This window comes from Triticum aestivum, chromosome 7A, assembly GCF_018294505.1.
Source record: "Triticum aestivum cultivar Chinese Spring chromosome 7A, IWGSC CS RefSeq v2.1, whole genome shotgun sequence".
Lineage (NCBI taxonomy): Eukaryota > Viridiplantae > Streptophyta > Magnoliopsida > Poales > Poaceae > Triticum > Triticum aestivum.
In genome coordinates this window covers 297,221,181-297,292,977 of record NC_057812.1, presented here as the reverse complement: position 1 = coordinate 297,292,977, position 71,797 = coordinate 297,221,181, and the positions used below count along the sequence as shown (strand labels likewise).

Sequence of the window (71,797 nt, the reverse complement as noted above, 5' to 3'; positions counted from 1 at the left end):
CAGGGCATGTTGTGATGTGATATGGTCAAGACATGATGCTAAATTTTACTGTATGAGATTATCATGTTTTGTAACACAGTTATCGGCAACTGGCAGGAGCCATATGGTTGTCGCTTTATTGTATGAAATGCAATCACCATGTAATTGCTTTACTTTATCACTAAGCGGTAGCGATAGTCGTAGAAGCAATAGTTGGCAAGACGACAACGATGCTTCGATGGAGATCAAGGTGTCAAGCCGGTGATGATGGTGATCATGACGGTGCTTTGAAGATGGAGATCAAAGGCACAAGATGATGATGGCCATATCATATCACTTATATTGATTGCATGTGATGTTTATCCTTTATGCATCTTATTTTGCTTAGTTCGGCAGTAGCATTATAAGATGATCTCTCACTAAATTTCAAGGTATAAGTGTTCTCCCTGAGTATGCACCGTTGCTACAGTTCATCGTGCCGAGACACCACGTGATGATTGGGTGTGATAAGCTCTACGTTCACATACAACGGGTGCAAGCCAGTTTTGCACACGCGGAATACTCGGGTTAAACTTGACGAGCCTAGCATATGCAGATATGGCCTCGGAACACTGGAGACCGAAAGGTCGAGCGTGAATCATATAGTAGATATGATCAACATAGTGATGTTCACCATTGAAAACTACTCCATCTCACGTGATGATCGGACATGGTTTAGTTGATATGGATCACGTGATCACTTAGATGATTAGAGAGATGTCTATCTAAGTGGGAGTTCTTAAGTAATTTGATTAATTGAACTTTAATTTATCATGAACTTAGTACCTGATAGTATTTTGCATGTCTATGTTGTTGTAGATAGATGGCCCGTGCTGTTGTTCCGTTGAATTTTAATGCGTTCCTAGAGAAAGCTAAGTTGAAAGATGATGGTAGCAACTACACGGACTGGGTCCGTAACTTGAGGATTATCCTCATTGCTGCACAGAAGAATTACGTCCTGGAAGCACCGCTAGGTGACAAACCCGCTGCAGGAGCAACGCCAGATGTTATGAACACCTGGCAGAGCAAAGCTGATGACTACTCGATAGTTCAGTGTGCCATGCTTTACGGCTTAGAACCAGGACTTCAACGATGTTTTGAACTCATGGAGCATATGAGATGTTCCAGGAGTTGAAGTTAATATTTCAAGCAAATGCCCGGATTGAGAGATATGAAGTCTCCAATAAGTTCTACAGCTGCAAGATGGAGGAGAATAGTTCTGTCAGTGAACATATACTCAGAATGTCTGGGTACCACAACCACTTGACTCAACTGGGAGTTAATCTTCCTGATGATAGTGTCATTGACAGAGTTCTTCAATCACTGCCACCAAGCTACAAGAGCTTCGTGATGAACTATAATATGCAAGGGATGGATAAGACGATTCCTGAGCTCTTCGCAATGCTAAAGGCTGCGGAGGTAGAAATCAAGAAGGAGCATCAAGTGTTGATGGTCAACAAGACCACCAGTTTCAAGAAAAAGGGTAAAGGGAAGAAGGGGAACTTCAAGAAGAACAGCAAGCCAGTTGCTGCTCAAGTGAAGAAACCCAAGTCTGGACCTAAGCCTGAGACTGAGTGCTTCTACTGCAAAGGAACTGGTCACTGGAAGCGGAACTGCCCCAAGTATTTGGCGGAGAAGAAGGATGGCAAAGTGAAAGGTATATTTGATATACATGTTATTGATGTGTACCTTACTAATGCTCGCAGTAGTGCCTGGGTATTTGATACTGGTTCAGTTGCTAACATTTGCAACTCGAAACAGGGGCTACGGATTAAGCGAAGATTGGCTAAGGACGAGGTGACGATGCGCGTGGGAAATGGTTCCAAAGTCGATGTGATCGCCGTCGGCACGCTACCTCTACATCTACCTTCGGGATTAGTTTTAGACCTGAATAATTGTTATTTGGTGCCAGCGTTGAGCATGAACATTATATCTGGATCTTGTTTGATGCGAGACGGTTATTCATTTAAATCAGAGAATAATGGTTGTTCTATTTATATGAGTAATATCTTTTATGGTCATGCACCCTTGATGAGTGGTCTATTTTTACTAAATCTTGATAGTAGTGATACACATGTTCATAGTATTGAAGCCAAAAGATGCAGAGTTGATAATGATAGTGCAACTTATTTGTGGCACTGCCGTTTAGGTCATATTGGTGTAAAGCGCATGAAGAAACTCCATTCTGATGGACTTCTGGAATCACTTGATTATGAATCACTTGGTACTTGCGAACCATGCCTCATGGGCAAGATGACTAAAACTCCGTTCTCCGGAACAATGGAGCGAGCAACAGAGTTATTGGAAATCATACATACTGATGTATGTGGTCCAATGAACATTGAAGCTCGCGGCGGATATCGTTATTTTCTCACCTTCACAGATGATTTGAGCAGATATGGGTATATCTACTTGATGAAACATAAGTCTGAAACATTTGAAAAGTTCAAAGAATTTCAGAGTGAAGTGGAAAATCATCGTAACAAGAAAATCAAGTTTCTATGATCTGATCGTGGAGGTGAGTATTTGAGTTGTGAGTTTGGACTTCATTTGAAACAATGTGGAATACTTTTGCAACTCACGCCACCTAGAACACCACAACGTACTAGTGTGTCCGAACGTCGTAACCGCACTTTATTAGATATGGTGCGATCTATGATGTCTCTCACTGATTTACCGCTATCGTTTTGGGGTTATGCTTTAGAGACGGCTGCATTCACGTTAAATAGGGCACCATCTAAATCCGTCAAGACGACACCTTATGAACTGTGGTTTGGCAAGAAACCCAAGTTGTCATTTCTTAAAGTTTGGGGCTGCGATGCTTATGTGAAAAAAGCTTCAACCTGATAAGCTCGAACCCAAATCGGAGAAATGTGTCTTCATAGGATACCCAAAGGAGACTGTTGGGTACACCTTCTATCACAGATCCGAAGGCAAGATATTCGTTGCTAAGAATGGATCCTTTCTAGAGAAGGAGTTTCTCTCGAAAGAAGTGAGTGGGAGGAAAGTAGAACTTGACGAGGTAATTGTACCTTCTCCCTTATTGGAAAGTAGTTCATCACTGAAATCAGTTCCAGTGATTCCTACACCAGTAAGTGAGGAAGCTAATGATGATGATCATGAAACTTCTGATCAAGTTACTACCATACCTCGTAGGTCAACCAGAGTAAGATCCGCACCAGAGTGGTACGGTAATCCTGTTCTGGAAGTCATGTTACTTGACCATGACGAACCTACGAACTATGAGGAAGCGATGATGAGCCCAGATTCCGCAAAATGGCTTGAGGCCATGAAATCTGAGATGGGATCCATGTATGAGAACAAAGTATGGACTTTGGTTGACTTGCCCGATGATCGGCAGGCCATAGAGAATGAATGGATCTTCAAGAAGAAGACTGATGCTGACGGTAATGTTACTGTCTACAAAGCTCGACTTGTTGCAAAAGGTTTTCGACAAGTTCAAGGAGTTGACTACGATGAGACCTTCTCACCCGTAGCGATGCTTAAGTTCGTCCGAATCATGTTAGCAATTGCCGCATTTTATGATTATGAAATTTGGCAAATGGATGTCAAAACTGCATTCCTTAATGGATACCTTAAAGAAGAGTTGTATATGATGCAACCAGAAGGTTTTGTCGATCCAAAAGGTGCTAACAAAGTGTGCAAGCTCCAGCGATCCATTTATGGACTGGTGCAAGCCTCTCGGAGTTGGAATATACGCTTTGATAGTGTGATCAAAGCATATGGTTTTGTACAGACTTTTGGAGAAGCCTGTATTTACAAGAAAGTGAGTGGAGCTCCGTAGCATTTCTGATATTATATGTAGATGACATATTGTTGATCGGAAATGATACTGAATTTCTGAATAGCATAAAAGGATACTTGAATAAGAATTTTTCAATGAAAGACCTCGGTGAAGCTGCTTATATATTGGGCATCAAGATCTATAGAGATAGATCAAGACGCTTGATTGGACTTTCACAAAGCACATACCTTGATAAAGTTTTGAAGAAGTTCAAAATGGATCAGGCAAAGAAAGGGTTCTTGCCTGTATTACAAGGTGTGAAGTTGAGTCAGACTCAATGCCTGACCACTGCAGAAGATAGAGAGAAAATGAAAGGTGTTCCCTATGCTTCAGCCATAGGCTCTATCATGTATGCAATGTTGTGTACCAGACCTGATGTGTGCCTTGCTATAAGTTAGCAGGGAGGTACCAAAGTAATCCATGAGTAGATCACTGGACAGCGGTCAAGAACATCCTGAAATACCTGAAAAGGACTAAGGATATGTTTCTCGTATATGGAGGTGACAAAGAGCTCGTCGTAAACGGTTACGTCGATGCAAGCTTTGACACTGATCCGGATGACTCTAAGTCACAAACCGGATACGTGTTTTTTAAATGGTGGAGCTGTCAGTTGGTGCAGTTCCAAGTAGAGCGTCGTGGCGGGATCTACGTGTGAAGCGGAATACATAGCTGCTTCGGAAGCAGCAAATGAAGGAGTCTAGATGAAGGAGTTCATATCCGATCTAGGTGTCATACCTAGTGCATCGGGTCCAATGAAAATCTTTTGTGACAATACTGGTGCAATTGCCTTGGCAAAGGAATCCAGATTTCACAAGAGAACCAAGCACATCAAGAGACGCTTCAATTCCATCCGCGATCAAGTCAAGGAGGGAGACATAGAGATTTGCAAGATACATACGGATCTGAATGTTGCAGACCCGTTGACTAAGCCTCTCTCACGAGCAAAACATGATCAACACCAAGACTCCATGGGTGTTAGAATTATTACAATGTAATCTAGATTATTGACTCTAGTGCAAGTGGGAGACTGAAGGAAATATGCCCTAGAGGCAATAATAAAGTTGTTATTTATATTTCCTTATATCATGATAAAATGTTTATTATTCATGCTAGAATTGTATTAACCGGAAACTTAGTACATGTGTGAATACATAGACAAACAGAGTGTCACTAGTTTGCCTCTACTTGACTAGCTCGTTGAATCAATGATGGTTATGTTTCCTAACCATAGACATGAGTTGTCATTTGATTAACGGAATCACATCATTAGAGAATGGTGTGATTGACTTGACCCATCCGTTAGCTTAGCACGATGATTGTTTAGTTTGTTGCTATTGCTTTCTCCATAACTATACATGTTCCTATGACTATGAGATCATGCAACTCCCGAATACCGGAGGAACACTTTGTGTGCCACCAAACGTCACAACGTAACTGGGTGATTATAAAGGTGCTCTATAGGTGTCTCTGATGGTGTTTGTTGAGTTGGCATGGATCACGATTAGGATTTGTCACTCCCATTATCGGAGAGGTATCTCTGGGCCCTCTCGGTAATGTACATCACTATAAAGCCTTGCAAGCAATGTAGCTAATGAGTTAGTTACGGGATATAGCATTACGAAACGATTAAAGAGACTTGCTGGTAACGAGATTGAACTAGGTATTGAGATAACGACGATCGAATCTCGGGCAAGTAACACACCGACGACAAAGGGAACAATGTATATCATTAGGAGGTTTGACCGATGAAGATCTTCGTAGAATATGTAGGAACCAATATGAGCATCCAGGTCCACTATTGGTTATTGACCGGAGACATGTCTCGGTCATGTATACATAGTTCTCGTACCCGTAGAGTCCGCACGCTTAACGTTCGGTGACGATCGGTATTACGAGTTTATGTGTTTTAATGTATCAAAGGTAGTTCGGAGTCCCGGATTTGATCACGGACATGACGAGGAGTCTCGAAATGGTCGAGACGTAAAAATCGATATATTGGAAGCCTATGTTTGGACATCGGAATGGTTCCAAGTGAAATCGGGAGTATACCGGAGTACCGGGAGGTTAACGGAACCCCCCGGGAGGTATGGGCCTTATTGGTCCTTAGTGAAAGAAAGGGGAAAGAAGCAAAGGAGGGGGCGCCCCCCCAAGCCCAATCCGAATTGGGAGGGGGGCGGCCCCCCCTTTCCTTCCTTGTTCCTCCTCCTTCCTTCTCTCCTAGAACCAACAAAGGGAAGGGTGTAGGATCGAAAGTATGTCTAGAGGGGGTGATTAGACTACTTGGCCAAATAAAAATCTAGCCTTTTCTCAATTTTAAGTCTTGGCAGATTTTAGCAACTTAGCACAAATCAAGTAATCAACCTACACATGCAATTCTAAGACTATAGCAGCGGGATGTAAAACAATTGCATATTAAGGTAAAGGGAGGAGTTTGGAGGGAGCAAACGCAATGTAGACATAGAGATTTTTGGCGTGGTTCCGATAGGTGGTGCTATCATACATCCACGTTGATGGAGACTTCAACCTACGAAGGGTAATGGTAGCACGAGTCCATGGAGGGCTCCACCCACGAAGGGTCCACGAAGAAGCAACCTTGTCTATCCCACCATGGCCATCGCCCACGAAGGACTTGCCTCACTAGGGTAGATCTTCACGAATTAGGCGATCTCCTTGCCCTTACAAACTCCTTGGTTCGACTCCACAATCTTGATGGACGCTCCCAAGTGACACCTAACCAATCTAGGTGACACCACTCTCCAAAAGGTAATAGACGGTGTGTTGATGATGAACTCCTTGCTCTTGTGCTTCAAATGATAGTCTCCCCAACACTCAACTCTCTCTCATAGGATTAGATTTGGTGGAAAGATGATTTGAGTGGAAAGCAACTTGAGGAAGGCTAGAGATAAAGATTTATGTGGTTGGAATGGAATATCTTGACCTCAACACAAGTGTAGGTGGTTCTCTCTCAGAAAATGTATGTTGGAAGTGTAGGCATATTCTGATGGCTCTCTCTTCTAATGAAGAGTGGATGGAGTGGCATATATAGCCTCCACACAAAATCTAACCGTTACACACAAATCACCAAACTCGGTGGGACCGAATCATAAGACTCGGTCAAACCGATTTGGTTCATAATGTGAACGTTAGGATTTTCGTTGGGACCGACATGTCAACTTGGTGGGACCGATTCCATTAGGGTTAGGGCATAACGTAATCTCGGTGAGACCGATTACACAAACTCGGTGGGACCCATTTTGGTAATAGACAAACAGAGAGTTGGTCAGGCAAACTCGATGGGACCGATTCGCTCATCTCGGTTAGACTGAAACGTTACGAAGGGGAAACAGAGTGTTTGCATTGCAATCTCGATGGGACCGATCGCTCATCTCGGTTGGACCGAAACATTACGAAGGGAAACAAATAGTTTGCAATCCCATCTCGGTGAGACCGAGATCCCTATCAGTGAGACCGAATTGATTAGGGTTTCTGGCAGTGGCTATGTCAAGTGAACTCGGTGGCGCCAGATAGAAGATCTCATGGGGCCGAGTTTGACTTTTGGTTTGGGACATGTGTGGATATGAGAAAGTAGTTGAGGGATTTTGGAGCATATCACTAAGCATTTTGAGCAAGTAACTCATTAAGCAACACCTCACCCCCTTTTAATGGTATTGGCTTTTTCTATGGACTCAATGTGATCTTGGATCACTAAAAGTAAAATGTAGAGTCTTGTGCTTTGAGCTTGAGCCAATCTTTTGTCCTTAGCATTTTGAGGGGTCCACTTTCTAATCCATGCGATGCCAATCATTGAGCTTTCCTAAAATATTTATCTCAAAATAGGATTAGCTCAATGAGCTATATGTTGTTAGGAATTACCAAAACCACCCAGGGATAGTTGCACTTTCAATCTCCCCCTTTTTGGTAATTGATGACAACATATAGATCAAAGCTTCGACAAATGATCATAAGATTGAAAAACATCGTCGCTTTGAGAAGTATGTGATAAGCAAGAGCTCCCCCTAAATTTGTGCATCATTTAAGATTTGCTTTTGAATGCAAATGCACGATCGATTAGGATCATGGGTTACTCTTCCATGTCACATACATCTTGGTGGAGCGCTCAAAATGATAGAAATTAAAAGCATGCACTCATCACCAAGCAAGTGAATGATCATATATGAGATATAAAAGATAGTATCATCCAAACAAGCATTAAGGTAGCAAATGATCAACCACATGATCAAACGAGTATCTCACAAGGACATGAAGTATCTCACACAATAAAAAGTTTAACCAAAAGCAAGAGAGATAAAAGGAAAGACACTCTCTCTCGAAGCCTATGATCTATACATATTTCTCCCCCTTTGGCAACAAGTTACCAAAAAGTTCAAAAATGCATAGTGCATTGCGTCTCTCAGGCTTGGACTTCGGGAGGTGGTGTAGAGAGAACTCCAAGGACGAAGGCATCAGTCGATGTAGTTGGAGCTGGTGGAGTAGGTGCTGGAGGTGGCACTGGAGCTGTAGTTGCTGGTGCTGACACTGTAGCTCTAGCATCTGAAACTGGCACTGCAGCAGACCTCGAACCTCGTGGCACACGCTGAAAAGCATCAGTAGTTGCCTTTCCTCTCCTATCATCTGCTTCCTCCTGAAGTTGTTCAACTACAGTCTGAATCTCAGTTACCTTGAGGTCAAGATCATAGAATTTTGTCTCAACAATCCTCTCTAGGCTCTCCTAATTCCGAGTCAGGGTGGCCAAGCCCTTCTCAATCCTCAGTGTAGCTTGAATCAGATAGCCTAATTGATCTTGCTTGCTCTTCAGGAAAACTTGAGATGCTTCTTCTGCACTTGGCATCCTTGCAGCTTTCTCTTCCTTTGCTTTGGCTCTCTTCTCTTGGACTTGAGCTGATGATGGTTCCTCCTCATTCATCACTACTGTGTTGTCTCTAAATTCAGGCTGTAAGGGTAGATGCTCCTTCTCTAGTAAATAAGTTCTTGTGCCCGTCTTGGAGTTGATGAGCTCCTGAATGTGTGGAGCATACCCACAACTTCTCTTTTGATCAGCAGCAGTCCTCTTGATCATTTCTACAATCAAACTCATAACTTTGAACTTCTGAGGGACATCAAAGATTTGCAGCATGTTGATGGAGTGTCCTCTAATCATCTTGTGATCTCCTTACTTGGGTAGCAATGTGTGCCTTAAGATCCAGTTGATAGTAGGCAGACCAGACAACAAGAAGTGTACAGATCCAAGCTTGTGTGTCTCCAAAGCTTTATCAGGGATCTCTTTGTACATGTTTGACATGGAGTTGTGGTCTTTCTTCTTGGTGGCATACACATCCAAGTCATCTTCATGTTCTTCGGGGGCATTGATTAGCTTGGCCCACTCCTCAACTATGGATTGGTACCTAGTACCCTCAGACATCCATACTATCCTTCCATCTGGATAGAAGTGGGCAGTGGGGTAAAATTGCATGATCAGCCCATCATTCCATTTGGTGAGCATTTGTCCAACAAATTCATCTACTACACATGCCTTGAAGCTTTCATAAACTCCTGGAAAGTGATCTTCATTCTTCTGGATGTACTCGCAATCCACCCATTTCATGTCACATACAATGGGCTTCTTGTCAAGCAAAATTGTCTCATAGAAGTCTTGTTGTTCCTTTGTATGGAACCTGTAGTCAACAGCAGTCCTCCTCCTAACAGCATAGGGATCAGACTCTCTCCACAATCTTAGTCCTGCATCCTTTCTGATGTGCATGTCCTCGGCGACTGGATGAGCATCATTATGGTCAGGAATTTTGGGCTTCAACTTCCTCAAAACATGGGATTCATCATCCTCTTCTTTAGCTTGAGGCACTGGGGCCTTGTTCTTCTCTATTGTAGGAATATTTCTGGTGTTTCTCTTGGGTTTTGGAAGGCTTCTGAGCAGCAGCCTTGGGAACAGATTTGGGCTTTGATGGAGCAGCCCCTGATTTGATTGCATCTCCCATAAGCTTCTGAGACTTGGGAGCTGGTGCAACATCCTCTTCCTCTTCATCTTCTTCTGGATCTCTCATAATGGAGGATCTACCAAGCACTCTGGCAGTGGTCTTCTTGACCCTTTCCTTCCTCTTCTTTCCTTCTCCAGCAGCCTCTTCAGTTGGCTTGGAGGTTTCATCAGTTGAGGCTCCAACCTTTAAGGTTGGCACCCTCTTGGCAGGGGCCTTCTTGTGCAGGCCAGGCTTAGTTGATGCAATTGTGCCATATTCCTTTTTCAGCACCTTCTTCTTGGAGTTGTCTTCCTCCTCAACAGCCACATAGTCCTCATCTTCAGAATCTGAGGTTTTCTTCTTCCTTGACCTGGTGGCTGCTTTGGGCAAGTTGCTTGGTGTGCTTAGGGCTAGACGAACGAGCTACTCGACTCGTTAAGCTCGTGATCGTTAAGCTCGCGATCGTTAAGCTCGTTAACTTTAACGAGCTCAAACTCTTGATCAGCTCGGTTCATTAAATACTCGTTAAGCTCGTGAGCACTCACGAGCGCTCGTTACAGTTGTAAACATTATAGAAGCATTCCATCATATATTCAATATTTAAACATGTAGCAAAGTAGTAATGCATCACCCTTTGCCAAATTTACTCTTTCCAAATAGCAGCACATAATGCAACAACTAACAGCAACACAGAGTGACACAATCATAAGTCAGACCACCATTATGGTTCATACTTCATACACAATCGCTAGGTGAACAGCAACAATAAGTAGGGCCATTGACAAAGATAAGTCCAGGACTTCAAAAGAGAAAGCCAAACATGGCTTAGGCGCTCAGCATTGGATCAAGTTCGATTAGCAGACTAGCAGTACATATTATATTAACTACTTCGCCACTTCAGCACGACAGTTCAAACATAAGGTCTTACATAAATAACAATGACCGAAATAAAATGATAGCTGCTAGATGAGGAAATGCGAAGTAGCTCCTGCTCCTCACATAAGTTGCTCATCAGTTCATCAATTCATCTTCCTACATAGACATAGAGAAATTCACTAGTTATGATGCAAGCAAAATATACAATAGTACAATGCTACAGCAATACAATCACACTTAATAAAAATATGGGAAGCCTACTAGTTGCTTTCCGTCGTATCTTCAGGAAATGGAATGAACTCGACATCGTCATCATTGCCATCTTCCTACAAAGGTAAGTGCAAATATGCATTTAGTAACATTAGCAAGTTTAAGGTTACAAGAAGATAATACACAGTAGAGAACAAGTAATATTACCACTATAATTGTAGGCTTAAGTTGGTTTTCTTTTGATCCTTTAATGTAGCTAGAAGCACACACAAGTGCCTCAACCATGTTTGGGCTGAGAGAGCTACGATAGTCATCAAGAATTCTGCCGCTCATAGAGAATGTTGACTCAGATGAGACACTAGTTGCTGGTATAGTCAAGAACTTCTTTGCCATCTTTGCCATGATAGGATATCTATGAGCATTCAACCTCCACCAATCAACTACGCTGAACTTTGGATCCAGAATTGGATGGGTTTTGTCTTCAAGGTAACTGTTCAATTCAGATTTAGATGGCTCTGAATTTGTCTACTCTGGGAAGGACTGAAACCCACTTGACAATGAGGACATAGATGTACTTGTTTGCCTACTAGATATTGAACTCTTCTCATTATTGTTGCCGGCCTCATTCTTGCGATTTTCCATCTCATAAGTATCATAGAGATCAAAGAATTCAGATTTGATTTCCTCGGCCTCACTACTGCCAGTCTCTTTACCATACATTTTCTTAAAACAGTAATCAACAAGTTTCATCTTAAACCTAGGATCAAGAATGGTGGCAATGACCATGACATTGTTCTTTTCCTTTTTTGTTTTTCCCACTGTTTTCATTTCCCTCACCTTCACTATTGCTATCCCAATATTTATCAAACTTATCAAGCATTGCTTCTCCCATCTTTTTCAAGTTTGCATTTGAACCCATGGCATGCTCTACGATAGCAATCTTAACATTCATGATATATGGATAAAAAATGTTGGCAGTAGGATAGGTAGATCCTGATAATACAGTTGTTACCTCAACAAATGATTTCAAGATGAGTTGAATCTTCTCATATAATGCCCACTCTTCATCTTCAGGCTGCCATTTGTAGGTAGCATCTACCTCTGCATACTCCTTGAAAGCAGCTCTATACACAGTGCAAGCCTCTACCATTCTGCATGTAGAATTCCATCTAGTAGCAACATCCAGGCATAAACCTCTCCCAATTTCCATATTCAGAGACTTGCAAACCATCAATAATTTGTACATGCGTGTTGGGGATTTTTTCAAATACTTGACAGTATCCCTAAGCTTATTGATCAAAGTTTGCAATAGAACAATGCCATCATTCACTATCAAATTGACAATGTGCGCACAGTAGTGAACATGGAAGTACTTAGGAATAAATTTAGCCGATTTCCTAGCAATGATCTTGTCCATCAATCTCTTGGCAGCATTATCATTTGAGGAAGCATTATCCATAGTGATTGTCATGATCTTATCTTCTATTTTCCATTCTTGGCAACACTCAAAAACTGCTTGAGCTATGACACTACCCGAGTGAGGTGGATCTAGCTCTATGAAGTTTAAAACACGACATTGCATGACCCAATCATCATCTATGTAGTGAGCGACCACAGCTAGGTATGAGAGAGTTTGGTTTGAAGTCCATAGATCACATGTCAAACTAATGCTTTCAACAGACTTAAGTTGCTTTTTAAGGATTTCTTTCTCGAAAAGATACACCTTCATGCATTCAGCTCTAATCTTCTTCCGACCAATGAACTTGTAGGACGCATTCATATACCTCATGAGGATATTGAACCAAGCATGCTCTGCCATCCTAAAGGGATAATCATGCACAATTATCATCTTTGCTATGATCTTAACGACTTCTGCATGATTGTATTCATGGTTTACTATGAGAGATGCACCTGGCTTTTCAGGATCAAAGTTGATTGTACCTTGCTGTAGTTGCCTTCCCTTCTTGTTTAGATAGACTGAACAAACATCTTTATGCCTATTGAGACTAGTAGTTGATCCCCCAGGAGTATAAGCAAACAATTTAGCACAATGCAAACATTTTGCCTTCGTAACAACCGCCCTTGGCATCCTCTTACTTACAACCTTGACCTCCTTGAAATGCTGTCAACATTCTGCACGTTTAAGTCTCGTTTTCTTCACCTTCACCTTAGTAGTATCCACTGCTGCCTTTTTCCTTTTTCCTCCTTTCTTTGCTCTCTCTTTGCCATTGACCTCAACTTCTGTGTCATTTCGATTGTCTCCTGATCCAAGAGAGGGCTCTGACATATCATCATCCATATCATATGCCTCTGCCTCGTCAACCTCCTCATACCCTTCATTAACCTCTACCCATTCATCTTCATCGCCATCATCTTCCTGTGGAAAATGAAATAGAATGATTCAGATTTTACAAGCCAAACATTTACAAAATACTATTAATGCGAATTGATTGATTGATTAGGAATACAAATAATGAACCGAAACACATACAAAATAATTAGTAAGTACTACTACATAATTAATTGCAATGTGGAAAATTGTACCAAGACTTCCAACGGTTTTATACAAAATTAGAAGTTGCATTAAGTAGTAAGTGATACCGTGATTTAGAACATGTACAAAATTTAGGGAATGAAATTATAATCCACAAGATATCCACAAACATTCAGCTAGGTACTTGAACATGACTAATCTGGTGCGTGTGTCAGTGTGTGTGTGACAAAGTATTTCACCTAACTACACTGGTATTTCCACAATCAACTAACTACAGCTGGTATTTCAGCAGATTCACAATCAATTACTACAATTTGGATGACCTAGGGCGTCAAAGATTCAAAGTATATGCTAATATGAACTGGAATTAATATAAAATGAAAAGGAGAGTGTGAGACAAACAATCTCACCGGTCCTGATCCAACGCCAACGGCATCGGCATCAGCGTCAGAGCATGTGGGTGATGTCGTCGCCTCTGCTCTTGGATGCCTTTGTCCTTGCGCTTGCTGTCAAGGATGAGAAGGCTTTGCTGCCATCGAAGGAGACTCCCGTGATGCTGAATCGGAGGCTGAAGTCCTCTTCCTCACCACCTTCTTTCGGGCCTTGGACTCCATGCTTGGAGTCGCGGCTGCAGGTGCTGGCCGCTCGCACCGTTCCATGGGGACGAGGATGGAGATGGCGGAGGCGGGCTGGGGTCTTCACCGGTGGTCGCCGGAGTAGAGAAGGAAGCAGAGCCACGGCGCCACACCGGGGTCAAAGAGACGAAGACCTAGATATAGCCGCCGCTCCCCGCTACTCTGCTAGACTACTACTGCTGCTAGTCTCCTCGACTCCTCCTCTAGTCTCTTCGAAAGGCCAACTGAACAGATTCCCACGAGGCCATAAAAGTGAACAGAACGTGGGGGAGGAGCCGAGGAGGTGGTGGGCTATGGCCTGTGACGGTGAGCCAGGCTGAGCACTAGTATTTTGCATCTAGTAATTAAGCTAAAAATTAGTGATCTGAAAATTAACGAGCCAAATGAGCTACTCGTGATACTCATGAGCTAGCTCATTAAGCTCATTTATATTAACGAGGTAAAATTGTTGTTCAGCTCGGCTCATTAACTAACGAGCACGAGTCTTCTCGAGTCGAGCTTCTGAGCGCTCGCTACACTCACGAGTAACGAGCTTTTAGTCCAGCCCTAGGTGTGCTCCTGCTGCCCTCATCAGAAGTGATGGAGGGACTAGTGCCCTCACTCAATTGCACTTGTTCTTCAGACCTGTTCTGGCTGTCACTCTGGTCAGACATCTCTGCAAACTTACTGACAACAGACCCTGTGAATAGATATAGATGAGGTAGAGTGGATGAGCATCACAAAGTGTAGAGTTTTTGCAAAATAGATGACTTAAAAACTTAGTTTTAGTTCTCTACAGAAAGCATTTCGGAGCTACCGATTTGTAAAGTCGGTGATATCGAAGCAGCTTTTGAAACCTAAACTAGTGAACTCGGTCAGACCAAGTCACAGTTCGGTGGCACCAAGACTGCTAGGGTTTCACAAAGAATCGAACTCGGTCACACCGATTTGCAATTTTCGGTCAGACCGAAGATGCGTGTGCTATGGCCTAAGCCAAATCGGTGAGACCGATTTCTACAATTCGGTCGGTCCGAGATGAGTCCGGAGGAGACCTAACCCTAAATCTTCAAATCAAATCTAACCTAAAGGAAGTTTTCACTGGATAGACTGTTTGCACACATGGTCATGATCATGGCAAAGTAATGTGCTACGAATCGGAGTTAAAAGAATAGCACAAAGGATCGAACTCGTACCCTAATTCGACGGAGCTTGCTAAGGCGGCAATGGAGGGGCAGAATTCTGTTGACGGTAATGGAAACCAGCGGCGGGAGGTCGCTGGCAGCGAGAAGACGATCCGGAGACCCGAGGCGGCAGAGCAGGATACACGTGGGCTGAGAGGTTTCGAAGAAATTTTCAAAATCTCACCCGTGGGTTTATATATCTCGACCCTGTCGGGGTGACCGAGTGGAACAACTCGGTGGCACCAAGATGCAGAATCGCAAGCGGTTGCTGCAACTCGGTGCGACCGAAAAGATCAAATCGGTTTCACCGAGATTGAAAACCTAGATCAACTTAGTGAACTCGGTGTGATTGAAGTGGATGACTCGGTCATACCAAAATGCACAAGGAGGTTTTGGAAGTTTAAGTCTATGACGAATCGGGGACTCCAAGTGCTCCTCACACAGAGTGGTTCGAATCTGACTTGATCAAACTTTGTGATGTAGCATGAATAGAATTTGAGACGAGAAAAGCATAGATAGCTTGAGGGAGTTCTTAGGCATTCTTGTCCATCCATTTGGCAAAAGAGAAAAAGCCAAACAATCAAAGCAACAAATGGATGTCCTCGAATGAGTAAATATGCACCCAACATGCTCACACAATAAAATGGCAAATGAAATATGTGACAAAGCATGCACAATCACTCTAGCATCCATCAAGCAATTTGGCGATGACTAGGTCATCTATATATGAGTATATTGACTTAGGAGTCAAATGAGAACATTTGATCGTAGGTCATACTCATCGCTTAAGCACGAGTGGGCTTGCCACTTTTACATAAAGCATTATTGTGCTCACATCATTAGAGTTGCTTTAGCTCAATTGATTAGAGTAAAGCTCCCCCTAGATGTGATATCCCCCCTAAGAGGGATGAACTAACCTTGGGTTTTGTCGATGATGACTTCATGTAGGTGTTGAAGATGTAGATGCTCAATGTTGATGTAGATCATTCGGAGCAATCCTTTGGAGTGAGTTGCACTTTCAATATCTACACGGGTTAGTCCCACAAGGAACAAACAAGGATATCCATAGACATAGAGTGATATTCACATGAGATGATGTCCATGAATGCATTAGGTTACCTTGTCCCTTGTCTTACCAACAAGAGGGTTTGTGACTCCTTGAACTAGTGCAAGATATGGAAGTTGTTTGCACTTGTCCTAAACAAGATAAGAGTGAAGTATGTTGGCGGAGTCAACCTCAATAACTCTCTAGTTCTTCTTCTTAGGGATCCACACCATCTTGATGGGAATCCTTGGAGTTGTAGTCGTACTTGATGAAGTGGAACTTGATGTAGTCTTGGAAACCCACTTGACCAAGGCCTTAGGTGCTTCTTAAAATGCATCAATCTCCTCTTGAAGCTTGGCCTTGCCTTTTATCTTGTGGTCTTGTGGTGGAAGATCATCTTGAGCTTGTGTTCCTTGGAAACAAGTAGGATCATACTTCTCTTGTTTAGGAACAAACTTCGTCTTGGGGTATTGATCTTCTTCCCACTCAACTCCATTGGCATTGAACTTTCATTCAAAACCAACACCTTGATTCTTCGGTGTCTTCCTTGTTTGTGTACAATTTCCTCAAGTTGCTTACTTCCGGCAAGACTCTTGTAAACACCTTTCTCTATAATTCCCTTCAATAAGCTATTTTCTTGCTCAAGTGTAACTTGGCTAAGAGAATCATTAGTGGAATCAAGAGAACTACTAGAAACAACAACATTGGATTTAGCATAATTGTTGTTACTACTAAAGGAAGAGTCTTTCTTACTCTTGTTGCTAGATTTAACTTGAGGCATGTAAGTAGATAAGAGTAAACGCTTGGCATTGTAAGAAGAACTTTTCTTGCGAATATCATCATTGATTGCTTTTAAGAACTCATGTTCTTGCTCAAGGTTGAGCTTTTCAAAGCGTAGCTTCTCATGAGTCTTTAAAAGTTCTCGATGATCTTCCAAGGTAGTTTCATGAGCTAACTTAAGAGTGTTTAGTTCTTTACTTAGACGCTCAATCTCCTTCTTATCATTGTCATTCGTTTTTATCTTGATTAGCATGATTAATAGCAAGTTCATCATAGTTTTCATAACTAGAGTTGTCAACAAGTAAATCATCTTCATCACTATTGAAATCAACATACTCGGGGTGTGATACCTTTGGGCCTTTAGCCATGAAGCATCTTCCAATTCCTTCATTTGGTTACTCAAATATGTTCTAGGAGTTGGTTGACACAAGTGCTAGACTGGCAACACCTTCATCTTGAGTATATTCAGAGTCGGAGTGATAACTTCTCTCGGAGTGATTGTCGGAGTCGGAGCCGGATACCCATTCACCAACATGAGCTTGATGTCTTCGTTTTGTGTAGCTCTTTGATGACTTGTCCTTCCTTTCCGAATCCTTGCTGCTCCGTGATGTTCTTCGTTCATAACGGTCATCTCTACTCCTTCTCTCTCTTGGTGGTGATTCTTCTCTTCTACTTCTTCTTTTGGGAGAATCTTCTCTTCTTTTGTAGTGAGACGTACACTCATTGGAATAGTGTCCGGGTCTTCCACAATTGTAGCAATTGCGTTCACGACTTGAAGATATTTTGTCATTGTAGGACCTTGACTTGGAACCTCTTTCCTTGCTTCTACTCTTGTAAAACTTGTTGAAGTTCTTCACCATTAGGCTCAATTCTTCATTGAAGGTTTGTTTCTCACTTGATGATGTGCGAGCATCACATGAGGCTTTGTAAGCACCACTTGACTTGTTGTGAAGCTCTTCCTTATCCTTGAGTGACATCTCATGAGCAACAATTCTTCCAATGACTTCTGTTGGCTAGAGATCTTTGCAATTGGGCATCATTTGGATCAATATGCACACGGTATCATATTTTCCATCCAAGGCTCTTAGGATCTTCTTGATGATGAATCTATCGGTCATCTCTTCACTTCCTAAGTCGGCAATCTCATTTGTGATGAGAGCAAGCCAGTACATTTCAGCGACACCTTCACCATCCTTCATTTTGAACTTGTCAAGCTGACTTTGAAGCACATCCAACTTGGATTCCTTGATGGAGTCGGTACCTTCGTGCATATCAATCAAAGTATCCCAAATTTTCTTTGCATTCTCAAGACGGCTGATTTTGTTGAATTCTTCGGGGCATAATTCGTTGAAGAGAATATCACAAGCTTGAGCATCTTCAACTCTTCTACGGTAGCTTCACGGTTCGGTTCTCTCCCATCAAAGAATTCACCTTGCAAGCCAATACACACAATAGCCCAAACGGCGGGGTTATGTCCAATAATATGCATTATCATCTTATGCTTCCAACTAGAAAAATTAGTGCCATCAAAGTAAGGACCTCTACGGTGGTAATTTCCCTCACTAGACGTCATACTCTCCTAGGTTGTGAAACCAAGGCTATGATCACCAAAAGCTATGGAAATCAAAGGAAATGGAGACCAAAGCTCTAATACCACTTGTAGGATTGAAAGTATGTCTAGAGGGGGTGATTAGACTACTTGAGCAAATAAAAATCTAGCCTTTTCTAATTTTAAGTCTTGGCAGATTTTAGCAACTTAGCACAAATCAAGTAATCAACCTACACATGCAATTCTAAGAGTATAGCAGCAGAATGTAAAACAATTGCATATGAAGGTAAAGGGAGGAGTTTGGAGGGAGCAAACGCAATGTAGACACGGAGATTTTTGGCGTGGTTCCGATGGTGGTGCTATCGTACATCCACGTTGATGGAGACTTCAACGCATGAAGGGTAACAGTTGCGCGAGTCCACGGAGGGCTCCACCCACGAAGGGTCCATGAAGAAGCAACCTTGTCTATCACACCATGGCCATCGCCCACGAAGGACTTGCCTCACTAGGGTAGATCTTCACGAAGTAGGCGATCTCCTTGCCCATACAAACTCCTTGGTTCAACTCCACAATCTTGACGGAGGCTCCCAAGTGACACCTAACCAATCTAGGAGACACCACTCTCCAAAAGGTAATAGATGGTGTGTTGATGATGAACTCCTTGCTCTTGTGCTTCAAATGATAGTCTCCCCAACACTCAACTCTCTCTCATAGGATTTGGATTTTGTGGAAAGAAGATTTGAGTGGAAAGCAACTTGAGGAAGGCTAGAGATCAAGATTCATATGGTAGGAATGGAATATCTTGGTCTCAACACATGAGTAGGTGGTTCTCTCTCAGAACATATGAGTTGGAATTGTGTATGTGTTCTGATGGCTCTCTCAACGAGTGAAGAGGAGGTGGAGGGGTATATATAGCCTCCACACAAAATCCAACCGTTACACACAGTTTTCCAATCTCGGTGGGACCGAATCAACAAACTCGGTCGGACCGAAAAGGTAAACCTAGTGACCGTTAGAGATTTTCGGTGGGACTGACATGCAACTCGGTAGGACCGATATGGTTAGGGTTTGGGCATAACGTAATCTCAGTGAGACCGATTACACAAACTCGGTGAGACCGATTTTGGTAATTAGCTAACTAGAGAGTTGGTCAGGCAAACTCGGTGGGACCGATTTGCTCTTTCGGTGAGACCGAAAAGTTACAAAAAGGAAACACTGAATTTTCATTGCAATCCCGGTGGGACCGATTCGCTCTTTCGGTGAGACCGAAAAGTTACGAAAGGGAAACAGAGAGTTTGCAATCCCATCTCGGTGAGACCGAGATCCCTATCGGTAGAACCGATTTGCTAGGGTTTGGCAGTGGCTTATGACAAGTGAAACTCGGTGGCGCCGGATAGAAAGAATCGGTAGGACCGAGTTTGCCTTAGGGTTTAGGTCATTTGTGGATATGGGAAAGTAGTTGAGGATTTTGGAGCATATCACTAAGCACATGAAGCAAGAGGCTCATTAAGCAACACCTCATGAAGGGTAATGGTTGCGCGAGTCCATGGAGGGCTCCACCCACGAAGGGTCCACGAAGAAGCAACCTTGTCTATCCCACCATGGCCATCGCCCACGAAGGACTTGCCTCACTAGGGTAGATCTTCACGAAGTAGGCGATCTCCTTGCCCATACAAACTCCTTGGTTCAACTCCACAATCTTGACGGAGGCTCCCAAGTGACACCTAACCAATCTAGGAGACACCACTCTCCAAAAGGTAATAGATGGTGTGTTGATGATGAACTCCTTGCTCTTGTGCTTCAAATGATAGTCTCCCCAACACTCAACTCTCTCTCTCTCTCTCATAGGGTTGGATTTGGTAGAAAGATGATTTGAGTGGAAAGCAACTTGGGGAAGGCTAGAGATCAAGATTTATGTGGTTGGAATGGAATATCTTGACCTCAATACAAGTGTAGGTGGTTCCCTCTCAGAAAATGTAGGTTGGAAGTGTAGGCATATTTTGATGGCTCTCTCCATGAATGAAGAGTGGGTGGAGGGGTATATATAGCCTCCACACAAAATCTAACCGTTACACACAAATCACCAAACTCGGTGGGACCGAATTATAAAACTCGGTCAGACCGATTTAGTTCAAAATGTGAACGTTAGGATTTTCGGTGGGACCGACATGTCAACTCGATGGGACCGATTCCATTAGGGTTAGGGCATAACGTAATCTCGGTGAGACCGATTACACAAACTCGATGGGACCGATTTTGGTAATAGACAAATAGAGAGTTGGTCAGGCAAACTCGGTGGGACCAAGTCGCTCATCTCGGTTAGACTGAAACGTTACGAAGGGGAAACAAAGAGTTTGCATCGCAATCTAGGTGGGACCGACCACTCATCTCGGTTGGACCGGAACGTTACGAAGGGAAACAGAGAGTTTACAATCCCATCTCGGTGAGATCGAGATCCCTATCGATGAGACCGAATTGGTTAGGGTTTCTAGCAGTGGCTATGTCAAGTGAACTCGGTGGCGCCGGATAGAAGATTTCGGTGGGGCCGAGTTTGACTTTTGGTTTGGGACATGTGTGGATATGAGAAAGTAGTTGAGGGTTTTTGGAGCATATCACTAAGCATTTTGAGCAAGTAACTCATTAAGCAACACCTCACCCTCTTTTAATAGTATTGGCTTTTCCTATGGACTCAAGGTGATCTTGGATCACTAAAAGTAAAATGTAGAGTCTTGTGCTTTGAGCTTGAGCCAATCTTTTGTCCTTATCATTTTGAGGGGTCCACTTTCTAATCCATGCCATGCCAATCATTGAGCTTTCTTGAAATATTTATCTAAAAATAGCATTAGCTCAATGAGCTATATGTTGTTAGGAATTACCAAAACCACCCAGGGATAGTTGCACTTTCAAAGGGGGGAATCCTACTCCTGGTGGGGGTAGGACTCGCTTGGGGCGCCTAGAGAGGCCGGCCCCCTCCCCCTCCTCCACTCCTTTATATACGGGGGAGGGGCACCCCATAGACACACAAGTTGATCATTGATCTTTAGTCGTGTGCAGTGCCCCCCTCCACCATAATCCACCTCGGTAATATTGTAGCGGTGCTTAGGCGAAGCCCTGTTCCGGTAGCAACATCATTACCGTCATCACGCCGTCGTGCTGACAAAGCTCTCCCTCTAAGCTCTACTGGATAGTGAGTTCGCGGGACGTCACCGAGCCAAATGTGTGCAGATCGCGGAGGTGTCGTATCTTTAGTACTAGATCGGTCGATCGTGAAGACGTATGACTACATCAACTGCGTTGTCATAACGCTTCCGCTTACGGTCTACGAGGGTACGTAGACGATACTCTCCTCTCTCGTTGCTGTGCATCACCATTATCTTGTGTGTGCGTAGGATTTTTTTTGAAATTACTATGTTCCCCAACACCGGCAGCTCGAAGAGCACCAGGAAATCCTCCGAGTCGTGGCTTGTGACCCGTAGTAGGTGGGCCGGTGTGCAGAGCGTGGTGTCAAAGGCGTGGTCCACCGACATAGGGCTTGCCGCATGCCATTCGACCATCGAGGTCAAGAGGACGGCGTGGCGGCGCAGGTGGAAGATCTGTTGCTCCATCTTTGGCATCTCGATCACGACCCGGTGGCTGCTCCTCGGGCGCCTGGATGGGTCAGTGTGGTGGCAGCGCTCCATGTCAGGCGCGGGCGGCTTGGGGAAGCGGAGGCGAGTGTGCACCGGGCCGCAACTAGCAGCCGGCTTCAGCCCTGCCCTTACATGTCTCTCTAGGTGGCAGTCTCTGGAGATGTGACTGGGCAGCTTGCAATGGATGCCGTGGATTGGATCTCTACGGTTTACTCGACGGTGCTCGGAGCTTAGACACTGTAAGCAGAGCCCCTTGAAGCGCTTTTGAAAGTGCAACTATCCCTAGGTGGTTTTGGTAATTCATAACAACATATAGCTCATTGAGCTAATGCTATTCCAAGATGATTATTTCAGGAAAGCTCAATGATTGGCATGGCATGGATGGTGAAAGTGGAACCCTCAAAATGCTAAGGACAAAGGATTGGCTCAAGCTCAAAAGCTCAAGACTCTTCATTTTATATTTTAGTGATCCAAGATCACATTGAGTCTTTAGGAAAAGCCAATACTATCAAGGAGGGATGAGGTGTTGCTTAATGAGCCTCTTGCTTCATGTGCTTAGTGATATGCTCCAAAACCCTCAACTACTTTCCCATATCCACATATGACCTAAACCCTAAGCCAAACTCGGTCCTACCGATTCTTTCTATCCGGCGCCACCGAGTTTCACTTGTCATAAGCCACTGCCAAACCCTAGCAAATCGGTTCTACCGATAGGGATCTCGGTCTCACCGAGATGGGATTGCAAACTCTCTGTTTCCCTTTCGTAACTTTTCGGTCTCACCGAAAGAGCGAATCGGTCCCACCGAGATTGCAATGTAAATTCAGTGTTTCCTTTTTGTAACTTTTCGGTCTCACCGAAAGAGCAAATCGGTCCCACTGAGTTTGCCTGACCAACTCTCTGGTTAGCTAATTACCAAAATCGGTCTCACCGAGTTTGTGTAATTGGTCTCACCGAGATTACGTTATGCCCAAACCCTAACCATATCGGTCCTACCGAGTTGCATGTCAGTCCCACCGAAAATCTCTAACGGTCACTAGGTTTACCTTTTCGGTCCGACCGAGTTTGTTGATTCGGTCCCACCGAGATTGGAAAACTGTGTGTAACGGTTGGATTTTGTGTGGAGGCTATATATACCCCTCCACCCCCTCTTCATTCGTGGAGAGAGCCATCAGAACACATACACAATTCCAACTCATATGTTCTGAGAGAGAACCACCTACTCATGTGTTGAGACCAAGATATTCCATTCCTACCATATGAATCTTGATCTCTAGCCTTCCCCAAGTTGCTTTCCACTCAAATCTTCTTTCCACAAAATCCAAATCCTATGAGAGAGAGTTGAGTGTTGGGGAGACTATCATTTGAAGCACAAGAGCAAGGAGTTCATTACCTACACACCATTTGTTACTTCTTGGAGAGTGGTGTCTCCTAGATTGGCTAGGTGTCACTTGGGAGCCTCCGACAAGATTGTGGAGTTGAACCAAGGAGTTTGTAAGGGCAAGGAGATCGCCTACTTCATGAAGATCTACCGCTAGTGAGGCAAGTCCTTCGTGGGCGATGGCCATGGTGGGATAGACAAGGTTGCTTCTTCGTGGACCCTTTGTGGGTGGTTGCTTCTTCGTGGACCCTTCGTGGGTGGAGCCCTCCGTGGACTCGCGCAACCGTTACCCTTCGTGGGTGGAGCCCTCCGTGGACTCGCGCAACCGTTACCCTTCGTGGGTTGAAGTCTCCATCAACGTGGATGTAGGATAGCACCACCTATCCGAACCACGGGAAAAACATATGTGTCTCAAATTGCGTTTGAATTCTCCAAACCCTTCCCTTTACATTCTTGCAAGTTGCATGCTTTACTTTCCGCTGCCAATATACTCTTTGCATGCTTGCTTGAATTGTGTGATGATTGCTTGACTTGTCCTACAATAGCTAAAATCTGCCAAGAACTAAAATTGGGAAAAGGTTAAGTTTTTATTTGGTCAAGTAGTCTAATCACCCCCCCCTCTAGACATACTTTCGATCCTACAAGTGGTATCAGAGCTTTGGTCTCCATTTGCTTTGATCTCCATAGCTTTTGGTGGTCATAGCCTTGGTTTCACAACCTAGGAGAGTATGGCGTCTAGCGAGGGAAATTATCACCGTAGAGGTCCTTACTTTGATGGTACTAATTTTGCTAGTTGGAAGCATAAAATGAAAATGCATATTCTTGGACATAACCCCGCCGTTTGGGCTATTGTGTGTGTTGGTTTGCAAGGTGACTTCTTTGATGGGAAAGAACCAAACCGTGAAGCTACCGCGGATGAGTTGAAGATGTTGCAATACAATGCTCAAGCTTGTGATATTCTCTTCAACGGATTGTGCCCCGAAGAATTCAACAAAATCAGCCGTCTTGAGAATGCAAAGGAAATTTGGGACACTTTGATTGATATGCACGAAGGTACCGACTCCGTCAAGGAATCCAAGTTGGATGTGCTTCAAAGTCAACTTGACAAGTTCAAAATGAAGGATGGTGAAGGTGTCGCTGAAATGTACTCTAGGCTTGCTCTCATCACAAATGAGATTGCCGGCTTAGGAAGTGAAGAGATGACCGATAGATTCATCATCAAGAAGATTCTAAGAGCCTTGGATGGAAAATATGATACCGTGTGCACATTGATCCAAATGATGCCCAATTACAAAGATCTCAAGCCAACGGAGGTGATTGGAAGAATTGTTGCTCATGAGATGTCACTTAAGGATAAAGAGGAACTTCACAACAAATCAAGTGGTGCCTACAAAGCCTCATGTGAAGCCCCTACATCATCAAGTGAGAAACAAAACTTCAATGAAGAATTGAGCTTAATGGTGAAGAACTTCAACAAGTTCTACAAGAGTAGAAGCAAAGATAGAAGCTTCAAGTCAAGGTCCTACAATGACAAAAGATCTTCTAGTCGAGAGCGAAACTGCTACAGTTGTGGAAGACCCGGACACTATTCCAATGAGTGTACGGCTCCCTACAAGAGAAGAGAAGATTCTCCAAAAAGAAGAAGCAAAGAATCACCACCAAGAGAGAGAAGGAGTAGAGATGATCGTTATGAACGAAGATACTCACGGAGAAGCAAGGATTCGGAAAGGAAGGAAAAATCATCAAGGAGCTACACAAAATGAAGACATCAAGCTCATGTTGGTGAATGGGTATCCGACTCCGACAGCCACTCCGAGAGAAGTTATCACTCCGACTCCGAAGATACTCAAGATGAAGGTGTTGCCGGTCTAGCACTTGTGTCAACCAACTCCTACGACATATTTGACTCACCAAATGAAGGAATTGGAAGATGCTTCATGACCAAAGGTCCTAAGGTAACACACCCCAAGTATGTTGATTTCAATAGTGATGAAGATGACTTGTTAGGTGATGATTTGCTTGTTGACAACTCTAGTGATGAATACTATGATGAAACGTCAATTAATCATGCTAATCAAGATAAAACGAATGACAATGATAAGGAGAAGATTGAGGCTCTAACTAAAGAACTAAACACTCTTAAGTTAGCTCATGAAACTATCTTCGAAGATCATCAAGAACTTTTAAGAGCTCATGAGAAATTACGCTTTGAAAAGCTCAATCTTGAGCAAGAGCATGAGTTCTTAAAAGCAATCAATGATGATCTCCGCAAGAAAAGTTCTTCTTACATTGCCAAGCGTTTACTCTTATCCACTTACATGCCTCAAGTCAAGTCTAGTAACAAGAACAAGAAAGACTCTTCCTCTAGCAGTAACAATGATCATGCTAAATCCAATATTGTTGCTTCTAGTAGTTCTCTTGATTCCATTAATGATTCTCTTAGCCAAGTTACACTTGAGCAAGAAAATAGCTTATTGAAGGGAATTATAGAGAAAGGAGTGTACAAAAGCCTTGCCGGGAGTAAGCAATTCGAGGAAATGTGCGCAAGCAAGGAATGCACCGGAAGAATCAAGGTGTTGGTTTTGAACGAAAGTTCAATGCCAATGGAGTTGAGTGGGAAGAAGATCAATACCCCAAGACAAAGTTTGTTCCTCAACAAAAGAATTATGATGCTTCTTTCAAGGGGACACAAGCTCAAGATGATCTTCCACCACAATACTACAAGCAAAAAGGCAAGGACAAGCTTCAAGAAGAAATTGATGCATTTGAAGAAGCTTCTAAGACCTCAGTCAAGTGGATTCCCAAGACTACTTCAAGTTCCACTTCATCAAGTACGACTACAACTCCAAGGATTCCCATCAAGATGGTGTGGATCCAAAAGAAGAAGAACTAGAGAGTTCTTGAGGGTGACTCCGCCAACATACTTCACTCTTATCATTTTGGCAAGAACAAGTGCAATCAACTTCCACATCTTGCACTAGTTCAAGGAGTCACAAACCCTCTTGTTGGTAAGACAAGGGACAAGGTAACCTAAAAGTTTTCATGGACATCATCTTGTGTGTGCATCACTCTATGTCTATGGATATCCTTGTTTGTTCCTTGTGGGACTAACCCATGTAGGTATTGAAAGTGCAATTCACTCAAATGGATAGCTCCAAGTGATCTACATCAACATTGAGTATCCACATCTTCAACATCTACATGAAGTCATCATCGACAAAACCCGAGGTTAGTTCATCCCTCTAAGGGGGATATCACATCTAGGGGGAGCTTTACTCTAAGACTTGAGCTAAAGCAACTCTAAAGATGTGAACACAACAATGCTTTATGTAAAAGTGGTAAACCCACTTGAGCTTAAACGATGAGTATGACCTATGATCAAGTGTTCTCACTTGACTCATAAGTCAATATACTCATATATAGATGACCTTGTCATCGCAAATTGCTTGATAGATGCTAGAATTGGTTGTGCATGTCTTGTCACATATTTCATTTGCCATCTTATTGTGTTAGCATGCTGGTTGCATATTTTACTCATTCGAGGACATCCACTTGTTGTTTTGATTGTTTGGTTTTATTTCCTTTTGCCAAGTGGATGGACAAGAATGCCTAAGAACCTCCTCTAGCTATCTATGCTTTTCTCGTCTCAAACTCTATTCATACTACATCACAAAATTTGATCAAGTCAGATTCGAACCACTCTGTGTGAGGAGCGCTCGGAGTCCTTGATTCGTCATAGACTTAAACTTCCAAAACCTCTTTATGATTCTCGGTCTGACCGATACCCTACTTTCGGTCCTACCGAGATCATTAAGTTGATCTATGTTTTCGATCTCGGTGCAACCGATTTGAACCATTCGGTCACGCCGAGTTGCAATAACTGTATACAGTTTTGCATCTCGGTGCCACCGAGCTGTTCCACTCGGTCACACCGACAGGGTCGGGCTATATATAGTCACGGGCAAAAATTTGGAAATTTCTCCGAACCCCTTCGCCCGCGCGATAGCCTACTCTGCCAACTTGGTCTCCGGATCGTCTCCTCGCCGCAGCCGCCTCCAGTCGCTGGTCTCCATCGCCGTCAACGGAATTCTACCCCGCCGCTGCCGCCGTAGCGAGTCTCCGCCGAACTAGGGTATGGACTCGATCTTTGTGCTATTCTCCAATCCGATTCTTAGCACATTGTGATCATCATGATTCTTGCCACGATTGCAACACTCCTATCCAGTCAATGCGCTCGTAGATTAGGTTTGATTCGAAAATTTTAGGGTTAGGTTTCCGCCGAAACCATCTCGGACCCACCGAGTTGAAAAACTCGGTCCCACCGATTTGGCTTATGCCATTGCACAAGTGAGACTCGGTCTGACCGAGAATTACTTATCGGTGTGACCAATTTTAGAATTCTGTGAAACCCTAGCAGTCTCGGTGCCACCGAACTGTGAATCGGTCTGACCGAGTTCACTAGTTTAGGTGCCAAAACTGCTTTGGTATCACCGAGTTTAAAAATCGATAGATCCGAGATGATTTCAGTGGGAAACTAAAACTAAGTTTTTGGATAATTCTTTTGCAAAAATCTCTGCATTTGTGATGCTCATCTATTCTACCTCATTTATAAACTATTCACAGGGTTAGCAGACAGCTTGTTCATCATGTCAGATCAGAGTGACAGCCAGAATGTGTCAGAATAGCAAGTGCACATGAGTGAGGGCACTAGTCCCTCCAGCTCTTCAAATGATGGCAGCAGAAGTACTCCTAGCAATCTGCCTAAAGCTGCCACCAGACAGAGAAAGAAGAGAACTTCAGATTCTGAGGATGAGGATTATGTGGCAGAGGAAGAGGAAGCCACATCAAAGAGAGTTGAGCCAGCACAGGGCACAAAGCCAGGCTTAAAGATCAAAAGGCCAGCAGGTAGGCAGCCTATGCCAAAGGCCAGAGTTTCAACCAAGATTTCTGAGAAGCCCACTCCCATAGAGCCAGTTGCTGCTGAAGGCAAGAAAAGGAAAAAAAGGGTCAAGAAGACCGTAGCCACAGTGCTTGGAAAGGCTTCCATCATGGAAGAAGAGGAAGAAGAAGAGGTAGCTGCACCAGCACCTAAGGCACCCAAGCTGATGGGTGATGCCATAAGATCAGGGGCAGCTGCTTCCAAGGCCAAGCCAGCTCCAAAGCCAAAGCCAAAGAGAAATACAAGAAGCATCCCAGCTACTGAGAAGAACAAGGCCCCAGTGCCTGAAGCTGCTGAAGAAGATGATGAAGAGCAAGTTCTCAGAAAGCTCAAGCCCAAGATCCCAGACCATAGTGATGCTCATCATGTGGCTGAGGACATGAAGCTCAGGAGAGACTCAGGGCTCAGGAAGTGGAGAGAAGCAGACTCGTATGCTTCAAGGAGAAGAACTGCTGTGGATTACAGGTTTCACACCAAGGAACAGTAAGATTTCTATGAGACAGTGCTGCTTGATAAGAAGCCAATAGTCTGTGATATGAGATGGGTTGACTGGCAATACATCAAGGATAATGAAGAGCACTATCCTGGAGTGCAAGACAGCTTCAATGCTTGTGGAGTAGCAGACTTTGTTGGGCAGAAGCTCACAAAGTGGAATGAGGAACTTATTATGCAATTCTACTCCACGGCACATTTCTACCCAGATGGAAAGATCACATGGATGTCTGAAGGTACGAGGTACCAATCTACAGTTGCTGAATGGGCTCAGCTGATCAATGCCCCAGAGGAGCATGAGGATGACTTGGATATCTATGCCAAGAAGGAGATGGACAACAACTCTATGTCCAATATGTACAAGGAGATTCCAAATGAAGCTCTTGAAACTTTCAAATTTGGCTCAGTGCATTATCTTCTGTCAGGGCTGCCAACTATTAATTGGATTTTGAGGCAAACCTTGTTGCCCAAGTCTGGAGATCACAAGATGATCAAAGGCCATGCAATAAATTTGCTTCATATATTTGATGTGCCACAGAAGTTCAAGGTGATGAGCCTCATGGTAGAGACAATCAAGAGGACAGCAACAGACCAGAAGAGGAGCTGTGGATATGCCCCACAGATTCAGGAGCTCATCAACTCCAAGATGGGCACGAACATATACTTATTGGACAAGGAACACCTGCCCATCCGTCCAGATTTTGAAGATAATCAAGTTGTCATGAATGAGAATGAACCATCATCAGTTCAAGCACAAGCAAAGAAGGAGAAGGCAAGGAAGGAGAAAGCTGCCAAGATGCCAACTCAAGAGGAGGCATCTGAGTATTTCTTGAAAACCAAACAAGAGCAGCTTGGTTACTTGATTGCATCCACACTGAGGATTGAGCAAGGACTGGCCACCCTCACTCAGAATCAGCAGAGCTTAGAGAGGATCATGGAACAAAAGTTCTATGACTTGGATGTCAAAGTAACAGAGATTCAGTCTGCAGTGGAACAACTTCAGGATGACATGCAGGAGAGGAGAGGCAAGACTACAACTGATGCATTTGCCAGAGTGCCAAGAGCTCAGAGATCATCTACAGTGCCAGTTGCTGACACCAGAGCCACCACTTCTGCACCAGCTACAGCCTCAGTTCCACCAGCTCCAGCATCTACTTCAGCCTCGACTCCGACCACGTCTACAGAAGGCTTCGTCCTTGGAGTGCTCCGGACTCCACCACCACCAGAAGATCAAGCCTGAGCGTTGATCTAGCACTATGCATTTTCTAGGAACTTTTTGGTAACTTGTTGCCAAAGGGGGAGAAAAATGTATAGATCATAGGCTTCGAGAGAGAGAGAGTGTTGCTTTTTTCTCTCTTGCTTTATTTGGTGGTTTTTCGAACTTTGTTTGCTTTTGAGTGCTTGAGATACTATGTCATTGCTCGTGAGACATTGATGATCATGTGTTTGATCATAAGCTACACTTATGTTTGCTTAATATTATCATCTTATCTATCTTATGTGATCATTCACTATTCTTGGTGATGAGTGCATGTATTTCATTCTTATCATTTTAAGCGCTCCACCAAGATGTATGTGACATGGAAGAGTAACCCATGACTCTAACTCCTTGTGCATTTGCAGTCCAAAGCAAATTTTAAATATGCACAAATTTAGGGGGAGCTCTTACTTGTCACATACTTCTCAAAGCGATGATATATTTCATGCTTATTATCATTTGTCGAAGCTTTGATCTATATGTTGTCATCAATTACCAAAAAGGGGGAGCTTGAAAGTGCAACTATCCCTAGGTGGTTTTGGTAATTCATAACAACATATAGCTCATTGAGCTAATGCTATTCCAAGATGATTATTTCAGGAAAGCTCAATGATTGGCATGGCATGGATGGTGAAAGTGGAACCCTCAAAATGCTAAGGACAAAGGATTGGCTCAAGCTCAAAAGCTCAAGACTCTTCATTTTATATTTTAGTGATCCAAGATCACATTGAGTCTTTAGGAAAAGCCAATACTATCAAGGAGGGATGAGGTGTTGCTTAATGAGCCTCTTGCTTCATGTGCTTAGTGATATGCTCCAAAACCCTCAGCTACTTTCCCATATCCACAAATGACCTAAACCCTAAGCCAAACTCGGTCCTACCGATTCTTTCTATCCGGCGCCACCGAGTTTCACTTGTCATAAGCCACTGCCAAACCCTAGCAAATCGGTTCTACCAATAGGGATCTCGGTCTCACCGAGATGGGATTGCAAACTCTCTGTTTCCCTTTCATAATTTTTCGGTCTCACCGAAAGAGCGAATCGGTCCCACCGAGATTGCAATGAAAATTCAATGTTTCCTTTTTGTAACTTTTCGGTCTCACCGAAAGAGCAAATCGGTCCCACCGAGTTTGCCTGACCAACTCTCTGGTTAGCTAATTACCAAAATTGGTCTCACCGAGTTTGTGTAATCGGTCTCACTGAGATTACGTTATGCCCAAACCCTAACCATATCGGTCCTACCGAGTTGCATGTCAGTCCCACCGAAAATCTCTAATGGTCACTAGGTTTACCTTTTCGGTCCAACCGAGTTTGTTGATTCGGTCCCACCGAGATTGGAAAACTGTGTGTAACGGTTGGATTTTGTGTGGAGGCTATATATACCCCTCCACCTCCTCTTCACTCGTTGAGAGAGCCATCAGAACACATACACAATTCCAACTCATATGTTCTGAGAGAGAACCACCTACTCATGTGTTGAGACCAAGATATTCCATTCCTACCATATGAATCTTGATCTCTAGCCTTCCCCAAGTTGCTTTCCACTCAAATCTTCTTTCCACAAAATCCAAATCCTATGAGAGAGAGTTGAGTGTTGGGGAGACTATCATTTGAAGCACAAGAGCAAGGAGTTCATTACCTACACACCATTTGTTACTTCTTGGAGAGTGGTGTCTCCTAGATTGGCTAGGTGTCACTTGGGAGCCTCCGACAAGATTGTGGAGTTGAACCAAGGAGTTTGTAAGGGCAAGGAGATCACCTACTTCGTGAAGATCTACCGCTAGTGAGGCAAGTCCTTCGTGGGCGATGGCCATGGTGGGATAGACAAGGTTGCTTCTTCGTGGACCCTTTGTGGGTGGTTGCTTCTTCGTGGACCCTTTGTGGGTGGTTGCTTCTTCGTGGACCCTTCGTGGGTGGAGCCCTTCGTGGACTCGCGCAACCGTTACCCTTCGTGGGTGGAGCCCTCCGTGGACTCGCGCAACCGTTACCCTTCGTGGGTTGAAGTCTCCATCAACGTGGATGTAGGATAGCACCACCTATCCGAACCACGGGAAAAACATCCGTGTCTCCATTTGCGTTTGAATTCTCCAAACCCTTCCCTTTACATTCTTGCAAGTTGCATGCTTTACTTTCCGCTGCCAATATACTCTTTGCATGCTTGCTTGAATTGTGTGATGATTGCTTGACTTGTCCTACAATAGCTAAAATCTGCCAAGAACTAAAATTGGGAAAAGGTTAAGTTTTTATTTGGTCAAGTAGTCTAATCACCCCCCCCCCCCTCTAGACATACTTTCGATCCTACAGCTTTAAGAAGGCCTCCCGCCTAGCAACCGCATTGAAGGAGGGCCGCTGGCCTTGACGCCGACGCGGGCGACCAGGTGAGGCGTGGGCGCGTTTCCTGGCGTGGCACGCATTGCGGGATTGGGCCTCAGTCCATCCATCACCATGGCCCGAAGGGGAACGGTCGGCGCGGGGGGAAGGGCAAACCTCGATGGACTTAAGGCGAAGCTGCCCAGCCTGGTGATCCCTAGCAAGATCCGGGGTGGAGAAGGTGGCGTCGGTCCTGGAGCAGAATACGCGGCGAAGGGCCTAGAGGCGGGCCGGGGGTCGTCAGAGTGATCGGATCCGTCGACGGACCGTAGGGTAGAGGCGGATCTGGGACGGACACTGGCCTGCCCCACCTTACGATGTCCCGCAAGCTGGAGCGGGCAGAACTGCCCGAGCGCACCGAGCGGGCACGACCCATGGATGTAGGCGAGGTGGCGCCCCTAGCCGAGCGGCCAGAGACGGAGGCGGGTGGCCGCCGCGGCCGGAGTGATCATCGGCGCGAGCGAGAGAGCGAGGAGGGTTGGTTGAGTGGTGGTCACCGAGGGAGTGGTGGTGCATGCCATTGGTTGGTTCAATCCAGAACATATACATGCTATGTTTGTGGTGATTTTGGATCAAACGTTGTATTTGAAGCGATTTTTTGGGAACTTTGCATGTTTTAATTTGAAAAACTCAATGATGAAACTTTATGTTATGTATAAATTTAAATTGAATGTTTTTAACATGTTTATAATTTTGTGCCTTGGTCAACATGCCGAAAATAATACACCTAAAGAAACAGAGAGATTATATTGTATAGTGTTTGAAGTTCATGCAGCGAGGACACAAATTTTACACAATTTTATTTTTACTCCACTAACTATAGAAGATTGGCTAGGTGCGGCCATTGTTAATAAAATAAAAAATTTACTCCGCTAACATTACTCCACCGGATTTTTTTAGCAAGAAAACTAGGTCTTTATTGATCAATACCAATGTTTACAAGAAATGCGATTGGGTCACTTGACGTGCCCAACCAAATATGGCGCCCGTAAGGTAGAGAAGTACCTGACCTAGCTAATCTATGAGCTTCAGTATTTGAAGCTCGAGGTTCGAAAACAAAATTATAAGAAGTAAAATTTCTCACAGTTTCTAGGATCTCCATAATAACACTTCCATAGCTTCCTCCCACGCCCTGGCGAATATGGTTCACAACATGTTTACAATCTGATGCAATTTGGAGATGTTGTAAACCCAAGTCTTGCGCCAGTGAAGGAGCTTCTCGACAAGCAAAAGCTTCCAAACTAGCTGGATCTGATATGCCCTGGATAACTAACACTGACGACCCAAGATAGGAACCGTCACAATCACGACAGATGGCTGCTGCGGTTCCTGCACTGTGTTGCACTGAAACTCCGGCGTCCACATTTATCTTCACTAGTCCCTCATCTGGCGGGATCCAGCGTCGTTGCATATTATTGCATGTAGAACCAGCTCTTGTTGTGGGCTCAGGTATACCCGGAATTTGATCCAACTCAGAGATGAAGTTTGTGACAAATGTATGAGTTTCATAGGGGCTTTGATTAATACCTTCATGAATGAGTTTTCTCCTTGCATACCATATCGTCCACAAGGTCACCGTCATCCGAGTGAATTCGTCGTGACTTAGAACATCCATCATAGAAAAGAGCCAACTCCTAGCGTCTGGTTCTGGTGTTGCAATCATATGCTCTAACAAATCATGGTCCACGAGAACCCATACGCAACGCGCCATGGTGCACTCTAGGAGATTGTGCCTCCACGAGTCTTGAGCTCCACACACGAACCATTGGTCATGGTGAGACATCTTCCCATGCTTGCGAACATCCTCTGTTGCGAGCGAATTCTTGGACAGCCTCCATAAGAACACTTTTATCTTTGCTGGTACAATAGTTTTCCAGAAAGTAGTCCATGATTTTTCAATTTCAGAGCTATTAGAGGACCCTGCTCGATTCTCTAGCCAATCTTTTCTTCGTTTCTTGATAGCCATGATCATCCTATATGCAGAATGGACAGAGAAAACATCATTCTTTTCAAAATTCCACGCCCAGAAGTCCTCTATGTTTCACGTGCACACTGGAATCTGCAAGATAGCGGCTGTATCATAAGGCAAAAAAATTTGCTCAACTAGTTGTGCATTCCACCTTGCGTTATTCCGGTGCAATAACTCAGAGACCAACTGAGGTGGTTGGGCAATCAGTGACACGATTGGGCGCATGTTTTCTGCTCTCGGGATCCAATTCATATCCCAGATGTTTGTCGTAGCACCTGTCCTTATCCTCCTGATAAGTCCCACCTTCAATGTGTCCCGACCTTCAAAAATTGATCTCCAAATCTGAGATGGGTGATTGCCCAACTCAGCTGACAAAAATTCTGTGTTGCGGTAATAGACTGCCTTTAAAATCCTAGCACTCAGAGAGTCCGGGTTTTCATGTATACGCCATGCCTGCCTGGCCAACAGCGCTAGATTAAAGATTTCGAAGTCTCAAAAGCCTAAACCTTCCATATATTTTGGCATGCTCATGGTGTTCCAAGAGACCTAATAAGATTTGCGCTGGCCTTGTTTACTGCCCCACCAGAAAGCTTTGATTATGGACGTCAACTTCTCACACAACCCTCTAGTCAGCTTGAAACAAGACATAGAATACACAGGTATTACTCCGCCGGATACTGGCTGTTAGGATCGGTTAGAAATGCCCCTTTTCGCTCTTTTCAACACACAATGTGCGAGACCGATCCGCGACCTCAGGCCTTTGGGCCGGGACAACACGGTCCGCCCACATGGCCAGGTTTTGGCTCAACCTGACTACCCGAGGCAAACGGCCCATACGAGATCCTCGGGGCAAGAGGCCCGCGTGTCAGCGTCATGCCCCCCAAAGCCTCCTCACTCTCATCGCGTTCCTCACATCGCCACAAAGCCTGCGCCTCCATCCACCTCCCTCCCACCCGCTCCCCACCCCCCGCGCCGCCGCTCGTCGGAGCCCCGCCTCGCCGTGTCAAGTCCGCTCCCAATCGGTAACTGTGCTACGCCCTTCACTGCTTTCTACCCGTCCCTCCCGTTTCAGCAATATATTACCCGATCTGGTGATCTGCTCCGGTCGTCGCGCGGTTGCGCACGGGCGATCCGGTCAACATCTCGGGGGTGAGTGGTAATCGAGCGCGTAGATAGATCGCGCCGTTTCCTCTGCGAATCTGACACATTTGGGCTGTCGCGCCGTAGTCGTACCGTTACCAATAGCGCGTCTCGGTTTAGATCTCCCGGGGGATTGGTGTTACTGCTTGGGAACTGTAGATATGGAATTGCCACCCGCCACACTTCGGTGAATCTGATCCATTTAGGGTCGTTACAGTCCTGTTTTACCCCCTTCATTTCGTGTGGAGATCATCATACTTTACTGCCAAGCCTGGTCCAGTGTATGATCTAATATCTGTTGAGGTTTGTTAGTTTCCAATCTGAAGTGACTGCCCTGAATTTTATTTCGAGATTTGGGCTTGACGTTGTAGAAAAAAAAACATTTTGCAACATATCCTTCTGATTATTGGGTTTGTACTTTGTGCCACAATTTTCTTCCAATCCTCTCCAATATGATGGCTTGGATAATGTAAATGCAATCACAGTCATTCAATTTATCGCTGGCAAGTTTGCATCTATTGTCTGTTGCTTTTGTGATATCACACCACTCCAACTTGTTTCTATAACACAGCTTGTAATCTTTGATGCAGAGCCCTGAATGGCTGCCGGCAGGGGCATTAACCAGCTTCTGAGGAAAACTCTTCAGAGCCAGTCTTCTGTAAGTGCTTTCTCAGAACTCCCGCTTTGGTATGCATTCTATTGAAAAACTAGTCCAGTATCTAGCCCCGTTATTATTTGTTTTATTAGTTTCCACGGTTGTACTGAAGTTATGACATTACTGTTCCATATGCTGGGAATAAATCCTTGGCATGCTTAGTCTGTATTTAGTTTTTTTCTGATAGAGAAACCAGTTATTGCTCAAATGCTGCATGTTTTTTTTGGGGTGCGGGTTAAACGTTTGGCAGGATTACCTTTTCGTGTAAAGTAGAATGGATAGTTCTCAATGCCGGACTTTCGGTTGGGTCAAGCCATCAACTAGTTAATACTTAATACTACTCCCTCCGTCCCAAAATAAGTGACTCAACTTTGTACCAACTTTAGTACAAAGTTAGTACAAAGTTGAGTCACTTATTATGGGACGGAGGAAGTACTATTTATGCGCTATGACTGCTCGTTCTAACATTATAATCTTTTTTTCCAGGGCTCATCTCTGCTTTCTTCATTTCGGGGAAAGCATGAAGAGTCCTCTGCTGGACTGAGAGCATTGGCTCTTCTTGGAGTTGGTGCTTCTGGTCTTTTAAGTTTTGGTACGATAGCATCTGCAGATGAAGCTGAGCATGGTTTGGCAGCTGCAGAGTACCCCTGGCCGCATGCTGGCATCCTTAGCTCGTATGATCACGCATCGTAAGTCGCCCATTTGTGCTTCTTTTATTTCGTAGATGAACTATGTGTTTAGTGTGTCACATTGAGATTAATATTATGAACAAAATATCGCTGTGCTAATGTATTTTCCCAGTAAGATAGTGAAAAAAAAGTTAGGGCATTCATTTTGAACTGTAACGCCTTATACAAATAAAATCTATGAGCAGAATCCGCCGTGGACATCAAGTTTACCAGCAAGTGTGTGCATCTTGTCACTCCATGTCATTGATTTCATACCGTGATTTGGTTGGGGTGGCCTATACTGAGGAGGAAACTAAGGCAATGGCTGCTGAAATTGAAGTGGTTGATGGTCCTAATGATGAGGGTGAAATGTTCACACGTCCTGGCAAGCTGAGTGATCGCTTCCCGCAGCCTTATCCAAATGAACAAGCAGCCCGATTTGCAAATGGTGGGGCATATCCCCCAGATCTCAGCCTTATCACGAAGGTAATAATAGCCCATCTCTTTGCATTGCAGTGGTGTAATCTTTCATCTCAAACTTTTAACTTACTGTATTTGATTCATATGAGCTCAGGCAAGGCACGATGGCCAGAACTACGTGTTTGCTCTTCTTACTGGTTACCATGACCCACCTGCTGGTGTTCAGGTAAGCCTCCTGTATGCCTTTTGGCTCCATCGTGTAGCTTAGGTTTGTACTTTCTTTCTGTATTCATTCTCTCTCTGTACCTGCATTAAAGTTGCTAAGGCACATGGTATGCAATCATATGGATACATTTCACACCAACACACGAATACATTCCAAAATTAGGATTTTTGGCTAGCCTAAGAAGACTTATTTACCTTCCCTGCCAATGTTTATTGTTTCTGCTGAATATATTCTATGATGTTTGCAGTACTTTATACACTTACTGAAAAAGCTTCTTTTGTCTATCATCTAGCAAGAGGCTGCTAACTATAATAATTGTTGTAAACCTGTAATTTTTTGTACTGTTTACTTTTTTTTTGTAATTTCTCCTCTGTTGTAATAGTTAGCAAGAGGCTGCTAATAGACTCTTTTGGCATTAGTAAACTTACTCTGACTGATTAAATTGTAGATTCGTGAGGGTCTGCATTACAATCCCTACTTCCCTGGTGGTGCCATAGCCATGCCTAAGATGCTTATGGATGGGGCTATTGAGTATGAAGATGGTACTCCTGCAACTGAAGCCCAGGTATGTCGTTTAAACCTTTGTTGAGCCCTTAATGCGTAAATTGTTGTCTTATTGTGCTAACACCGAAGCATTAAATTTCTATCGCAGATGGGCAAGGATGTTGTGTCATTCTTGTCGTGGGCTGCTGAGCCTGAAATGGAAGAGAGGAAACTGGTAACTGCCTGACACTTTACTCATGTAAAAGTTACACACTGTTTTAGTTGTCCATTGTTCTGATGTGCCTAATACCTACATCATTTTTTTTCTTCTAGATGGGTGTCAAATGGATCTTCCTACTGTCACTTGCTCTTCTCCAAGCCGCATACTACCGTCGCATGAGGTGGTCCGTCCTCAAGTCCCGCAAGCTGGTCCTGGACGTCGTCAACTGATGACCATTGTTTCTTCTTTTTATTGCAACGTTGAGGCTTTAAGCAGAAGCGATTGAAATAATGGCTTCCGTTGTATATTTTTGCTACTAGGGTTGTCTCCCATCATACCTTGGGTACAATCTCTTTTGTTTTCTTCCTCTGCTGCAAAAGCATTTCTCCAAGGAGCAGTTATTTTCAAATATTTTTTGCCAGTTGATACCTGATGGTACCAACATACTTCTAACAGAAGAGTTGATAAATGCTTTATATTGCATGCGGTTGTCTATTGTCTTGCCCATCCGTCCAGATGAAGTTCATAAATGCTTTATATTGTGGAACGCAGCATCATGCGGTTGTCTATTGTCTTGCCCATCCGTCCAGACATGCTGATTTGCATGTGATCACATCACACTCTTTACAACATTGTCGTCTCAAAATTATGTAGTGGTAATCTGAGGGGACGTGAATTTTTGGGACATGAGTGTGCCGTGACGCTTTAAATTCGTAAATTCACATACTACTTTGTCTGGTAGAGCATGTACAGAGATTGGTAAGACAATCTTATCTTAATCTTGGCTTGTAGTGTAGAGATGATAAAAAAGATGATGTACAATGGGCGGTCTCTTAATCTTATCTGTAATTCCTAAAAATATGGTGAGAGAATTGTTGCTAAGCGATCATCTCTTATCATTAAAAGAAGGCCGAGAGGATGCAAAACACGTGTTGTTTCTATATTGTGTCAGAAGGCAAAAAAGGTGTGGGATAAGTTGGGGATGTACGAGGCGGTTAAAAAAGCTTGTGTTGTTGATCGTGCGGGAGAGGCAATCCTTGAATTATTACTCCTCATGCGAGATCAAGAATATCTATAATGGGTTTTCAGAATGCATGTTTGTGTCAGAAGGCAAAAAAGGTGTGGGATAAGTTGGGGATGTACGAGGCGGTTAAAAAAGCTTGTGTTGTTGATCGTGCGGGAGAGGCAATCCTTGAATTATTACTCCTCATGCGAGATCAAGAATATCTATAATGGGTTTTCAGAATGCATGTGAATTGATCGCTATAACCGTTTGGTATTCATGGTTTTAAGAAACAAGTTGGTTTATGGGAATTCGTGCTATAACGGCAAACTATGTAAATGTCTGCTCCCCTAATGCAACTAGGAGAAATGGAGGATGGAGTAGACCTCCTATAGGGTTTGTTAAGTTGAATGTCGATGCTTCCTTTGATCATGATCTGTTTAGAGGCGCAGCCGATGCTGTATTCACGGATGACAAAGGAAAATTTATTGTTGCCGGAAATTGAAAGATTGATTGGTGTGCTGATGTACTGACAACGAAAGTGTTGGTGCTTAGATTTGACTTATTGCTGGCACAAAAGGCAGGTTGCAATCGTCTCGTTATTAACTTTGATAACATGGAAATCATTAACACAATGAAGAACAAATGACTTTCTGCGGAGTGGCGGCGACAATTTTTGATAATTGCTTTTTTATGGCTTGCGAACTTGCTAGGTTAGTGAAATGTTTCGTGGCAAGGGATTAGTTCGAGGAGCTTATAGAAAATAATGTATCTATTTTTATAGATGATGTAACCATTGTTTCTAATTAATAAAGTTATTGTTGTCTTTTTCAAAAAAATAAAAAGAGAGAAGGTAAAGTCATTTCTTTGGTTTCTCTTTTCTTCACCTAAGCATTTATCCTATGCGACACAAATAAAATTAAGATAGCACAATTGTACATGCCCGTGCATTCGCAGATCTGTAGAATTTAAATAGCTGCTTGGTGGCTTGATGACCTACATGTTATTTAGAAATGTTTTTTGTTATGAATCAAACGCAACCCGGTACGAGTTAGTTGGGGTAGAAGAGAGGGGAGGGCACACATTTTAAATATGCTTCTTGCAGGTGGATGTAAATTGAACGGTGTTGAATCTTATCAAATTCAGTCTATGTGTGATCAGTTGAAGTAGTGTCTACTATATGTAGTTTAGTAGACTGAATCAATATTACAGTACATAATTTATTATCTAGCATTAATTGTATGGTAGGTGAGCATACATTAAACACTCGAGGATAAGGGGGACACATGAAAAACAACACTCGAGGATATAGAGGATCCACATGAACCTCAACTTATGGTCACTAGGCGAGTAGTGCGACCTCATCTTGGATAATGATGAACACATGAGCAACACTAGGACACTGGCGGAGCTACAGTGGATTCCTTGGGCGGGCCAACCTGAAGAAGAAAGCGTAGAAAGAGATAGACAAGGACACTTGACTGGCTAGTTGGGCCGCGTTTCAGCTGGACAGGGCGGGCCAGAGCACAGGTTGGCTCCAACATAGCTCCGCCACTGCACTAGGACATAAACATAAATATTGGTGCTGGAGAAGTTGATGGACATAAAATATTGGCTACGACAAAAAGGACCGAGAGAGAAGATGAGAAATATGAACTAAAATAAATAAATTTGAAAAATCCATGCTTTTACAACACACATGTACGAATGTTCTACTTCCATGCAGTTTCGCTAAGAGATAACATTTAATGTGTACAGAACAAATAAACAAAATTAGTACTCTAAAAAGATCATCTTTGAAGCATTTTGGACCGTCTGTTTTGTTTTTTATACCCAAAGTTCTATGAATGTGATTTCTTTATGAAAATTTATTTGTAGGAAGAACACTCAAGACCGTGTGCTAAAAAATTCAAAGTATTTTCAGTTAATTTTTGCCATTTTTCCAGAATGTACTGTTCACCTAGGTGCATTTTCATTTTGGAGCAGGAGAGCACTTTCAGAGAGAAAGAGAGAGTGGACGTGATGAAAATGTACGAGGGCACATGCAAACTCACTACTATTTCAAACGCGGTGAACTAAATGTAGCTCAAATGGTTATGTTCTTGTGGTGAAATCAACCCATTAGAGTTCATGTCCTAGACTTGTACTGGTGGTCGCATTTTTCCGAATTTACTTTAGGTCTTATGACGATTTGCGTTCAGCGGAAGGAGACGTTCTCGTCAATTATGAAGGCGTCCGTGATGACTTCATCAATTCCAAAATATTGTGCCGGCTCAGTATATCGAATGTACTCATAGGAGTATGTGTATGCACGTGCCAAAGTGGTTGTTTTAATCTGATGTCACATCCCTAGCTTCTGGTGCTGCCTAGTGTTTGCATCATGTTTAAATTTCTGAAAACTTAAACTGGAGAAATTTAGAAGCCTCAAAACCCTAAATAAAAGAAGGACAAAAACCCTAAAATCTCATTCATTGTTCCAAAATGCTCTTCTTAAATGTTTGATAATTTTTGGAAAGAGTTCTGATCCCAACCAAAATATTGAACATTTTTAAGGACTTAATCTTGGGACTTTGAATTTAAATCATTAGCTATTTGAATTTGAATTATATTCATATAATTAGAATATAATTTCAAATACCCCTGAAATATTTTATGAGCTTTTGGAAAAGTCCATCTAGCAAAATAAAAATATTCAGAGGAGTTTTTGGCATTGTTTGGATTATTTTAAATTCAAAACAGTGGCAAAAGATTAAATAAAAGAAAACAGAACAGAAATATAAAAAAATAGCAGAAGCCTACCTGGGCCACCTACCTGCAGCCCACCTAGCACCCCACCTGGCGCCAACAACCGGCCCAGCTCCTGTGCTGGCAGCCCACCGGTGCGGCCCAGCCCACCAGGCGCCTCCCCCTGTCGCCTTCCTCCTCGTGCCAGTAGGCAGAGGAGGGACACCGCGACGCCGCCGCGCGCGCCACCTCCACCCTGCTCTGGCCACCTCCTGCTTCGCGCTGGAGGCTCGTCCTCCTCCCTGACCCCGTGCCTGGATGACGCCACGCTGCCCCGACTCCCTCTCGCACTCTTCCTCGCCTCATCCCCTCCTCTGTCTCTCTCTCACACGCACGGCCGTCGCCACCGACGCCGTTCGCCGCGGCCACAGCCACCGCCTCGCCTCTCCGACACGCCCATGGGCTCCGCCTCGTCCCTCTCTTCCTCCTCACCGAGCCGTCCGACGCCGGAAGCCCCTGGACGTCGCAAGCACCGCCGTTCCCCTCGTCGGCCACCGGAGATCACCGCCGTCAATTCTCCGTCGCAGAAGCTTCCCCGAGCCCATTGAGCTGCTCTGCGAGTCCGCCGTGAGCCCCTCTTCCTTTCCCCTCACCTCTCTCTCTCGCGCATGCCCTGTAGCCGCCGCCCCACGAGCACCCGAGGCCGCCGTCCGCCATGGCCGGTGAGCTTCGTGCTCCCGAGCTCCTCCACCTGCGCTCGTTGCCTCCGAGTGCTCCTGATGACCCCAGTGACCCGTAGAGCCCCTCCAGCGCCTCAGCTCCCTCGTTTGCGAGCAGCAGCGCCGAACCCGACCGCACCCGAACTCCGGCCGCCGCTCACGAGCTCGCCGTCGTCGGTACCGGCCACCACAGGCACGGCCACCACCACCGTTCGATGCGCACCAGCAAGGGCTCTCCAACGAGCCCAAGCACGGCCTCGCCCGTGCCCTGTAGCGCGTTTCCGGTTCGCGCCGCCGTCTCGGGCCTCGCCGGCGTCATGTCGCCGGTGGGTTTGACCCACTTTGACCACGGCGGGACCCCCCCTGTGTCCATGACATGTGGGGCCGGCCTTTGACTAAATTAGTGTAGGATTTTAATTAGTGCTAATTGCTCTGTTAGTTAATTAGGATTAGTACTAATTGAATTAGTTAAACTAATTACCCCTGCTGACACTGACAGTGGGCCCCGTGGCTATTAATTTGATTAGTTAGAATTAATTAACTCTGTTAGTCACCTGAGTCACTGACCAGTGGGCCCCACTGGTCAGGTTTGACCGGACCAGCCCCTGTTGACCTGCTGACGTCATGCCAACGCCATGCTGACGCAATATTCCTTTTCTGGAATTTAGTTTATTTTATAAATAATCAGGAAATTCTAGAAAATTGTATAAACTTCTAAAATTCATAGAAATTCAACCGTAACTCCAAATTAAATAAATTATATATGAAAAATTATCAGAAAAATTCAAGGAATCCATCTGTACCATTTTCATGCATGTTTGAACAATGTTTGTCCTCTGTTTTGGACAAAACAAATAAAGGGCATTTAAATAATCATATATGGAGTTGGAGTTTGAATCATGTATTCAAACCAACTTCATTTAAATCATAGCTAGGTGCATTAGCCCAAAACACATTCATATTGCCATGTCATAGCATGCATCATATTGTGCATTGCATTGATCGTGTTTCTTCTGTGTTTGCCGGTGTTGTTCCCCCTCGATAGACGTTGTACCGGCGATGTGATCGATGACACCGATGAAGAGCTACATTATATTCAGAAGTGCTAGGCAAGCAAAACACCCTTGTTCATTCCGATATAATCCCACTCTCTCGCTCCTGCTCTCTTTTACTGCATTAGGACAACAACGATTCATCTGTTACTTGCTGCGGTAGCTGAACCCCTTTATCCTCTGCATGACCTGTCATTCCACAGTAAATAGATGAAACCCACTAGCATGAGTAGGAGTTGTTTGAGCCCTGTTGTGCCTACTCATTCTTGCTTGTTTGTCATGCCTGCTACTGCTTAGAGTTGTGTCAGGTCTGATTCATCGAGAATGAATCAGAGGTGTGTGAACATGTCCTACTGTGTGTGAGCTAAGTGTGTGAACACGATTTGGTAAAGGTAGCGGTGAGAGGCCATGTAGGAGTACATGGTGGGTTGTCTCATTGAAGCCGTCCTCAGGAACTGAGTTCTGTGTTTGTGATCCATGATTCAACTACTACCACGCATTGGGCCTGAAACCAATGGACCCTCTCGGCTTCTTAATCACCCTTGTCCTCTGTCCAGGAGTTGTAAGTAGTTTCTGGTGTTTGTAGTATGCTGGAGGCCGTGGGCAGCGCTGACCGGAGGGGTGGGCTGTGATGCGGTAGGCACGTGGCACGGTGTACCGGGCGCCCGTTTGGTGTCTTGGGAACCCTGTTCACATCGTTTGGGGCTGTGAGCGAAACTCCGGCCGGATCTCCTCATGGATGGAACCCGAATAGGCGATAAACCTGGACTAGAGACTTGAGTGTTTAGGCAGGCCGTGGCCGACACCCACGTTGGGCTTCCGCTTGAAGGTTGCCGAGTACATGTCGTGTAAACGGCGGTAAGTGGTGAGAGCGTGTGTGAAGAAGTACAGCCCTGCAGGGTTAACATTATCTATTCGAATAGCCGTGTCCGCGGTAAAGGACTTCTGGGTTGCTTATATCAGTTCATAGACAAGTGAAAGTGGATACTCTAAAATACGCAAGATAAGCGTGAGTGCTATGGATGGCGTTCTCGTAGGGAGACGGGAGCGGATCCATAGTGGTGTATTGATATGGTGAATATGTGGACTCGTGTGCGCCACCTCAAAAGAGTTACTTGCAGTCGTAGTTCAGGATAGCCACCGAGTCAAAGCTGGCTTGCTGCAGTTAAACCCCCACCATCCCTTTGTTGATAATGATGCATATGTAGTTAGTTCTGATGTAAGTCTTGCTGGGTACATTTGTACTCACGTTTGCCTATTTTATGTTTTTGCAGAGAGACTTCGGTCTCGCTAGTAGTACCGCGTGGACTTCGACATTTAGCTTGTTACCTCAGCTACGATCTTCTGCCCTCGGCAGGATCTGGTAGATAGTCAGGCTTCTCAGCCTTTTTCATTTTATAGTTGTCTGTACTCAGACATGTTAAGCTTCCGCATGTGCTTTGACTTGTATGCTCTGAATGTTGGGTCATGAGACCCCTGTTTGTAATATCTCGCTCCTCGGAGCCTATTGAATAAATACTTGAGTCGTAGAGTCATGTTGTGATGCCATGTTGTATTTGCACATATCGAGCATATTGTGTGTATGTTATTGAAATGCTTGGTATGTGTGGGATCTGGCTATCTAGTTGTTTATCCTTAGTAGCCTCTCTTACCGGGAAATGTCTCCTAGTGTTTCCACTGAGCCATGGTAGCTTGCTACTGCTCCGGAACACTTAGGCTGGCCGGCATGTGTCCTTCTTCGTTCTTGTGTCTGTCCCTTCGGGGAAATGTCACGCGATGAATACCGGAGTCCTGTTAGCCCGCTACAGCCCGGTTCACCGGAGTCCTGCTAGCCCAGTGCTACAGCCTGGATTCACTCGCTGATGACCGACACGTTCGATGCTGGGTCATGGATGCCTGTCCCTGTAAGTCTGTGCCGCTTTGGGTTTACGACTAGCCATGTCAGCCCGGGCTCCTTATCATATGGATGCTAGCGACACTGTCATATACGTGTGCCAAAAGGTGCAAACGGTCCCGGGCAAAGGTAAGGCGACACCCGTGGGAATACCGTGCGTGAGGCCGCAAAGTGATATGAGGTGTTACATGCTAGATCGATGTGGCATTGAGTCGGGGTCCTGACAGCGTTGGTATCAGAGCTTGACTGCCTGTAGGATTACCAAGCCAAACTGGTCGAAGTTGAGTCTAGAAATGCTTTAGTTATGTAAGGGAATTGATTGTGGGATGGAACGTAAGGCTCTTTTTACTCCTTATACCTCATGGCCTTCTGATCTGAGTCATCATCTTCTCTTCTACGGGGATTAAGAACTAGGCTATCTCTTCTTTCCATCAGGATCACGTGTTACTAATCCGTAGACTTATAAGATTGTTGGATTAAGCCTCAGTTCAGTTTCTACCTCTGTATGTTAATTATTGATCTCGAGACCTTGATATTGTGCTTCTGAGTGGTTATGCCACCATTTTTGTGAATGTCTCAAATCTTTTCTGAGCATTTACAGCCGTTATGCTGTCCGAGTCATCCCAGGTTTCCAAAGAGTCTGATGCATTTGCAAAATCCTTTTCCTCTGGTTTCAATGTCTTTTAGGCCAGGTTAATCACACAAATTGTTGAGTTGAGGTACTCTACTGCCTCGACCTTTATGTTGGAGTTATTATTATGACCCTAGGTGTCTCAGGGGATCATCTAGTAGTCTAGCCATGTTTTGTGTCTCAGTGTGATGATTCTGGCTTTTATTCTCGAAAGCATCCCGTGATGCCACTTAGTAGTAGGTATTCTACTCCTTGGGTTTTGAACCCGAGATTCACCCTACTTACTTCATGTTGATAGTAATTGCTAGCTCCCTTAGGTTATTAGTAACCTTTGCGATAGTCCTTGAAGTCCGTGGTATCTTCTTCTTCCAAATACCATGAACTACTTATGGCAGAAGTTCCTCGTTGAACTGAACGATCACAACTAGAGTGCTCTTGATGAGTTCTCCATGCTATATTGTGACTCTGCCAGCTCAATCTTTCTACATGGGTTATCCGGAAGAATTATGTTGAACCTGGTTCGACATACTAATCTACGCATCCACAACTCAAAAAGTTATATGTTCCTTTGAGTTGTCCCTCTTTAGCTGTCTACTGACCTTCGTCTATCAATTGATAGTCAAGAGTATGCGTGCGTTCGTTTATCGATGCCTATTACTCTTGTGGTCCGTCAAGCCATTCTATCGCGGAATGACTAGGAGAAACAAACTCCAGTACCTCTTCCATATCTAGGATTGGGTTAAAACAATTGTACTCCGCAGATCAAAATGCCAATCCAGCTTTTGTCCTGTTCTACCTTGGAGTATTACCATCTTTTATATCGGGATTGTTATAGGAATTGCACACCATCCTATGAACTCTTGGTACAGTGATACTTCTTGCCATCATTGTTCATTCCTCGGTTCCTGTGTTATTGTAACCGGAATGCCGACAAATGAATCATGGCGTGTGAAATCAATACTGCTAGCAACTCTGTTGCTTGGTAGTTAAATGGATGATAACCTCATTCTTAGCGTGTTGATTATTGAATCGTCACCCTAAGACTGATTGTGCTACCTAGTCCTTGTTCTCGGTGCACTCCTCGATCGATGAGTTAGGATTATTTCAAATCTTCGCTCTATTGATCATATTGTCTTGCCTCAAAAAGCAAGATTGTTCTCGAGCTTACTAACATATCGGTGGTTCGTGACTTTCCAAATATCTTCTTGGAAGTGTTACCGGGTTGTTTCCTGACTGTTATGTTGAACTCGTGATCAAGTTGGTTTCTTGTGAACCACCCTTTCTCCAAGAATCTGTGTTGGATATCCCTGAGCTAGTTGGTTAAGCTAGACAACAACTTGGAGAATTGGAAGATAAAAGCTTGCCTAACTTAGTTCGTTCCAAAGGGATATTCTTGTGTAGAGTGTGTTGAAGAAAGATGATATCTTCATCGATTGGTCCCTGTGATCAGTTGCTGGACCTATTGTCTTATCAATCCTTTGATTTGAGTGTGGGCTATCGTCAAATCAAATCAGTACCAACGATGCTCGTAATGTTGTCTTACTCGTGGTTGATCCCTCGAGCATACACCATTATATCTTTTGGGTCTGACCAATGCTATCACTTGTTCACTTAACTATGGAATTCCTTTTGAAAGGAAACCCAGATGAATTGTTGTTGAGCCCATTGACAACATCCTTGTCTTCTCCATAATTTTGCTGAACATTAAGCTAGTGTTGAAAAACTTTTGAAAGCATTTGTTCATGCTAGCTCATGAAGCATATGTTCGGATGTAAGAAGTGACTTCCTCTAGTTCATGTGCATTTGATGCAAGTTGCCGCCGTGGATTCGAGGAAGATTGTTTTGTTTCCTTTGGAATCATCCCAAATCAGTCATGCACACGTGCGAAGTATTCTGTAGTCTGGAGGCTTGCAACCTTCATTCTATATGTGTCCCTAGCACACTAAGCCACTGATTGACTTGTTCAAGGAAAAGAAGTCTATGCTTGGGATCTAATCCATGGACTTGCGTAAAGACTTCGATATCCTCGATGATGGTTCTCCACCTGAACTCGGTAGTGTTTAATTATAAGACTACTACGTGGCCATGCTTGTCTGGGACAACGTGTTCACATGTTTGTAGCAGAACCAACTCATGTTTTGGAGCTTACTATCGTAGTTCATTCCCCGAGAATCTCACAACGCCGTCTCGTCGATTTGTGTTGTAAACTTTCATTTTTCTTTCTAGACTTGATGAGTCTGGAATATTCTGACACCAACCAGATCTGAATCTCAGGCAGATGTGATGGTTGGAACATTTCCCAAGAACTATAATATTGGTCTCGCGATAACCGGTAAAGTGGATGTCGTGGCCAACACACCCAGCCAGAAGACCTCATGTTGTAGTATCTTGATTTGAGGAAGTTGGCCACCTCCCCATAGGGATTTCGTAGGATTTACTCCCTAGTTGCCCCTATGGATTTCTGTGTTCCGAAGTCCAACCTTTTTACTTGATGTTCTAGATATCAAACCATATCTATGAATGGGTTACACTAGCACATCAAGGAGAACATTAGAAGAGGAGTGCTAAATGTCTCTCGGTCGATCATCCAGATTTCGTTCCCTTGGCCTCGCTAAGGTGAAATCTGAGAAAGTGTTATCCTCCTTTGCATCTGCATCGTCCATCGCTATTCATCATGGTAGTATGTTGTGTTGTCAGCACCCTTGACACGGATGTTGATAAAACCTTGATGATTGTGGAAATGCTCAAGTTCTTGAGAGCACGCACAAGCGCTACGTGTTATCATCGGCTCTAACTGGGATTCCTCTCAGTTTCCTCGGCAATGCTATGACCTTTCAAACAGTGAATTCACTCTCTATTGTTGGGTTCTTCCCCAGTTACCAGAATCATTCCCAGCATTTGCATTCTGTTCCCAGCTTGCACCGCCATTGTGCCATTCTACCATGGGTCTCTTCCATTTCCGGTGGTAAGCAAAATCATCCATTACGTTGTCTTCAACAAGGTAATCCACATCATCCAAGTCCGAGTATGCCATTCTACCGACCCCCTCCAAACGATCGCTCGAGAATTGCCTTAGGCTGGTTTAAAGAGTCTCAATGATCTCTGAATCAAAGGTAATTCTTTTTGCCACTTAAGGGGATAATCTATGAATCACCCTCCTCCAGGATGTTTCGTCATGGTATCATGGCAACTCAACTCCTCGCTACGTTGACAATCGTTTACCACCTTCTTAGGTGTGGAATTGTTGTTTACCTAGTGAGCCCTCGTCATCTGTCTCACTCCATTTCCTCAGATGTATGCTTCGTGTCTCAGCTCGAGAGATGTGACAATGTCTCATCCCATGAGTTGATCCTGAGTTGTTCGGTCTTCGAGAAGATAGATTCTTCTAGAGTTTTCCTTCCCTCTTCTCGTCATGTTAGCTGGAGTTCTCAGAGGAAGACGTCGAGACAAAGATGGTGATTGAAACAACGTTCATTTGAAGTGCAACCTGGATCGTGAAGATTGTACTAGTTTCGTTTCCCCTTCATCTTACCCTACGCTTGAATCTCGGGACGAGATTCTTGTTTAGTGGGGGCGAGTTGTCACATCCCTAGCTTCTGGTGCTGCCTAGTGTTTGCATCATGTTTAAATTTCTGAAAACTTAAACTGGGGAAATTTGGAAGCCTCAAAACCCTAAATAAAAGAAGGGCAAAACCCCTAAAATCTCATTCATTGTTCCAAAATGCTCTTCTTAAATGTTTGATAATTTTTGGAAAGGGTTCTGGTCCCAACCAAAATATTGAACATTTTTAAGGACTTAATCTTGGGACTTTGAATTTAAATCATTAGCTATTTGAATTTGAATTATATTCATATAATTAGAATATAATTTCAAATACCCCTGAAATATTTTATGAGCTTTTGGAAAAGTCCATCTAGCAAAATAAAAATATTCAGAGGAGTTTTTGGCATTGTTTGGATTATTTTAAATTCAAAACAGTGGCAAAAAATTAAATAAAAGAAAACAAAACAGAAATATAAAAAAAGAGCAGAAGCCTACCTGGGCCACCTACCTGCAGCCCACCTAGCGCCCCACCTGGCGCCAGCAACCGGCCCAGCTCCTGTGCTGGCAGCCCACCGGTGCGGCCCAGCCCACCAGGCGCCTCCCCCTGTCGCCTTCCTCCTCGTGCCAGTAGGCAGAGGAGGGACACCGCGACGCCGCCGCGCGCGCCACCTCCACCCTGCTCTGGCCACCTCCTGCTTCGCGCTGGAGGCTCGTCCTCCTCCCTGACCCCGTGCCTGGATGACGCCACGCTGCCCCGACTCCCTCTCGCACTCTCCCTCGCCTCATCCCCTCCTCTGTCTCTCTCTCACACGCACGGCCGTCGCCACCGACGCCGTTCGCCGCGGCCACAGCCACCGCCTCGCCTCTCCGACATGCCCACGGGCTCCGCCTCGTCCCTCTCTTCCTCCTCACCGAGCCGTCCGACGCCGGAAGCCCCTGGACGTCGCAAGCACCGCCGTTCCCCTCGTCGGCCACCGGAGATCGCCGCCGTCAATTCTCCGTCGCAGAAGCTTCCCCGAGCCCATTGAGCTGCTCTGCGAGTCCGCCGTGAGCCCCTCTTCCTTTCCCCTCACCTCTCTCTCTCTCGCGCATGCCCTGTAGCTGCCGCCCCACGAGCACCCGAGGCCGCCGTCCGCCATGGCCGGTGAGCTTCGTGCTCCCGAGCTCCTCCACCTGCGCTCGTTGCCTCCGAGTGCTCCTGATGACCCCAGTGACCCGTAGAGCCCCTCCAGCGCCTCAGCTCCCTCGTTTGCGAGCAGCAGCGCCGAACCCGACCGCACCCGAACTCCGGCCGCCGCTCACGAGCTCGCCGTCGTCGGTACCGGCCACCACAGGCACGGCCACCACCACCGTTCGATGCGCACCAGCAAGGGCTCTCCAACGAGCGCAAGCACGGCCTCGCCCGTGCCCTGTAGCGCGTTTCCGGTTCGCGCCGCTGTCTCGGGCCTCGTCGGCGTCATGTCGCCGGTGGGTTTGACCCACTTTGACCACGGCGGGACCCCCCTGTGTCCATGACATGTGGGGCCGGCCTTTGACTGAATTAGTGTAGGATTTTAATTAGTGCTAATTGCTCTGTTAGTTAATTAGGATTAGTACTAATTGAATTAGTTAAACTAATTACCCCTGCTGACACTGACAGTGGGCCCCGTGGCTATTAATTTGATTAGTTAGAATTAATTAACTCTGTTAGTCACCTGAGTCACTGACCAGTGGGCCCCACTGGTCAGGTTTGACCGGACCAGCGCCTGTTGACCTGCTAACGTCATGCCAACGCCATGCTGACGCAATATTCCTTTTCTGGAATTTAGTTTATTTTATAAATAATCAGGAAATTCCAGAAAATTGTATAAACCTCTAAAATTCATAGAAATTCAACCGTAACTCCAAATTAAATAAATTATATATGAAAAATTATCAGAAAAATTCAAGGAATCCATCTGTACCATTTTCATGCATGTTTGAACAATGTTTGTCCTCTGTTTTGGACAAAACAAATAAAGGGCATTTAAATAATCATATATGGAGTTGGAGTTTGAATCATGTATTCAAACCAACTTCATTTAAATCATAGCTAGGTGCATTAGCCCAAAACACATTCATATTGCCATGTCATAGCATGCATCATATTGTGCATTGCATTGATCGTGTTTCTTCTGTGTTTACCGGTGTTGTTCCCCCTCGATAGACGTTGTACCGGCGATGTGATCGATGACACCGATGAAGAGCTATATTATCTTCAGAAGTGCCAGGCAAGCAAAACACCCTTGTTCATTCCGATATAATCCCACTCTCTCGCTCCTGCTCTCTTTTACTGCATTAGGACAACAACGATTCATCTGTTACTTGCTGCGGTAGCTGAACCCCTTTATCCTCTGCATGACCTGTCATTCCATAGTAAATAGATGAAACCCACTAGCATGAGTAGGAGTTGTTTGAGCCCTGTTGTGCCTACTCATTCTTGCTTGTTTGTCATGCCTGCTACTGCTTAGAGTTGTGTCAGGTCTGATTCATCAGGAATGAATCAGAGGTGTGTGAACATGTCCTACTGTGTGTGAGCTAAGTGTGTGAACACGATTTGGTAAAGGTAGCGGTGAGAGGCCATGTAGGAGTACATGGTGAGTTGTCTCATTGAAGCCGTCCTCAGGAACCGAGTTCTGTGTTTGTGATCCATGATTCAGCTACTACCACGCATTGGGCCCGAAACCAATGGACCCTCTCGGCTTCTTAATCACCCTTGTCCTCTGTCCAGGAGTTGCAATTAGTTTCTGGTGTTTGTAGTATGCTGGAGGCCGTGGGCATCACTGACCGGAGGGGTGGGCTGTGATGCGGTAGGCACGTGGCACGGTGTACCGGGCGCCTGTTTGGTGTCTCGGGAACCCTGTTCACATCGTTTGGGGCTGTGAGCGAAACTCCGGCCGGATCTCCTCATGGATGGAACCCGAATAGGCGATAAACCTGGACTAGAGACTTGAGTGTTTAGGCAGGCCGTGGCCGACACCCACATTGGGCTTCCGCTTGAAGGTTGCCGAGTACATGTCGTGTAAACGGCGGTAAGTGGTGAGAGCGTGTGTGAAGAAGTACACCCCTGCAGGGTTAACATCATCTATTCGAATAGCCGTGTCCGCGGTAAAGGACTTCTGGGTTGCTTATATCAGTTCATAGACAAGTGAAAGTGGATACTCTAAAATACGCAAGATAAGCGTGAGTGCTATGGATGGCGTTCTCGTAGGGAGACGGGAGCGGATCCATAGTGGTGTATTGATATGGTGAATATGTGGACTCGTGTGCGCCACCTCAAAAGAGTTACTTGCAGTCGTAGTTCAGAATAGCCACCGAGTCAAAGCTGGCTTGCTGCAGTTAAACCCCCACCATCCCTTTGTTGTTAATGATGCATATGTAGTTAGTTCTGATGTAAGTCTTGCTGGGTACATTTGTACTCACGTTTGCCTATTTTATGTTTTTGCAGAGAGACTTCGGTCTCGCTAGTAGTACCGCGTGGACTTCGACGTTTAGCTTGTTACCTCAGCTACGATCTTGTGCCCTCGGCAGGATCTGGTAGATAGTCAGGCTTCTCAGCCTTTTTCATTTTATAGTTGTCTATACTCAGACATGTTAAGCTTCCGCATGTGCTTTGACTTGTATGCTCTGAATGTTGGTCATGAGACCCCTGTTTATAATATCTCGCTCCTCGGAGCCTATTGAATAAATACTTGAGTCGTAGAGTCATGTTGTGATGCCATGTTGTATTTGCACATATCGAGCATATTGTGTGTATGTTATTGAAATGCTTGGTATGTGTGGGATCTGGCTATCTAGTTGTTTATCCTTAGTAGCCTCTCTTACCGGGAAATGTCTCCTAGTGTTTCCACTGAGCCATGGTAGCTTGCTACTGCTCCGGAACACTTAGGCTGGCCGACATGTGTCTTTCTTCGTTCCTGTGTCTGTCCCTTCGGGGAAATGTCACGCGATGAATACCGGAGTCCTGTTAGCCCGCTACAGCCCGGTTCACCGGAGTCCTGCTAGCCCAGTGCTACAGCCTGGATTCACTCGCTGATGACTGACACGTTCGATGCTGGGTCATGGATGCCTGTCCCTGTAAGTTAGTGCCACTTTGGGTTTACGACTAGCCATGTCAGCCCGGGCTCCTTATCATATGGATGCTAGCGACACTGTCATATACGTGTGCCAAAAGGCGCAAACGGTCCCGGGCAAAGGTAAGGCGACACCCGTGGGAATACCGTGCGTGAGGCCGCAAAGTGATATGAGGTGTTACATGCTAGATCGATGTGGCATTGAGTCGGGGTCCTGACATCTGAGCTCATGTGAGCTCAGATGAACAGTAAAATCAACAACAATAAAAATCCAACAGCAACAAAAAATAAAAAAAACTGTTTTTTGTGTAAAATATTGACAAATGTTTTGGTAGCTTGCGAATTTCATCATGAAATGATATTCGTGAAAACCATGACAAAAAAAACAAAATCAATGTTTCAAAACATTCCATGAATGTCATATGGTGATGAAAAAGCTATCAAAACATTTGTCAATGTTTCACACAAAAAATCAGAATGTCTTAATTTTTTTTCCGCATATACTATGTTTGTAATGTGTAAAAAAAGTATTTTATTTGAAGGAAGGAAGATAAAAGAGAAAGCGAAAACGAAAAGAAAAAGCGAACCAACCTGTGGTTGGATGGTTAGAGGGACTATTGTATCCCCAGCCCACCAGGATTTAAATCTTAGTGCTCACATTTATTCCTGGATTTATTTCAGGATTTCTGGCAATGCGCATTCAGTGGGATGAGACATTCCTGTCGATGACGAGGCGCATACGATGACTTCGTAAATTTCAAGATGATATGCCGGCTCAGTCGTTTGAAGGTGCTCATAAAGGTAGGGTGTGCGTGTGTGCATTTATAAGGGTGAGTGTATGCGCGTGTTTATGAGCGCTTGCGTCTGTACTGTGTTAAAAAAAACGAAAAGAAAAAAACAGGAAGAGAAGGTTCGCATACCGCGCTTGTCCCTAGCGCTAGGAAAAAAATTCTGTGCGTACGGGTTGTAAACTCCTCTCCCTGCGTACCCTGTGTGAGATGACGCCACGTGGTCCACCTCGCCATTTGACGATCCCCTGTGATCCACTCCCGTGCGCTGGCTTCCTCGGCTCGATCGCTCTCGGCTCCAGGAAACAAAGCCTGTGGCCTCACAAATTTCGGCTCGGCTGGTGGACTGGGCGCACGATCCCTACCCCATCTGCACGAGAGCCAGCTTCAGGCGGCGCCGCATCCCTTGGCGCAGTCGCCGCCGCCCCCGCACTCGTCTACATCGTTCGTCACCGGCTGATCCTCGGCAGCCAGACGACGTAGGTGCATCTCCAATTCCCTTTTTCTTCTGCTCGCCGCCGCTCCCCTTCTCTCATGTTGATTGCTTTTTGTTTCTAATGTCAATCTGTTTCCTTCTAGTGTAAGTGGTCAGCATTACCATTTCATTAATCACTTTTCAGTACCTTAGCTGCCAGGAATCGTTGGTGTGAGCAGAACAACCTTGATGATGTGTAGCAACGCAAGATTAATATTGCCTCACTGTCTAATGGATAGTACATGTATATAATTCACTGTCTAAACTGAACAAACTTGTTAATTCATTCTTTGCAGAAGAATTGGGAACCACTTCAGAATTGTGATTCTCTAATTAACGGCACATGAGCTATGGTGATGAGGTGGAAAGATCAGGAACAAGCTGAAGCTTTAGCTATAAGACATGCTTTGAACTTTGCAGCAGAAGCATGTTTTCAGAAAATGGAAATAGCATCAGATTGCTTGTCGTCGGTCAACAAGATGAAGAACGCAGAGCAAGAAAGATCCCATACTAGCTAGCATCATAACTGATGATATCATATGTAAAACAGTGAAATTTTTTGTGTAGCTTTCGTCATGTAAATATGCCTTGTAGAGAAGCAACTAATGTTTTGGCAAAATCAACCAAACATGATGTAGCCTCCTGCTGGTATAATGAGTACCCTGAGATTGTGAGGGCAAATTTTGTAAATAATACAATTTCAATGAATGAAAGCTAATGAAATGTCCATCTGACTTCTTGCGAAAGATCTGCATGTGTGTTATCTGGATGTCTTCATAAATCTGTAGTTACAAAATTCTGATTTTTTTTTTCTCTAGTTTCTCTACTTTGCTATTCAACTATAGCAAAGATGCTATCTTTTTTTGTCTAGGCCTAAACTTCATATGAAGTCAGGCTAATTTTTTCACTATGAAATCTGAGAACCTCTTCGCACAGGCAATATGAAAAATACTTGTATTGCAAATAAATAAGCACTCCCAAAAATTTGAAACTTTTACAAGAGTTTTGCCTCTGTATAGCTGCAACTTTATAGTTGATGATTGATGCAGGGAAAAACATATAGCTCATGAAAACCTCAGCAAGAGGAAGCCTACTCAATCTGTTTGCACGCAGAAAACTATATTTAATAGCACTAAAGTCCTGGTAGAAATCCAAAAATAATGAAATTTGGCAGCATCAATTAGTTTTATCGTAAAACATTGTGAAGATAAAATCTGCTATGCTATAGTGCATTAGTTACAATTGATGGATACGCCAAATTGCATCCAGAAGATCATACTCCTGGTCATGCCAAATACTATTCATTGAAATGTAATTTTCTAACAGATGAGGACAACGTGGCATCCTAATAAACTCTAGATAAGCTCCACGACCGGCGACCGCGTCGTCCTGCTGCTCTCCTTCGGTCATGGCGGTTGTACAATCCTCTTGTTCCCCTCCTTGTATGACTTGCGGCAGCGACAAGTTCAAGGTCGAGGAGCAACTATTCTCATCAACGAGGTTTATGTGATGCAAGCCGGAAGAAGCTAGAAGCAGCATGGTCATCCTTGGAGGCGACGGTGTCAGATTCCGCCATGGCAACTCCCACCCTTCTCCACGGCAGTGTCACTTCAGAATGCGGCAGCCCAACCCGCGGCGGCCACGGATGCCGTTCCGACCCGATCCGATCCGATCATATGCGAAGGAGAGGACGTGTTCAGGCGGGCAGCAGAGATGGCTCCAATTTCGTCCGTTGCAGTGAGCGCCGAGCCGGCGAACTGGCGCTAGTACCATCGCGTAGATGACAGTGCTCCGGTCGCTCGGCCATGAGGAATTCACGATCAAATCGCCGCTGCACCAAAGTAGCAGAAGCTAGCAATCCTCATGTGTATCTCTTTGGAATCAATCGCTGCGTAACTGACGGGAGTCGGGATCATACGTACATGACTAATTTCGGAGCCGAACGCAGGGGCTGCTGAGCCGAGAGAACGACACAACAGAGCATCTGAAGAGGGAATCGTCAGATGGCGAGGTGGACCACGTGGCATCATCTCACACAGGGTACGCAGGGAGAGGAGTTTACAACCCGTACGCACAGAATTTTTTTTCCGCTACCGGCCGAGACGAGAGCCGGCGCGACGCGAGCCACTCGCTCACTCGCTTCACAAATCCACGAACCTTAGCTCGCCGTCCGGCCATGGTCGCTGCATCCGTCGCGTCGACCTCCACCCCCGCCGCGTACTCGTCCTTGGCTCCGAACCCGACAGCGCGTGACCCGGTTAGGACTAGGAGGCGCACTACTCATCCACTTGTGGCAGCCACCAATCGCCACGTGCACGGCCGCACTGTGACCAGTCTCCGCCAGATTCACCCTCGCGACCACTTTGCGAACCCTCCGCGGCCCGTATTCGTGGCGTCGGCGGCGGAAGCGGAAGAGATGGCCGCGGAGGCGAGTACTCCGGCGCCGGCCGAGGCCAGCGCGAAGCCCTTCGCCGTCCTCTTCGTCTGCCTCGGTAAATCCCGCGAACCCTACTCAATCCCCACCCCTGGGCGGGCGTCCGTATCACGCCAACTGATTCGAGTAGCTTGCTTTGAATACCCGTCTGGTCTCGCTGCTTACGAATGCTTGTGCGTGCGAGCATCCGTGTACTGCGTTCGCATCGTGCGTGTACGATAGCCTGGGTGCACATCACATGAGAATCGGATTTCTTGTTTCCATGATTACCGTCCCGACGTTCCATTTGTTTCAGTCTGTCTCCCTGTTGTCTTGTTCTCATCATTTTGGTGTCGCAGCATGTGGCGACCGCTCGACTTGGTAGGTGCAAATGTGCAATCACATCATGTGATCCCGATTCCATCTTATCTCTATGTTAGAGATGGTAACGTTTGCTTTCTGATTTTGTTAGTATGTGTGCATGAGCATGCTTAATAAGTGTACATACATGAACTATTGTTTATCTTTTTTTTTTATCTCTGTGCGATTGAGGATAGTTTCATTACACCACCTTACTTTGGCTTAAAGCATTTAGTTGTTATGCATACATGCACTATATTTATCTAATTTCCTGTGCTTGATGTATGATGTATGTTCAGGGAACATTTGTAGGAGTCCTGCAGCTGAAGCCGTCTTCCGGAACCTCGTCAGCAAGCGCGGACTTGAGTCCAAGTTTCAGATAGACTCTGCTGGTACCATAGGTTATCATGAGGTTATATTCTACACTTACCTAGTTACCTTTCTCATGTGTACATTTAATCAGTTCAGTGACGGCATAAGAATTGACGATGCATCACATGAATTCAGGGAGATAAGGCCGACTCAAGGATGATATCAACTTCCAAGAAGCGGGGGATTGAGGTGACCTCAATATCCAGGCCTATCAAACCCTCAGATTTCCGAAATTTTGATCTTATCCTTGCAATGGACAGGCAGAATTATGGTTATCTCTCAGCTCCCTTCATTTGTGTTTCACAACCTGAGGACCTTTGTTGATGTATTGCCGCTTATAATGCACTTATATTTTGATCATTACGCAGAAGACATTTTGAGCTCATTTGACAGATGGCAACACAAGGAGACTCTCCCAGATAGTGGACCCAAGAAGGTTAGGTTTATAGGCTTTATTTTTATTGTGCAATCTTAACATTTTGCATATCCATCCTTGATCTACATAATTGTATGGCCATTTGTACTGTTAATGTTTATAGTCTTACCCTTGACCACAATGAATTGATGATATGGTGTGTCCATACCTTCTTTCTTTAAACGTAATATAAAAAGTGAATGAATGGGAACATTATAATTTATTCGCTGTTAATCACCAACTTGATATTTCTGGAAATCCATTAGCCTTGTACCACTTCACCAGCCTTGATTTCATTTAAACAATGCCTTGCATGCTTGTTGCTCCCAATGATGTTTGCTTTTTTTTTTCCAGGAGCTTGCCTGGTTAAATATGTCTACAGTTGAGATTTTATTTACTAATCACTCTCTTTGCTCTGTAATGGGGATAGCCACATAGATGTTGGATAAATTGTTTAGGCAATAGATAATTTAGTTGTCTGATAACGCATGATGTGTTGCCTAGATCTTTTTTTCTTAGCTATTTTACAAAGTACTCCCTCCGTCCCAGAATAAGTGACTCAACTTTCTACTAACTTTAGTACAAAGTTAGTATAAAGTTGAGTCACTTATTTGGGACGGAGGGAGTAAGTTGGTTATCTTTTGCTTGTATTTGACAATCTGACGAACATTGTGGGTTTTAAGTGGTCAGCACAATATATTTGGTGATGCTGTTATTCATGACTCGAAATTCACATATTGATTTGTTTGGTGGCATCCTTACTAGGTTAAGCTGATGTGCTCCTATTGCAAGCGGCATACGGAGTCTGAAGTTCCAGATCCTTACTATGGAGGCGCTAAGGGATTTGAAAAGGTGAGCCAAGGACACCATGCGCTTGCTCGTCAGTATCATGAGTCTGCACTTGATTTTTCAGTCCCTTTTTAGTTTATAATTATCCCCAACTGGCATCAGCCTTGATATGTGCATGAATGCACATAAGCATAGTAGCTAGCATTAGTCAGGCACAGCCCCTATGTTAAACCATCATCTTAGTGGCTAATGACCATACTGTTCATGAGCTTGTCTATGTATTTCTAGAAATTCAATATAGCTAATCAAGTTAAGTTCAAGTCCAACGAAAGTAATATTCTACAACAAACAACTCATTTATTTTGAGGCCAACTCACTTCCTATCTAGGATTTTATTTACTAGTTCTTTACATTCCAATGTGTCAATCGTCAAATGCTTTGGCAATTTCCCTGGGTCCGGTGAAGCAATATAATTTTCAACCAGACCTTTTGATCTTTGGTTATCCTCCGTAGTTATGATGTCTCGGGGTTTGCAACAAAAACTTGGTATATTGACTATAAGGCCATTAAATAGGCGCTTACAACACACTCACGTGCCACACATAAGCACTAAGCTACTAGTAAGTTCTGGTGTTAGTGACACCTGAAGCCAGGACGCACCTGATGTGCCCCACAAATGCGCCTGTGTGCTGATTGTGTGCAGCAGAGCGGCGGACTAGCAGTAGCATTCAGCTGCTTCCATGTGTTCCACCATACAGTGAGCATGGTCACCGAGGATGAGCCTTTTTATGTGATGGTGGGGTGGCGTCGACAGCTGACTGCCATGAGCCGCCAAACTCATCTCCAACATGCTGGCATTCACACCTTCAGGCTTCAGCATATATCAAGCACTGGACTTCCTGTCCAGCAATTTAGCCGCCCCTTGGTTCTAATGAAATTGCGGTATTCTGTCTAAAGAACATTTAAGTGAATCATCTTTGAAACGAAGATGCAGCTTAAGCTACTGCACTGGGCATAATATCCAGGTATTATGTGCACCTACTTGTAAGTCGAATATAGTAAAGCGTGAAGATGCTTATTTTAACACATTAAGAAAGCGAGACTGTCAAGGGCCTCAGTGCCCAAGACAGCGGGGCCTCGACTACGTAGTTCGTAGTCTCGGTGGATAGGAGCGCTAGGGTTTTTGCCTGGCTGCTCAATGGTGCGGGAGGAGAGGATAGGAGACGGAGGAAGAGGTAGGAGATAATAACTTTATTGCTTGCCCTCAAAGGGTGCTGATTATACGATATATAAAGGCCCCATGGGCTGCTAACAAACTAGAAACCTATACGTAACAAACTAGTCTTTTATTCTAGGAACTAATGTATCAGGACCAGGACTCCTGCCCAACCTACGCCTCGCCTGATGCGGCCGACGGCTGCTGCTCCTGGCCGCATGGCCCACGCTTGTAGGACGTGCCCCACATGACATCTCTCCCCCCCTCGACGAGCAGCTCGTCCTCGAGCTGAAAAGCGGGGTAGCGCTCGACGAAACTGTCAAGATCCTCCCATGTAGCTGATGATGCTGCTTCACCCTTCCAGTGGACGAGTAGCTGGCGAACGCCGCGTGCTAGGCGCGCACGAGTCACGCGCTCCGGTTCTGGAACAGCCGCTCCGTTGTGGATCGGAGGCAAACCCGGCGGTGCAGTTGGAGGCGTGCCGAAGAACTTCTTGAGGAGGCCCACGTGGAACACGTCATGGAGGCGCGAGCGTGCCGGAAGCTCAAGGCGGTAAGCCACGTCGTTGACGACCTCTGAAATGCGGTACGGCCCATAGAAGCGTGGCTTCAGCTTGCCCCTGGTTGGCAAGTTGAGAGAGGACGCGGCGCGCTGGCGAAGGCGAAGCCAGACCCAATCGCCCACGTCATGCCGAATGTCCCGATGGCGTCTGTCGTAGTAGGACTTGTAGACCGCCTGTGCCTGTTGTAGACGATAGCGGACGTCCTCAAGAAGCTCGTCGCGCTCCGCCATGCTCCTGGCCACTGCGGCTACCCTCGTGTCGCCCGGCTTGTAAGAGCGAATAGTGGGAGGGTCACGACCATACACAAGCTTGAACGGAGTTTCTTGGGTCGCTGTCTGGTAGGCGGTGTTGTAGATGTACTCGGCCCAGGGAAGCCACCGGAGCCACTGCCTGGGACGATCCCCGGTGAGACAACGTAGGTACATCACAATGATCTTGTTAGCAGCCTCCGTTTGGCCATCCGACTGTGGATGAAACGCTGACGTCATGTGCAACTTTGTCCCGGTGAGGCGCATGAGCTCCCGCCAAAAAGCCGAGGTGAAGACGGGGTCGCGGTCAGAGACCATGGACTGCGGCACGCCATGGAGACGAACAATCTCAGCGAAGAACACCTGCGCCACTGATTCTGCCGTGTACGGGTGGGCCAGCGGCACAAAGTGGCAATACTTGCTGAAGCGATCCACCACGGTGAGGATGACAGACTTCCCGCCCACGCGAGGGAGCGCTTCCACGAAGTCGATGCCGACGTCAGTCCACACGCCCGTGGGCACCGGCAGCGGCAGCAACAGCCCAGCGGGGTGCAAGTGCTCGGACTTGTACCTCTGGCAAGTACTGCAAGTGCGGATGTACTCTTGCACCGTCTTGCGAAGGTTAGGTGCGTGGAAGTCGCGGCGGAGACGATGCAAGGTGCGCAGGACGCCTTCATGCCCATCATCGTGCACGGCACTGAGAATCTCCTGGAGTAGCGGGGGCGACGGCGGAATGTAGAGGCGGCCGTTGAAAGTGACGAGGCCGTCGGAGAGAGCCCACGACTGCTGCCGCGTACCCGCCGTGATATCCTCACGCAGCGTGACGAGCGCCGGATCTGTGGACGTCGCTTGCCGGAGGCGATCGATGAAGTCGAAGCGAGGACCCGAGATCGCCATGATCGACGTCTCCTCCGTGTCGCGGCGGGAAAGGGCATCCGCCACCGTGTTTGTACTACCGGCCTTGTACTCCACGGTAAAGTCGAACCCCAGTAGTTTGCCGACCCAATGATGCTGCGGGATGGTTGCCAAACGCTGGTCAAGTAGAAATTTGAGACTGTAGTGATCGGGTTTTACCGCAAATTGGCGCCCCCAGAGGTATGGTCTCCAGTGACGAATCGCGAGCACCAGGCCGATGAGTTCCCGTTCATATGCTGCCAGGGAACGGTGACGTGGCGCGGCTGGCCGGCTAAAGAAAGCCACCGGGTGTTGGTCCTGAAGAAGGACGGCCCCGAAGCCGTATGTCGAGGCGTCACACTCGACGATGAACGGCCGCGTGAAATCCGGTAACGCGAGGACGGGAGCCGTGGTGACTGTCGTCTTGAGGGCGTGAAAAGCTGCTGCCGCCTCCGGCGACCAGGAGAAACCATCCTTGCGAAGGAGGGCCGTTAGTGGCGCGGCAACCACGCCAAACTCCTTGACAAACTTGCGGTAGTACCCCGCAAGGCCGAGAAACCCCCGAACCGCGCGCGCCGAGCGTGGTTGCGGCCATTCGGCCACTGCCTGCACCTTTTCCAGATCCATGGCCACTCCTGCAGCGGAGATGGTGTGACCCAGGTATGAGATCGACTCGACGGCGAATGCGCATTTGGATCGCTTGACGAAGAGCCGGTGCTGGTGCAGGACGGTGAAGACGGTGCGCACATGTCGGAGATGGTCAGCCCATGTCTCGCTGAAAATGAGGATGTCGTCAAAGAAGACGAGAACAAAACGGCGCAGGTACGGCCACAGCAGATCGTTCATGAGGGCCTGGAACGTTGCCGGCGCGTTGCAGAGGCCGAACGGCATCACCAGGAACTCGTAGAGGCCGTCATGAGTACGGAAGGCGGTCTTCGGGATGTCCTCCGCACGCATCCGCACCTGGTGGTAGCCGGAGCGCAAGTCGAGCTTGGTGAAGAAACGAGCGTGCCGGAGCTCGTCGAGGAGTTCGTCCACCACCGGGATCGGAAACGCATTCTTGACAGTAATGGCGTTTAGGGCGCGGTAGTCGATGCAGAAGCGCCAGGACCCGTCGGCCTTGCGGACCAGCAGTACCGGGGACGAGAATGCGGAACAACTCGCTCGGATGATGCCCTGAGCGAGCATGGCGGCGCACTGACGCTCCAGCTCGTCCTTATGCGCGGCCGTGTAGCGATACGGAGGGACGGCCACCGGGGCGGAACCGGGCAGCAGGGTGATGCCGTGGTCGCGGCTGCGGGGCGGTGGCACGCCGGAGGGTTCGGCGAAGATGCCGTCGAACTCGGTGATGATGGCGTCGAGGAAGTCGCGGCCGCTGCATGATTTCAAGGCTGGCCCGTCCGGTCCTGCAATGTCGCGCCAGCACACCCGATGGCCCCTCCGCCAGAATGTCATGGAGAGGGCGCGGAAATCCCACAGGATCGGTCCGAGCGTCGCCAGCCACTGCGTGCCCAGGACGATGTCGTAGCCCGCGAGCGGCAAGGCGAGGAAATCCTCCGAGAACTCCTCTTGGCCGATGCGGAAGGGCACGACGCGGTACGCGCCCTGGCATGGAACGCGCTCGCCGTTGGCCACCGTGACGCGCATCTTCTCGGTGGTGGGGGATGGCAACGTAGCACGAGCGGCCGCCTCCTCGGCGATGAAGTTGTGGGTGGAGCCTGAGTCGATCAGGGCGAGGAGGGAGACACCCCCGAGAGTAATATGCATCTGCATGGTTTCGCTCGTGCGCACCCCGGAGATTGCGTGGAGCGAGATCTGAGGGTCGGCCCGCGATGCATCATCAGTAGCGGAGGCCGCGTCGTCGTCGTCGTCGTCCGGCGCTAAGTCGAGGAGAAAGATGCGCTGGCACACGCGGTTGTGGCCCATGCCAAACTTCTCGTTACAGTTGAAGCATAGGCCCAGGCGACGGCGTTCCTCCATCTCTGTCTGGGAGAGATGTTTGATTGGGCGCCCGTCCGGCAGACTGTGGCCATGCTGGGGTGCGGCTGGTGGGGCCGGTGCGGGGGGCGCGAGGCGTGGTCCTGGCGTCGGCAGAATGCCCTTCTGCGGAAAACGCACCGGTGGCGCGGCGGAAAGCGCGCACTGGTCGCGCAGCTCCAATTTGCGGGCGAGGCTCATGGCGACGGCGAGGGACTGCGGGTTATGGATTTCCACGTCGAGGCTAAGGGGTGGCTGGAGGCCTGCGGTGAAGATCTGAACTTTCTGCGTTTCCGACAAGGAGCCTGCCCGGGGAAGGAGCGCCTCAAACCGCTCCTGGAAGTCGACGACGGACGTCGTGCGCTTGCACGCCATCAGTTCGCCCAGCGGGTTCGCGCGCAGAGGAGGCCCGAAGCGGAGGTTGAGCAGCTCGGAAAAGCGGCGCCACGGCGGAGTGCCCTCGTCACGCTGGACCTGCATGTACCACAGCTGGGCAGAACCCTCGAGGTTGTATGACGCCATCCAGACTTTCTCCTCCTCGGCGATCCGTTGTTGATGGAAGAAGGACTCGCATCTGTTGAGGAAAGCGAGCGGGTCGGACTTGCCGTCGAACTTGGGGAAGTCCATCTTCTGAAACCGCGGGGGCCGATCGTTGTGGTGCTGTCCGTCGTGGCTGATATCGGCGGCTGACGAGGAGGCCGACTTCTCCTTCTGGAGGGCTGCCACGGACGACTGCAGGGATGTCACGGTTGCAGTCAGGGCTTCGATCATCTTGGCCAAATCAGCGGTGGTGGGTTCCGACATGGCGGAAGAAACCGAGGCGGCGGCGGATGGCGGCGATGGAGGTGGGCGGGGCGGCGGGTGCAGCGTGGAGGAGGCCGAGGAGCGGCTGGAACCTGATACCAAGTTGTCAAGGGCCTCAGTGCCCAAGACAGCGGGGCCTCGACTACGTAGTTCGTAGTCTCGGTGGATAGGAGCGCTAGGGTTTTTGCCTGGCTGCTCAATGGTGCGGGAGGAGAGGATAGGAGACGGAGGAAGAGGTAGGAGATAATAACTTTATTGCTTGCCCTCAAAGGGTGCTGATTATACGATATATAAAGGCCCCATGGGCTGCTAACAAACTAGAAACCTATACGTAACAAACTAGTCTTTTATTCTAGGAACTAATGTATCAGGACCAGGACTCCTGCCCAGCCTACGCCTCGCCTGATGCGGCCGACGGCTGCTGCTCCTGGCCGCGTGGCCCACGCCTGTAGGACGTGCCCCACATGACAGAGACCAATACAAAAAACAATTATTTGTTTGCCCCTCTTCCTTGATTTCCTTGTGGCATTTCTTTCTTCAGTTTGCAGATGGCCACCATGAGAAGTTCCTACTTGAAACCATTTAGATATAGGTGCAGTAATTATTTTACAAGCTAGCCAGGATCATGCGGTTTTCTTAATGGAGTGTTCCAGCAGCAGCAGCAGCAGCAGCAACAACAACAACAAAGCCTTTCAGTCCCAGAGAAGTTGGGGTAGGCTAGAGTTGAAACCCGGTTCTGACACGTGGATGACTAACTTCCATGCACGTCTGTCCATGGCTAGTTCTTTGGTGATATTCCAGTTCTTTAGGTCTCTCTTTATGGACTCCTCCTATGTCAAGTTTGGTCTATCCCGATCTCTCCTGCGAGTTCTAGAAAAAAAAGGGTATGTTCTAAACATTCTTTGGGCAATGATTTTCAGGTACTGGATCTGCTGGAAGATGCATGCGAGTCATTACTTGACAGCATCGTGGCGGAGAAAGAAAACGTTTCTGCTTGATCTCAGAATGAATTTCCCTGAGCCAATGTAAGCGTCACATTTTAATTTGATTGTACCAGGAATCAGTTGCAAAGATGTGGAATTAGCTTTCTGTGAGCCATCATCTCTTCAGCCCAGATAATTGTAATGATAATTAACTAAAAATACACTCTCTCATCATCATGCGTATATATGTGTTAGGCTGGATACATTTCATACTTCCTTTGTTTTGATTTTACTCCGGTAACATCGCAGAATACACATATAGCCAGGTCATGTCCTTTGTCGTGAGGATAACATGTAGGGCCCGGGGATGCTAGTTAGCAATTTTCAGGTTTGCTTTACCTTAGAGGATTGAAAAAAGTTCTTTCCGAAAAAAGGCAGAAAACTCTGATAATCAGTTGATAATTTTTTTTGTAATATCAACCGATTTAATTTGATGTGCAGTTCATTTAATATACATAAGCTGCTAATTTCTAAAAACGTGCAGCTATTGTATTTTGTTATGTACAATCGTGTACATTTGATTGCAATTTACAGGACCACTCTATTCTTGTATTTTGCTCTGCAGTTGCACTTTTAATCTACACTGTTTTTGCCAACAACAATAAAAATCTACACTGGGTGCGCTTTATTATGTGCAGCTGATGTATTTATAGTAGTACAATTTTTATTCATGAAATCAATTGATTTTATGTGAGTTTTCATTTGACTGGTTTGTTTGTAAAAGTTGAGACCCTATGTTTGTTTCAAACTCTCGGTGTTGGCTATGGTAATGAACAATATCTACATGTATTTCATTGACGAAGTACATTGACAGAATGAGCAACTCAATATAGAAAATCATGAAATGAAATGGTTGTTGCAAGGAAGTCAACCATCAACGCCGGTAGCACTGCACATGCAAGAAGACGCCGCCGGGCGGTGCTGCCGACGGCTGGTCGGCCATCCACAGTCTCCCCTCCTCCGCCCTCGACCTCACCATGAACTGCGCCCCGGCGCCGCCGCCGCGGCGGCCGAACCACCAGTCGTGCACATCCCACATGACGTCAACCACCTCCCCGTCGGCCAGCAGGACCGCGCGGTTGCCGCGGAATCCCCACCCAACTCGCCGCACCCCCGCCACCTCCTCTCCGTCGATGCTGACGCGCACCTCCCCCTCCACACCGCCCCTGCCGCCGCACGCGCGCACCGCCACCTCGTGCTCCTCCCCGCCCTCGCGGAACCTGCACCGGGTGGCGTGCGCGGCCGTGGCCTCGGCGTCGGCGCAGCGCAGCTGCTCGCGCCGGCTCACGAGGTGCCCAGTGGCGGCGGCAGGACCGGAGGCGAATCGGCGGGATAGGTCGCCCGCGCCGAGGAGGAGGGCGAGCTCGGCGTCTGCGACGACCGCGAGGTAGTAGTCGCCGCCGGAGGGCTCCGGGGAGGAGGAGTACTCGGCCCCCGTGACGTCCCAATGGACGCCGACGGCCGTGCCGGAATCGGTGACGATGGACCTGCTCCCGCGTTTCTTCCGCAGCACGTGCTGCTGGGTGGCGCTCCTTGACGACGACACCACGTTGTCGAAGGCGACGGTTAGCCCCGGGGCTCCGGCGGTGCTCCGGCTCCACGTGACCCGGATGAGGATCCCCTTGCCGGAGGACAGAGACGCGTTATACACGCTGGTGGTCGCCGCCTGCAGCGAGCGGTCGAGCGCGCAGCCGCGGCCGGAGACAGAGGCCGCCGACGCGGCGGAGACTGCGACAGAGCCGTCGCCGAAGCAGGACAGGTCCCGCATTGCTGCGCGGGGTAGGATCAAGCGTGGCTTGGGAGCTGCAATTCTTGCGATGAATGAGGCTGCAAGGATGTGGGCGAGGAGGAGAAGAAGCGACGATGATGGATGGTAAGCGCGTCGCTTGATTTATTATTCGTTTGGTGAGCTTGCCCGCGGCCGCGTATCTCAGCATAGGTGGCTGCCACCTAATGAGCCGATCCGCTATGCCATTCGAGATCAAGAATTGCAGTCGATTCATTCAGGTTAGCGTTGAATATCGCCTCGCGCCTTATGGTTTAGACTTTTTTTTACATCATGGTTTAGACTTCTTTTTAGTTACAAAAAAATTGTGCACCATGTCAATGGCCGAGGAATGTTTCACGCTTAGTTTAAAAAACAGGACCGGTTATGAAACCGGTGAGCCAGACGGTCCAGGTTTTCACCTGTCAGACCGGGTGTTCGCCGGTTTGACCGTCGTCCGTAGGACATGTTTGGTTCCCGTGAGAGGCAATGGAAACGAAACGTAAGAGCAACTTCAACGCGTCAATCCAAACTGATGGTGATTTTGTTTGTTTTTTATTCATTTGGATCGGCCGTCTGTTTGGTGTCCGTCTATTTTTTTAGGTCGTCCGTGTGCCCGACACAAGCGACCCGTTTTATGTCCACGTACAAATTTAAAAGGCCCACGGTTATAGATCATGTCAGCGACCATGCCGTCGCCTAAAGTTCATGTCGGTACCATGCCAGCGGCCGAATACAATGTCAGCCTCCAAAAAGACCATCACACAGTCTTGCTGGCGCGTTTGCCAGCGGCCGGCATACATGCCAGCACATAAAAAAGTCAGTAGTTTGACCACGCCATCTCGGCCGTGGTCATGCCAGCACACTTCTGGCATACAAAAAAGGATGGCGCCTGCCACCATAGATCACTCGTCAAATTTGAGCATGTTGGCCTGCATCTTCTCGAACCATTGACCTCTTCCTCGGCGACACAGTGTTGAGGTCCACCTTCATGATCTCCACCCCCGTCATCATGCTAGCGATAGCTACTTCTTTCGCCTTAGTCTTGGCATTGGCGGCCTCGATCTCGAGCATCCTCGCTTGCTTCTCCGCCTCCATCTCAAGCATCCTCGCTTGCTTCTCTGCCTCCATATGAAGCCTTCTCCTTTGGATCTCCATGAAGGTGTTCATTTGCTCTTCCTTGTCTTGCCAGCGCTTCTCCTCCCTTGAGTCCTTCTTGGTCATCATGCCCTTCATGGCAGCTATCAAGGCATTGGACGCCACATCCCGCTTGTCCTCCTTCTTGGAGTTGGTCTTCCCTCGGCCGCCGTGGCTTCTCGCCCTCCCCAACCTCCTCAATGGCTTTCTTCCCCCCACGCGCCATGAGGGTGGCATATTGCGCCTTGAACTTCTCCTCCCCGTTGATGACCCTCCAACAATGGGATAAGTTAAAGGACTTGCCTCATGTTCGACCTTGAAAGCCTCCAAAGCTTGGAACGCCTACAAATGGATAGCATGCAAGCATATGGGCAAATGGGTATGCAAATGGACATGCAAAACGAAAAGAAAATGAAGAGGCCGCATGCATACCATGTCTTGTATACCGATGCCGCTCACGGGGCGTGCCTTGATGCTCTCAAGAGTGGCACAAAACTTGTTGCACTCTTGCTGGATCACCCTACATCGCTCCGAAATGGATACCCACCCGTGCGTGCTTTGCATTTGGTACGACGCAAACTTCTTGCGCTCATGGTACTCACGGTGGACACGAATCCAAAAGGTTGATGCCTTTGTTCGGCGCCGACCTTGGGGTCTTGCCCAATGTCCCTCCAGCACTCACAAAGGAGCTTGTCCTCGGCCGCCGTGTATGCCTTCGTCCGCTTGCTCTTGCGCTTCGGCTTCACCCCGACGGCTTGGTTGCTGAGCTCGTCCTCAACAAAGGCTCCCCGTCGATGTCCAACTCATCCTCTTCCTAGAGGCCGTAGTCCTCTGGAAACTCGTGGTCCAGCGGGAAGCCGTCCAGGTCCAGGCCGACCTGATCTTGCATGAAGGCGTCGTATATGCTAGCTTGATCATAGGCAGCTGGCGTGAACGACCCTCGGCTGTCCTGGCTTTGGGTCTCATCGGGATCGTAGCCAGCCGTGGTGGAACCGCCAGCGGCGGCCGAACCACCCTCGAAGATGATGCTCTCCATGAAACGGTCGGCCGTCTCATCGGCGGTGGCCGCCGGCATTCTGTCGAACAAGTTGCGAGCGCCGGGGAGCACGCCGGCTGGCATCTTCCCTGCGCATTTCCTGGTCCCTTAGGATGACGAGGCACCGGCCACCGGCGTGGCATTGAGGTCGATGGGCGCGGGCACGGGGGTGGAAGGAGCCACCACGCTCACCTCCGGCGAGCATTCCCTGGAGAGTCGGGAGGCTTACGGGTAGACGTGAAAGTCGGGGATCGGGTGCGTTGCTGACGCGCGGCGACTCCGGAAGCACCATCCGAGGGAACGTGGACGAGCCGGTGCTGGCCGCGGTCACGGCGGCGTTGACGAGCCCGTGCTGGCCAAGGTTTAACCCTAGGTAGAACATGGCCTCCCTTGTTGCCGCCGCAACGCGAGGGCAGCGGCGGCCGCTGTGTGCCTCCGACCCTTCCTCTTGGCCAACTGCACGACCCGCTCCTCGGGCGTCAGCTTCTTCTTGGGTGGCGCTGCGGTCTTGCGAGGGGCACGGGGCTTGCCTTTGTCGGAGGGGGCGGAGGCGAGGCTAGACGAGGCGAGGGAGGCGAGGCCGGCAGCGACATCGAGGGCGTCGTCCATGGCGAGCGGCCGGGAGCGCGCGCTGGCGGGAGGTTTTCGTAAAGTGGAGGGAATGGTGGCTGCTTTGCACCGACTGGCGGGCCAGGGGGAGTAGTTCCCGTGCGGCGCGCGTCCGTCTCGTGTGCGCATCTACGCAAACCAGGCTAAAAAATGGGCCGCAAATGGGTCGGCATGCGGACGAAAAGCGGACGGGCGTCCGCGGCGCGTTGGGCCGACTTTTCTGTCCGCCACAACCCAAATGGACGCGTGCAGACGAAATGGGTCGGCGCATTGGAGTTGCTCTAATGACACTATTAATGTAAACGGAAAGGAGGAAAATTGGTGGAGTAAAATTATTGGAGTAATTTTTACTTCTTTATAGGTGGCCGAACCTAGCTGATCCCCTAAACTTATACAGTAGTAGAGTAAATTTTTTTGCATAAGCTTTTGTCCTAGCCGCGTGAAATTCAAACACATGACAATATATATCATAAAACATTCAAATTAAAACATGTATAATATAATCATTAACAAGCATATAGTTTCATCAATTGTGATTTTCAAATTAAAACATTCAAAGTTCATCTAAGAGGCAGCACTTCAAACACAAAGTTCGATCCGTAATCACCATAGATATAGCATGTGTTATGTTGTGGATCGAGGCCATCCAATGGCATGCACGAACTCAAACAATGTGCTTGCCACCGCCACCATCGTGCACATGGCCACCATCACCACCACCACCACCACCCTCTCAGCTACCGTCACTACCGCCACCGCCACCATCGTGCACATGGCCACCATCATCACCATCACCACCATCCTCTTGGCCATCGTCACTACCGCCAACGCCGCCATCACCACCACCACCACCACCACCATCCTCTCGGCCGCCGCCGCCACCACCATTCCAAAGAGAGACTTCCGTTT

General features: G+C 46.4%; 2 protein-coding genes across 3 annotated transcripts; both read left to right on the top strand.

Moving 5' to 3' along the window:
- The first annotated feature begins 35,430 nt into the window (after nucleotides 1-35,430).
- LOC123152722 (cytochrome c1-2, heme protein, mitochondrial) lies at nucleotides 35,431-38,882 on the top strand. The gene is made up of 8 exons (XM_044572205.1): nucleotides 35,431-35,597; nucleotides 36,306-36,373; nucleotides 36,857-37,059; nucleotides 37,245-37,524; nucleotides 37,613-37,684; nucleotides 38,133-38,249; nucleotides 38,337-38,402; nucleotides 38,501-38,882. Exons 2-8 carry the CDS (start codon nucleotides 36,314-36,316, stop codon nucleotides 38,615-38,617), a joined length of 915 nt encoding a protein of 304 aa, XP_044428140.1. The 5' UTR covers nucleotides 35,431-35,597; nucleotides 36,306-36,313; the 3' UTR covers nucleotides 38,618-38,882.
- An 18,510-nt stretch (nucleotides 38,883-57,392) lies between these two features.
- Nucleotides 57,393-66,553, top strand: LOC123152718 (putative low molecular weight protein-tyrosine-phosphatase slr0328). 2 transcript variants are annotated; one of them, XM_044572203.1, is made up of 6 exons: nucleotides 57,393-57,800; nucleotides 58,381-58,493; nucleotides 58,589-58,724; nucleotides 58,825-58,889; nucleotides 59,634-59,720; nucleotides 66,279-66,553. In XM_044572203.1, the coding sequence occupies exons 1-6, from the start codon at nucleotides 57,485-57,487 to the stop codon at nucleotides 66,354-66,356; spliced, it is 795 nt and encodes a 264-aa protein (XP_044428138.1). In that variant the 5' UTR covers nucleotides 57,393-57,484; the 3' UTR covers nucleotides 66,357-66,553. The 2 variants fall into 2 exon arrangements, with proteins under 2 accessions (XP_044428138.1, XP_044428137.1); XM_044572202.1 differs by having other exon boundaries at nucleotides 57,395-57,800; nucleotides 58,822-58,889.
- The last annotated feature ends 5,244 nt before the right edge of the window (nucleotides 66,554-71,797 follow it).

What these genes read in the sequence shown, in the direction of transcription:
- LOC123152722 (XM_044572205.1), top strand. Translation starts at nt 36,314, where the DNA reads ATGGCTGCCGGCAGGGGCATTAACCAGCTTCTGAGGAAAACTCTTCAG. An exon ending in CTCTTCAGAGCCAGTCTTCT is followed by an intron (nt 36,374 to 36,856) that starts GTAAGTGCTTTC and finishes CTTTTTTTCCAG; the next exon opens with GGCTCATCTCTGCTTTCTTC. An exon ending in ACCCACCTGCTGGTGTTCAG is followed by an intron (nt 37,685 to 38,132) that starts GTAAGCCTCCTG and finishes ATTAAATTGTAG; the next exon opens with ATTCGTGAGGGTCTGCATTA.
- LOC123152718 (XM_044572202.1), top strand. Translation starts at nt 57,485, where the DNA reads ATGGTCGCTGCATCCGTCGCGTCGACCTCCACCCCCGCCGCGTACTCG. An exon ending in CAGATAGTGGACCCAAGAAG is followed by an intron (nt 58,890 to 59,633) that starts GTTAGGTTTATA and finishes CATCCTTACTAG; the next exon opens with GTTAAGCTGATGTGCTCCTA. An exon ending in GCGCTAAGGGATTTGAAAAG is followed by an intron (nt 59,721 to 66,278) that starts GTGAGCCAAGGA and finishes AATGATTTTCAG; the next exon opens with GTACTGGATCTGCTGGAAGA.